The 72,089-nt window shown below is 36.9% G+C and overlaps 2 protein-coding genes, 1 non-coding gene and 1 pseudogene across 4 annotated transcripts; 1 reads left to right on the top strand and 3 right to left on the bottom strand.

Moving 5' to 3' along the window:
- The first annotated feature begins 6,257 nt into the window (after positions 1–6,257).
- LOC145639111 (carboxypeptidase SOL1-like) lies at positions 6,258–21,086 on the top strand. 2 transcript variants are annotated; one of them, XM_081690270.1, is made up of 15 exons: positions 6,260–6,505; positions 6,759–6,795; positions 6,986–7,081; positions 7,364–7,394; positions 7,475–7,531; positions 7,698–7,793; positions 9,745–9,867; positions 11,724–11,828; positions 14,177–14,223; positions 18,011–18,136; positions 18,252–18,354; positions 19,244–19,306; positions 19,397–19,480; positions 20,195–20,258; positions 20,505–21,085. In XM_081690270.1, exons 1-15 carry the CDS (start codon positions 6,406–6,408, stop codon positions 20,816–20,818), a joined length of 1,446 nt encoding a protein of 481 aa, XP_081546396.1. In that variant the 5' UTR covers positions 6,260–6,405; the 3' UTR covers positions 20,819–21,085. The 2 variants fall into 2 exon arrangements, with proteins under 2 accessions (XP_081546397.1, XP_081546396.1); XM_081690271.1 differs by lacking the exon at positions 11,724–11,828 and having other exon boundaries at positions 6,258–6,505; positions 20,505–21,086.
- LOC145639112 (tryptophan aminotransferase-related protein 3-like) lies at positions 21,027–24,863 on the bottom strand. Its single transcript, XM_081690272.1, has 5 exons — positions 24,571–24,863; positions 23,191–23,494; positions 21,996–22,291; positions 21,430–21,710; positions 21,027–21,282 (listed from the first exon to the last, which is right to left on the bottom strand). Exons 1-5 carry the CDS (start codon positions 24,861–24,863, stop codon positions 21,053–21,055), a joined length of 1,404 nt encoding a protein of 467 aa, XP_081546398.1. The 3' UTR covers positions 21,027–21,052.
- Positions 24,864–25,884: 1,021 nt separating this feature from the next.
- On the bottom strand, positions 25,885–42,441 carry LOC145640387 (tryptophan aminotransferase-related protein 3-like; annotated as a pseudogene).
- Positions 42,442–63,962: 21,521 nt separating this feature from the next.
- LOC145641235 (small nucleolar RNA R71) lies at positions 63,963–64,069 on the bottom strand. Its single transcript, XR_014115293.1, has one exon. It is a non-coding gene; the product is annotated as a small nucleolar RNA R71 (small nucleolar RNA).
- Positions 64,070–72,089: the final 8,020 nt, after the last annotated feature.

The following is a 72,089-nucleotide window of genomic DNA, read 5'->3' on the forward strand; positions in this document are numbered from 1 at the left end:
TCTGTTATTAGGACGCCCTTGGCTTCATGAGCTAAAGGTGATTCCGTCATCGCTCCACCAGAAAGTGAAAGCCATAGTTGGAGGGGTTCCGATTACTATTGATGCTTCTCCTATGCGCATTCAAGTTATTGATACTCCTATCGTCCATGTTGAACATGACGAAGAAGATGAAGATCTTTGGGGGTTTTCACTAGATGATGTTCTTGTGATCGAAGAAGAGGAAAAGTGCCATCTCGACTTCGATCCTTACTCAAATACCAGTATCAACGCCATTCTGAAGAAGCAAGGTCACTTCCCTGGAATGACCCTTGGGCTCAAGAAGAAAATGGCTAAATCTTGGGACCATCCTGGTGCGCTCAAGAAGGATACTTTCGGCTTAGGATTCGAGCCAACAAAGGAAGATCTGAAACAAACTGCATTGAAAATGAAGGCTCGCAACAACGCTCGAATCACGAAGACGGAAATGGCCATGGATCCATCTCCGTTCACCCTCAACGGCCAGTACATCAAAGAAGGGGAAGACTTCCCATGCTATGAATTCCCTGAACCATTTGTCCATAATGGGATCCGTGAACCGGGATTCGAGGTGTTCCTCGATTGTGACTTCATCGATGAAGAGCTCTCCACAGCCGAGAAGTCAGCTAGCCTGAACTCTGATGATCTGGGAATCAACCTTCTTTTTGGAATGGAGAAAAATGAATCCAAGCCGGTCTGCAACAATAACTCCGAGCTCGTTCAAGCTGTCATAGCGAACAAGGATTTTGACCCCTCCGAGTTAATCGTCCAAGCTGACAACATTTCAAGGGGATGGCGCAAGACATTGAGGATCACTACGCCGAGTGGAGAGAAGTTGGAAATAACCGCTGGCGAGGGTCCTATGTTTGATGAGTCTGAATCGTCTGGGTCCGAGTCCGAGTCTGAGTCTAAGTCTGTAGACGAGTCCTTAGAGTCTGAGGCCGACCCTCTTTCTGCTATAGAGTTCAACCCTGAGTCTCTTGTTGAGTCCTCTCTTTCTAGTCCTAATAATTCTGGTGAGGTCGCAGCCGACCTTGCCTCTCTTGATGTATTAGCCAATGAATTCAATGAAATGAATACCTTTGCTTACGATGCGTGCCATTCCCCTAGCCCTGATCAATATTGCTTTGCTAATGATAAAAATGACAAAGAAATAATAAAAGCAATGGAAGAACACGAAAATAAAACAGCGGTTATTGAAGATACAGAAACAGTTAACATTTCCAATGATACGACTGTTAAAGAAGTAAAAATTGGATTAACACTAAGTCAAGATGAACGCAAAGAGCTAATTAACTTGCTTAGTGAATTTGTTGATGTATTTGCTTGGTCATACCAAGATATGCCAGGAATAGACAGGGATATAGCTCAGCATACGATACCACTCATTCCAGGTATGAAGCCTGTCAAACAAAAGCTGCGCCGAATGAAACCAGATGTGGCTCTCAAAATCAAGGAAGAAATCAGGAAGCAACTGGCCGCAGGTTTCATCAGAGTATCCAAGTATCCGGAATGGATAGCAAATGTAGTTCCAGTTCCAAAGAAGGATGGAAGGGTCAGAATGTGTGTTGATTACACGGATCTCAATAAAGCAAGCCCAAAAGATGGGTTCCCTCTACCTCACATTGACATTCTGGTCGATAATACAGCAAACCATGCACTCCTGTCATTCATGGATGGTTACGCCGGATATAATCAGGTATTGATGGCCGAAGAAGACATGGAGAAAACCACATTCATCACACAATGGGGCACATATTGCTATACGGTAATGCCATTCGGGTTGAAAAACGCGGGTGCCACCTACCAAAGAGCAGTTACAGCATTGTTACATGACATGATGCACAAAGAGGTAGAGGTCTATGTCGATGATATGATTGTCAAGTCTAAGGATCGCCCAGGCCATATCGTCGCACTTCGCAAGTTTTTTGAAAGACTCCGTAAGTACAACATGAGATTAAATCCAGCAAAATGTGCATTCGGAGTCACGTCAGGCAAATTACTTGGATATGTGATCAGTTCCCGAGGGATTGAAATAGATCCTTCAAAAGTAAAAGCGATCATGGCCATGCCACCACCCAAAAATGAGAAGGAGATTCGAGGCTTCATTGGAAGGTTGCAGTATATAAGTAGGTTCATATCAAAGCTCACAGCAATATGTGAACCTATATTCAAGAAGCTTAAGAAGAATGTCCTAGTCACATGGGATGATGATTGCCAAAAGGCTTTCGACAAAATCAAAGAGTATTTGGCAAACCCACCCGTGTTAGCGCCAGCAATACCTGACTTTCCTCTTCGACTCTACCTTACGGTCACAAGAGAAACGATGGGGGCAATGCTAGCACAAGAGATCAAAAGCAAGGAGAATGCAATCTATTACTTGAGCAAGAAACTCCAAGGATATGAGACGCGATACACGCCACTCGAGAAGTTGTGTCTCGCACTTGTGTGGGCCGCACAGAAACTAAGACATTACATGCTCACTCATACAGTGCATGTCGTGTCTAAGATGGATCCTCTCAAGTACCTGTTCGAGAAAGCAACACTCAATGGCAGATTATCAAGGTGGATAGTCAATCTAGCTCAATTTGACTTGAGATTCGTGCCACAAAAAGCCATCAAAGGTTCTGCAGTTTCTGACTTCTTAGCAGACTTTCCGCTAGAAGAAGCTGAAAAAGAAGAAGATGAGTACGATTTCCCTGACGAAGATTTACTCATGACCGAAGACGATAGTTGGACGCTCTATTTCGATGGAGCTTCAAACCATGGAAAACCTTCATGCTGGTATATGTGGAACTCACATGAATGCAAAGATGTTAGTCCAAAAGATTCAACGCCAAGGTTACTATTGGACTACTATGGAGAGAGATTGTCACGAGTACGTTAAGAAGTGTATGAAGTGTCAAATCTACGCAAACTTACAACATGTTCCACCTTCGCTTCTCTACACGTATACTTCTCCATGGCCTTTCTCCACTTGGGGCATTGACATCATTGGAAAAATAACACCACCAGGACAAGGGGGGCATTAACTCATTCTCGTAGCAATCGACTACTTCACCAAATGGGTCGAGGCTGCCTCATATGCCAAGCTGACGGCAAAACACGTAGCTCAATTCATTGAGAAAAATATCATATGCCGCTATGGGGTACCACATGAGATGATCAGTGACAATGGAACACATTTCCAAGCCGAATGCGCGGAATTATTGCAAAAATATCATATCAAACATCACCGATCATCACCTTACAGACCACAAACAAACAGAGCAGTCGAATCGGCCAACAAAAATGTGAAGACCATCATCGAAAAGATGACGGAAAATTATAAAGATTGGCCAAGTAAGCTACATTTCGCCCTTTAGGGTTATCGAACCTCTGTTCGTACATCGACAGGGGCTACCCCTTTCTCTTTGGTCTATGGAGTTGAAGTTGTACAACCCATTGAGCTCGAAATACCTTCTCTTCAAATCGCATTGGAAAGCCAACTAGATGAAGTCGACTGGATTAGAGCAAGATACGACGAACTGGTCTTGCTTGATGAAAAACGCTTGGCAGCTTTGCATCATGTCCAAACCTACCAACAGCGTATGGCACGACATTTTAATAAAAAAGTCAAGACCAGGAATATCAAAGAGGGTGACCTAGTGCTTAAGGCACTTCGTAAAAATGTGTTAGATCCAAGAGGAAAATTCAGACCGAACTGGTCAGGCCCGTACATTGTTAAAGCCATCCTGTCTGGCGGAGCGGCACAATTGGTAGACATGGACGGTAACGGCTTCCATAATTTGACCAACTTGGATCAACTGAAGAAATTCTATGCCTAGTCGCATGGGTTCATGACCCAATAGAGCTACGTCTGGCCTGATTCCTTTTTAGGATATGTAGGCAAACCCTCAAGGGGGCCCGGCCACTTTAAAATAAAAAAAAATCCTCCCTCTGTTGATCAAATATGTGCGTCGGTTCAACATTGCGTCACGGCATAAAAAAAATAAAAAAAATAAAAAAAAAGGGGGGGGGGGGAAATGCCGCGACATGGGAATTCATCCCGTCTGACGGGAGAAGTTCCCGTGCCACGGCACCCTCTGAACAAAAAAAAAGGAAAGGGAACCTCCCGTGACACAGGAATTTATCCCGTCTGACGGGAGAAATGTCCCGTGCCACGTCATCTCTGTCAGCCAAAAAAAAAAAAAATTGCCGTGACGCGGGAATTTGTACCGTGTCACGGGACTGTTCCACCGTGACACGGTGGAATTTCAGTTTTCCCGTTTTATTTTTGGAATATTGGTGCATTCGTTGTGAATTCATTGTTCGAGTTTTTATTTTCGTTCTTCCATTGCGTCCGACTCCTTGACTCGGATAAATAAATAATGAATAAAAGTCATTGTAATTTTTATTTTTAAGGCTGAAATAAATGTGCTATTATTAAAGTAAATGCGGCTACAAGTATTGGCATCATATGCCTTATTTTAAATAAAAATTATAAATAAGCAAAGCACTATTGATCTAATCTCTTTTCTCTTTAGGAACATCCTTCTCTTGCTCAATTAGGTCGGCCTTCACCATTAGTGTGTCTTTTGTAGCCCGAACCGTCACAACCCTAGTCGAACTTTCACCCCTTTCACCTTTCTTGAACTTTTTCGGTTGTTTCTCCCTATACACCATCTTTTCTTTACCCTTTCCTTTCACATAGGTCTTCTTTCTTGGCATCTTAGGAGTCTTAAACTTAATTCCTTGTGTTCTCGGACCTAGACGATCTTTAAGGGGAGCTTTCTTATCTCCAAGACGACTCTTTACATCAGACTTGCGTGATCCAAATCGTTCCCTCCTACTTCTAGGATTCAACCATGCCTTGTATGCACTAGATAAAGGAGGAGGAGCTTGGTCACTTGCAGAAACGGTCCACAAAGGTCTTCCAATCCAATAAGCCTCGTACTTGTGAACGTTACTTTCATGCAACGATACTTCACGAGGACTATCGTTATAGCGTGGAATTACTTGTTCAAGTCCATACTGCCGCATCAGTCGAGAGGGACAGTAAAAGGTCAGTTTGGAGATACTAGGAACACGGCAATATGGAGTTTCATTCGTGCTAACCATCCTAGTAAGCTCTCTTTCAGCTATATCGACTTTTTTCTTCTTCATTGGTGATGCCCGCAACCATAGTCCATATTGATAGACCATTTTTGATTCATCAGTCTCAACTTGTTCTTTGTATTGGCATTCTTTTTCAGTGTGATCCAACCTTCCACAAAAGAAACAGAAATCGACCAATCTCTCGTATTTTATATCAATCCATTGAGGTTGCTTATTGCTAGTAGCCAAAAACAGTCCCCTTCTCAACGACTTATTGATGTTAACTTGAATCTTTATTCTCATACATTCAGCCCAACCCAGAGGGTCTGAGTCGTCTACTTCTAGAAATCCGCCAAGAAATTCTCCAACGTCGTATAATTCCTCCAAGGATCGCTTGTTAAAGGGGACATCCAACAAACGCACCCACATAGGGATGTATTTGAAAAGTATTTTCGAGGGCTGTTCATCTCAAACTTCTTGTAAGAGCAGCAGTTTTTCGTCAAAAACCCACAGCCTGCCTTCTAGGACCCTTTGTTTATCCTCTTCACAGAAGAATTGAAACACAAACAAATTCGATTCCACAACCCTAATTGCAAATTTCTCCTTCAATCTCCATACATTCATTATATGGCTTAACAGTCCATAGTTTACCCACCAAGGTGAGATTCAATTTATTTTTAGTATCATCGCTGACAATTTCTACATAATCACCTCCTAGCACAACTCCTTCGTCTTCCGTTAAACGTAATTTTTCCCAATCCTTCAAAAAATCGTTCTCCATTCTTGGTAAATAGAGTAAAAATTCGACAAAGATTCGATCAGATGGCTATGAAATTGTGAGCAAATTGGTTGAGAAACAGGGGTTTACACTAGACGCACTCACAAACCCTAGCACGGGACTAACTCACCCTATAGAGGGACTTTTTTTGTAAAATATTATTGTATTTAATTTCAAGGTAATTTTTTCATTTAATATTTAAACATAACTCGAAACATCACCCGGGTCCTAAACTAGTTTATGTAATAACTAAACCTTTGTATGCTCTCTACCCATACAAGTCTTCACACAAGTTGCGAGTTATATATTTGTAATGTACGGGTCCATCTTTACCCAAGCGGCCAAACCACATAATGATCGATTTTGATGGTGTCGAACTTAGCGAGTTTGACCCCCAATGCACGGGCGCATGGGCATGGGGGCATTAACTAGGCTACAAAATGGCGTTACTTATACTCAATGCGCTTTCTTTTTTCAAACACCGATCTGTTTAAACTTTAAACCCAACTGTCAATGAATCGTATGAACTAACAAACATGAATTCCCTTTCTTTGTACCTACTTTCATTCATCACTATCACTCTTACTTTCTTTTGTTTCATCGACCTCGCCTTTGCTCTCACCTCTGAAATCCCAGGTAAAATCTTTCCCCCTTTTTTTTTTTAATTTAATTTATAATTATGGGTTCGTTTCAATTGGAGTACTTTTTGTTTTTGCACTAGTATAGAAATATATGAAATGGGCTATTGTAAACTGTGAATTAAGATAAACATGATCCCAGAATTTGAATTTGTAAAAAGGGGTGAATTAAGTTTGATGGGCAATTTTTTCTATTATTTTTAATTATTTATGAACTGGATTTTGATTTTTCAAATTTCAAATTTGATTAGGTAGGAGATTGTTGGATGATGAGTCCTCTAAACCCAGGTAATTTGAAGTATCATAGTTATTTTTTCTTCTGATTTTGAATATTTACTGTGTGATTTGGTTGTAATTTTGATTGATGGGTTATTATTTTTTTTATTTTTTTTATTTTTTTTTTGCTGCACTATGTCACTGTTATCAATAATAAAGAGAGAATTTTTATTTTGTATTTATTTTATTTATATTTATGTAGGATTGATGTAACTAAAGGGTACATGAGTAATGAAGATTTAGAGAATGCTATTATGGCATTTGGTGAAAGGTGCAGTAACATTTCAAGGATATACAGGTTATTGATCGGCCTTTTTCCGCATTGATTTCTTTGTATTTTGTATTGTACATGATTGAAATTGAAACAATTTAACTATAATTATAATTTAAGTAATGATTCTCTCATGTACAGGGGAAAATAATTTTTTTTGAACTAAGTCTATTTTTCGCCAAATCATTTTGGGACTAAGGCTTTGTTGTTGTTGTAAATCTTTTTTCGGCTTTTTTTATTCAACCCAAAGTTGATTTCACTGACTTGAAATCATTCTCTCCTTGAGGGATTTTACATATTGCTGCTCAGTATTGGAAGGAGTGTCAATGGATTTCCACTGGTAGTTTTCTCTCTTGAATTGGTTTTGTTCTGTAGTGTGTTTAGCATTGACTAATGCCTGGTTGATTTGGTTGCATACAGTGGGTGATGGAAATTTCTGATAAACCAGGAAGCGAAGAGCCTGAACCTGCATTTAAGGTGAGTTGTCGATGTTTAGAAAGAGAGTTTTAAATGGAAGGTGGTCTTTCTGCTTGCAGTCAACAATAGTTGGTGCACCTATCAAATGTATTGAATAGCGTGCAAGATGAGGGAAGGTGTATCTTTTAACTTGCTAATTTGTTGACCTGTGATGTCGTTGATTCAGTTCATTGGAAATGTTCATGGAGATGAACCTGTTGGACGTGAGCTTCTAATACGTCTTGCAAATTGGCTCTGTGATAATCATGTGAAGGATCCACTGGTATTTCTCCTTACATTCTGGGGTAGGCAGTTATTCGACTTTTTATCTTTGCTTTCTATTTGACTGTGTATTTTTCCAAAAATATGCTGTTGCTGTGATAAATTTTGCAAGGTAAAGAGTTCATTTAGATTATACGGAGTCATTAAAATGAAGCCTTACATAACTGAAAGATCCTTGGAAAATTCTTAGAAGAGCAACACCAATTGGATGTAGGGTAGTAAGGAACACCTTTTCTAACCCACAAATCCTATCTTACTTCCAAATCCAGCTATTTGTTTTTAACAATAATACGCTTAGAACGCCCAGACAAGCTCCTGCCTGTAAATATATTCTCTTGAATTTCTCCCGTTGATCTCTCATAAGAGGTGTATTAATGTAATGAAAAAAATGGTGAGGTCAAACCTACTAATTCCATACAATCTTCCCCAATAATATGCAACCACTTCACAATGCAAGAAAAGAAAAGTCTTTACCTACAAATTTTGATGGCACGATATACATACAAACAGGTTTTTAAGTCTGCAGGTCATCAATAATGTTAATCCTCCCTTAGTAGTTTTGATCTGTTCTGAAAATATCTGAGATTTTGCCCCACAAATGCAAATGAAATGCATGTGAAATTTTCTCTGAGTGATTTTAGACAACATTTCCAAGTAAATGAGCCAGAAAAATACCCCTACCACATTTTACTTGATGCATGTCTCCTACTTTGAAATTCTAAAGAGGATGTACCTATATTCAAGAAGGAAATCTGGTGTTAAAGGGAAGGGAAAGAGACACATAGACCCTGCTTCCTACTTCAGTCTCCTTCTAAGAGCTGTCATCTAGTTGGGTAATATACTGTCTTAATTTGAGATTTTATTGGCAGTTGAGCTTACAAAAGAGTAATTGGTGAAGGAAATTAAACCAAATCTGGAGGCTTAAAGGAGAAATGATATGTCAATCAAAGCTGGTGATAGAAAACAGAGTCTTCCTTTAAGTTTCTGTGGGTTTATGATAATCAATTGTAGCCAATTTGAGGAATTAAAAAGTGCATGATGTTTCTGTGTAATACTAAGATGCGTATAGTGCAATATGGCAATCTATTTTTGACCTTATGTGATTTTCACATGTATAAACCATGCACAAAAAGAGATGGTAATTATCTATTCAGGAGAAAAATAAGTTAAAAATTTGGGTGAAAATATAGATTGAGACGTGAGGTTGATTATAGGTTTAGAAAATTTAGATTGAGGTATGTGAAATTGGTTAAGAGTGAGATGTGTAAAGCTGACTGTTGTTGAATTAAGAGATGGAGAGGTAAGAAAGAGAGATTGGGTCTCTCCTCTTGTACAGCTCCTACTTAAATAGTTCATCCCCACATGTAGAGAAACTCTGTGATAAATCTGGATGTACTATGCAAATAGTACATACCCTTGTTTTTTTGCTCATTTGGAGCTCTCTCAAATGAGACACTAGAAAGGCGTAGGTTTAGATGTACTGTACATCTGGATGCACAATGGAAATCGCCCTGCAGTAAGTTGCTGGAATGTGGACTACGAATGACAGTTTTTTTGCCCATGGATCAGGTGACTGGAAACTTTTTTTGTCACCTTTCTATTTTGAATATCATACTTTTACTTGTCCAGTTCCCATTTCTTATGTCTTCCATTAAGGGTGCCTTGTGAAATTCCCACATCTCACTTGCTATTTTTCATTGAAGAAAGGGAATGAGAGAAAAAGTTCTACATTTTCAGATCCTTTCTCTTTTAATATATATAAACATGAAATTTAAATGTGAGTGGATGAAAAGAGGTAAACAAGACATCCTCTTAAAGTGACAAAGTCTACGAACAAAAACTTTATGTGATACTTGTGTGTTATTTTTATATATGTACCTTGCCAGCCAATACACAATAGAGAAAATGAATAATGAACAGTTTCAAAATTCACGAGATTTTTGTGTTTTCAGGCAACATTTATTGTAAAAAATGTACACCTTCATATACTACCATCAATGAACCCAGATGGATATGCTCTTAGAAAAAGAGGGAATGCCAAGAATATTGATTTGAATCGAGATTTTCCTGATCAGGTATGTTTTTGTTTGCCTTTTTCATCCTCATTATTGGGTTTGGAGTATGGACAGTTAGAGTTTTTTTTTTTTTTTTTTAAAAGAACACCATGCTAATTATGTTTCTAAGAGTCACAAAAGTAATTTGTCTGAGAGTGAGGGGTAGCTCAAGTGGTTAGAGCTTCCCTCCCGGTTCCAAGAGATCTTGGGATCGATTCTCCCCCCCGACCTTGTGGCTCTCTAAACACCAAAAAAAAAAAAAAAAAAAACAAAAGTAATTTGTCTCACATTGGTTGTCATATTCCTGTCAAATTTGACAAAATCTTTTTGGGGTGTGCATTGCTGTTATTTCAGGTAGAATCAACAGAGCTTTTTTCTTTTTTTCCTGCCCTAAGTGATGCTTGCATGTCAATGTTCAGTCCCCTGCTCTTTGCCTAGCATCCTGTACTTATTTGTTAGCTATGAACCTATGTTTACTACAGATAATCACAAGATACATGTATCTTTTTCATGAAAATTTTCCAGAAATCGAATGTCTTGCTTTCTTGTCTTTTTGCACAAGGACATAGAAGCAGTGTTTTTTTTGGGGGCAATTTTTTGTTAACCAGAATTTTTGGTCTTCAAGGATATATGCTGTCCTTTTCTTTTTGCAACGGTTCTAGACGAATTAACTAGACCAATTCAAGATGAGGTTCCATGGTGTATGCTGTTCGCAGATGATATCGTTTTGGTGGATGAGACTAAGGATGGGGTTAATGTCAAGTTGGAGCAATGGAGGCAAAGGTTGGAATCTAGAGGGTTTAAGCTAAGTCGGAGTAAGACTGAATATTTGGTATGTCGTTTTGACACTCAGAGGGGGACAAGCAATGAAGTGGTGAGTTTGGATGGAAAGGATTTGACCATGAGTGAATGTTTTAAGTACCTAGGGTCGATCATCCAGAAGAATGGTGACATTGATCAAGACGTGACCCACAGGATTAAGTCAGGGTGGCTTAAATGGAGAGCGGCCACGGGAGTGCTATGCGACCGCAGCATTCCCTTAAAGTTGAAGGGAAAATTCTACAGGACTGCCATAAGACCAGTGTTGCTCTATGGTACAGAATGTTGGGCTTCTAAGAAAGAGCATATTAAAAAGATGGAGGTTACGGAAATGCGCATGTTAAGGTGGATGTGTGGAAACACTTTAAGAGATAGAATCAGAAATGAGGTTATTCGCAAGAAAGTAGGTGTGGCGGGCATTGTAGATAAATTAAGGGAAAATCGTCTGCGTTGGTTTGGACATGTAAGACGGAGACCCGAGGGTGCACCGGTGCGAAGAGTGGAAGAGTGGGACCATGGAGGGATTAAACGAGGAAGAGGGAGACCAAAGATGACTTGGTTGGAAGGAGTGAGGAAGGATATGAAGTGCATGGATTTACGTGAGGATGAAGTTTTGGATCGTAAGGGATGGAGGAGAAAGATTTATGTTGATGACTACACGGAATAATCAAATTTGGTTCATGTTAGCCGACCCCACTTTTGGGATTAAGGCTTTGATTGATTGATTGATTGATTGATTGAAGGATATATGCTGTCTTGCAACTTTATTTAGGAAGATAGTCAAATATATTGATTTTAGAGAACAAGAAGTTTCAGAATTTCATGATAGTTATATAGCCATTGCGGTTTGATTTGGATGTTAGAAGCACCTACCTTATTCATATTTTCCCTTTTAAATAATAAATAAAAGGTCTTTTCAGAATATAGATAGACTTTGTGATTTGAAAACAACTTGAAGGAAAGATGTGTTTTTCAAGATCCATCTTGAACCAGTTTATATTTGTCTTTTCTTATGGAGCTACTGATAATGGATTTTTATGGTTAACATGGCATATTAGTTTTTCGCTATCAATGACTTGGAGGATGCAAGGCAACCTGAAACAAAAGCAATTATGCGGTGGTTGAGAAGGATACAGTTTACAGCCTCTGCCAGTTTGCATGGGGTAGTTCCTTCTTGCCTCTTGTTTCCTTAAATTCTGTCCATAGTATCCTAGTCTGGCGTGATCATTTATCATTGAAAAAAAAAGAATTATATATTTAATCTCCCTGTTGAAAAGCTGAATGTTTATACCGCAGTTGTTCCAAATAAATTACCATTAATAATTGTATGTTCATCTCTCTGTCGACTTATGGATTTAGACTAGAATTCAAAAGTTGTACCTTTATTTCTCAGTTGGTCTATGGTTATAAAATTTTTGAAGAGTTTGAAAAAGGTGTACGTGTTCTATTCTCAATCGATCTAGGGATATTGATTATAATTGGAAGAATGGATTATATCATGAATTGATAGGTCTTTATAAGGTTTATGAAATTTGATTATTGCTTAACATTTGATAAGAGACGAGCAATAAAAGTTAAGAACCTTCTGGTTAAGAAAAGGAAGGTAAAGGGTCTTGTGTCGAAAACTAGTTTAAGTTGTCATTAGTTCTTTGTTTGTTTCAAATTTTATTTAAAGTCTCAAATCTGTCATTTCCAGTTCCCGATAGACCCTGTCAAATTGACATAGTGTGAAATAAGGAAATTTTGATATTTGCTACCACTAAAATAACCCTCTTTCACATTTGCTACCCGTTTAAAATTTTATTTTATTTTACTACCACATAAATCCCACATTGTAAAATATTGCTACTACTTAACAGAATCCGTTAGGGTTCCGTTAAGTGGGGCCATTATTTTATAAAATAATAATTTAAGTTATTAAAAAAAAAAAAAACTTTTAAAAAAACAAATTTTCCCAGCCACCTCCCCTCCTCCCTATACCTTCCCACCAAGCAGCCGTACCGCACCTCAAATCAACCACCCAAACCGACAACTCCAACAGCAGCATCCAACCAACACTACAATAACAGCAGCAGCAATTCACTTCGCACCGCCCACCAACCGTCGCAACAGCCACCAATTAGAAGCGCCGCCCAATCAATCACAACCGCCCAAACCGACCTCCACGTATCAGTCTCTCCACCATCGCACCGCCAAAACCAAATTCAACCTTCCCCTACCTCCTCCATTTTCCCTGCCCACGCTGCCCCGAAACCACCTAAACGGGTGAAAACGAAACCTTCAAACCTGTTTAGGGTGGTTTTAACAAACAGGTTTAGGGTAGGGGTGCCGATTTTTGGGTGGTCGGAAGTTGAATTTGGTTTTGTTTGTTTTAGATTTGGATTAGACCACCATAGCCAAGAGGGACGGGTGAAGAGGAGAGATAAGGGCAACGAAGAGGGGCTAGCAGTGGCAACCCCTCGCAGGTGGTGATGATGTCACTGGTTTAGGCGCCGGAACGGAGAGAGGGGCTAGTAGTGAGGGTGTTTGAGGAGGTAGGAGTGGCTGGCAGTGAGGGTGGTTGGATGGTGGTCGTGCTCCACTGACGGAAACAGTAACGGCTTAAGGCAAGAGGTAGTGATATTTAACAATGTGGGATTTGGGTGGTAGTAAAACAAAATAAAATTTTAAATAGGTAGCAAATGTGAAAGAGGGCCATTTTAGTGGTAGTAAATGTTAAAATTTCCGTGAAATAATTAGGTATGTATTTATGGCATGCTTCTGTGTTGTGTTGGCTTGGCTCTGATTAGCAAAATATTAAGATTTTAACCATTTTATTAGGTGTAAAGTACTGCATCACTTCTGACTTTCTGAGAGTTGATGAAGTGCAGATTGTTGGTTTTTTACTTCAATCCTAGAGTTGATACCGAGCTTCTTAGAACTAAATTATGTCCAACATCTCCTGGCATGTCGTTCTCTTTCACTATGTGTTGTGCCTGTCTCCCCTTGCAGGCCTTTTCATTGTTACCAACAATGCCACTTCATGTTTTATTTTAAATGTTATTATTTTTTATTAGTTTTGATGTTAATAGATTTGGGCCTCAAATTGTTGAAAACTATTAAGAAATGACCTAATTCTGGTTTGCTACTGAACTCAAAATTTTGTGACACATACTCACATGTGCTCACTAAAGGTTGGAATTCGTTAATGGGGGATGATGCTGCTGCTTATCAGAATATTATATGTGGCTTGCTGGATGGTTGATTACAGTAGGGTTTGTTTAGCATCACTGTGGTTTTCTGTTTTTTGGTTTTTGTTTTTTCAAATCATATGATATATGTCATATAATGAATTAAAATTAGTCAAACTTATTAAAATCATAATAATTTTGAAAACTGACAACAGAAAAGTGGAAACACCTTTTTCTTATTTTCTGTTTTTGGTTTTTTTGTTTTAAAAAAAACAGAAAACAAAAAACGTTGCCAAACAAGTCTGTAGTGGTTTGATGTATGATTTTCCTTGATTTTGCAGGGTGCTCTTGTTGCAAATTATCCTTGGGATGGCACTCAGGATAAAAGGTATAATATTTTCTAAAATCCTTTACTGATAAATAACCTGTATTTTAGCACTGCTTGTATGTTTAGAGAGAACCATAGCACCATATGACCTACTTGTGTGTTAAGTGAACCATAGATAACCTGCTTGTGCGGTTTTAATTTCTGCAGTGAGCCAGTTAGACATCTTTCAGAAACCCTAGAGTACCCGATTCATCCATTTTATTCTGCAATGAGTAGCTTGATCTCATTTATAGATTGCTGTTTTGTTATTTATAGATGTACCTTCATGTGGCAAGGTGGTACTTTCTAGATAGATTAAGGGTCAATCTGTAATTGAATAATGATTGGATGATTAAGGATAATGAGCTGGACTATAATATACTTGACCCTTAAGAAGGGTATTTTCTCCATTAATTGTGATTGGGCTTAGGAGATGGGCTGATATCATTAAGGGTCAAACACTAACCAAACGATCCAAATGTTCGGCCATCCATCTTTAAAGCGATGAAGAAGCCAAAGACAATGATGATGCATAGACTATTAGGGCTTTCAAAAACAAATAATTATCTGCAATGTCTAGCCCGACTTAATATCAAAATCAGATTGTTATAATTTAGTTAATTGCTTATATTAATGGTATTTTTTTTTGTAAATTATTATTTTTCTATAACCTCATGCTAAATGTTATCCTAAATGAATGAAAGCAATTCTTACACAAAATTAGGATTTAGCATACTAAATTTCAAGGTTTACAAATTAAGGGGGACATTTGTAATACTAAGAATTATTTAGTTGACTTTTAGAATGCAATTTGGGTTAAAATGGCAATAAAGTGGATCAAAAGCCACATTAAATTACGATTAAAGCCAAAGAAAGACAAACAACACAATTTGTAACAAGGCACATGCCAAACATACAAGAATTTAGGTGTCATTTGGTTGACTAAAAAAAAACAATAGGAATTGAAATTCCTAGGTTCCTAGGATATTCCATACAAAATGAATGAACTTAATTACGTAAGGAGACCTAGGTAAATGTATATTCTCATGGTTAATGATTAACCAAACAACTAGCATTTCCTAGGAAATCCAATTACATGGGAATATAATTTTCTAAGAAATTTGCGATTCCTACATTCAATCAACAAGACATCAATTAAGAGAGGATAGTGCCAAAATTTATTTGGACATGGTTAGAAGATCCTCAATTTCTAGAGTTAAGTATAATAATGGGGTTTTTGGGACCTAGAGTCACTTTTCTCAAATACTAATCAAAGGTGAGTTAAGAAGATAGTCCCTTAGTTAAAAAGATAGTCCCCTATTAATATTAAAATTATTATTGATCTTTATACATATTTTTTTCCATCAAACATATAATTTACATAAAAGTAAAAATAAAAACCACAATTGGATTTCCTTATTAGGGACCAATTACTTTTCTATCTGGATGGAAATATTAATTGCTGAAAGCCTAAAATATATGTATTTTATTATACTAACAACGATCATTCTTTAAGAAAAAAATATGATACTAACATAATCAAATACTAACATTATTAAAAATGATAAACATTGAGTATGACCTTATTAAAATACTAACATAATCAAATATTAAATATGTACTTATGTTAGTATTTGATTATTGTTTAAATTAATGTTGAAGTCGCACATAAAAAGTAAGTAATTAGTAGGTAAAATATACAAAATCTACAAGTAGAGAGTATCATGCAACGTAAAAAAACATAATCCCTTAGTTAAAAACTTAGTCCCTTAATTTATTTTTATCCATTTCAGATTTTTAAGGACTAACTGACTAAGAATCTATGTTTTTTGGAAATTTGGCAAGTAATTAATGGGAAGGAACCTATGTTTTTACTCTGGTGGGTTAAAGTGTAGTTATATATCAACCCTAGGTCCTAAAAGGTGAAAAAAAAACATTGAGGTTCCAAATGGTGAAAAATCTAAAAACTTAGTCCCCATCTTTATACTTAAGTCCAATTTCTATTAGTAGTGGCAAGCAAAATGAACATTAACCAAAAAGATACAACGATTGCTCTTTTGTAGTATTCTTTATTGTTTTTCTTAGCCTCCTCTTGGCTTAGTAAGCAGGCCTTAGTTTAGTAGGTTTTAGTTAATAACAATTGAAGAATCAACTTTCCAATTTCTTGTAACCGGGTAATTTTCCTCTCTCGTTGAATGCAATTGTGAGCCTGATTTCTTTGTTTTTCTCAATGACTATCACCGGTTTAATAATTTTGTTTGATTATGCTTACGAATATAGAACTCCATCCGTTTTTTAAGTGACATGGTAGCTTCCGCACAGAGTTTTAAGAGAAATGTATAGAGTGTAGGGTGATTTGTTGAAGAATTTATTATTAGGTTGTGATTTGAAAGTAATAGTAAAGATTGTAAAAGTGAGGATCATGAGAATTGAGAATAAATAAATAAATAATGTAAGATGAAGTAGCGGGAACCAAAAGAAAGAAATAACTAAAATTAGTATGACCTTTCTTTAAAAAGAAATTGTTTGGTCTAAAAAACCGAAGGTTTAAGGGTAGTGTCACTTAAAAAACAAATGGAGTAATTGCTTTTATTTTATGTAAAAGTTCATAAGGTCACTTAACTGGCAATAGACAACTTTAAGAGCAGTTCGAGCACCCTAGATCCACTTGATAGGGTACTACTGGTTTGTTTGTCATTGACTAACGTTTAAAAATGCGGATGCACTGTATCAACGCGAGCGAATTATAACGGTTTTCAAGTTTATTGTAACGAGATATCATAATTTGTTATGGTGCAAAATAATTAACCGCAATATTGGTCTATACATCTGATAAATAAATTTTACTCAGTTGAGATAAACAGCTACAATTTCTTGACTCACGATTTTTCCACCTGACTCTACTGGAAACCAAAAAAAAAAGAATAAATATGTGAGAGTAGAGAGAAAGAAACTGGTAATGATGTCTGAGTGTGGTAGGTGAAACCGTGAAGGGGAGGGGTAGGGAAAGTGGGTGTGAGACAACTGTCTCTTTTTTCTTTTATTTATATATTTACTTTTTAAAGAGGCAACTTAACCAACCGTTCGAATTCCCACATGTTTAAAATTTTAGTGTTATCCTTTCTTATTCGAATTTCCACATGTTTGGCACATTTTTTGTTACATTTTGGGTTGCCTATCTTTTTTCCGGCTTATATGGTCAGCAGGTAATGTCATGTGGCTTTTGATCCACTTTGTTGTCATTTTAGCCCAAATTGTGTTATAAAAAGTCAACTGAATAACTTTTAGTGTAATAATGTAATATTTTAAGATATAGTGAGAATGATATTAGCATTCGAAAGTCGTCTAATATTGTGAGTCTAGTATTAGGGAACTTACATAACGTGGTCTAATGTGATTAGGGAATGTCATTGTTAGGGGTATGATGGATGGCACTTTAGGAAGTCTAGTGTTGCTATGTTATGTGGTGTGTGTATGTATAAATATGTGATTGATTAATGATAATTACTTGTGACGAATATTGTAACCTTGTATTGGTTTCCAAAAGTCTTTTTGTGAATCTAACAACATTTGATCTGCATGGAAATATGTGGAATTGGTCTTCATTTGTTTAAATGTTTCTTAAATTTGAAGCATTTTATTCTTTCCTTTGCATGGACAGTGTAGTTTTCTTATCATATTTGTCAGCATCTTGTTATTCTTATTGTGTTCAAAAGTTAAGATTTATCTGCATAATCTTCGCTTTCGATCTTGAGCAAACTTTTGTTTAAGTTTTGGGCTTGTACTCATTAATTTAATTATTATTCAGAAAGGAATACTACGCAACCCCTGATGATGAAACATTTCAGCTTTTGGCTAGTCTGTATAGTCAATCTCACTATAACATGTCTACAAGCAAAGAGTTTCCTGGAGGTATAACCAATGGAGCAGCTTGGTGAGCCTTTGTTGAACTTCTTAAGCTAGTGGATCACATCTGCTGATTTTTTATCAGCATTTTTAGTCTTATATATACATGTGTAATTTAACCATTTAACGAAACCACAATGAAGGTATCCCATCTATGGAGGCATGCAAGATTGGAACTATATACATGCTGGTTGTTTTGAGTTGACATTGGAAATAAGTGACAATAAATGGCCTAATGCTAGTGAGGTTAGCTATTATTTTTTACCTTCTGACTATATAAATCAATAAAACTACACATTAATTAATACTCCGTAATATTATCTATGTGTGGTTTTTCTATGCACTTAAAGTATTGTTTTTATATATATATTTTTTAAAGATTTTTATCATAAAAAAATTTATTTTGTTTTTATGTAATTTTCTTTCCATATATTTTTTATATTCTTGTATAATCAACACTACTTTGTAAAATTGGATTCAAGATTTGTGGTGCCTTGATTCTACTTAATAACGATCCTTGATGGTACGTTTGGTTAGTATTAATATATGGTGGTAATAAGAATGAATTTTTATGGTATGCCTTGATTCTACTTCACTTTGATGGTAATGGTAGCTAGCTGATCCTAGCTCCAATTATCTCTTTTTCTTCACAAATTTACATTACCATTTGGGGGTTGTATTGGAAATTTATGAAGACACAAGTTTGGGGATAAGATTACATTATTATGAACATTAGAATGTTATTTAGCTTGCTTACACTTACGGTGTGTTTGGATTGAAGGAAATGGAGGGAAAGGAAGAGAAGAGAAATGGAGAGATGGGATATCTTTCATTTGGATAACAAATGAGGTAGGAAGGGAATTGGAGGGGAGAGAAATGGAGGGATTAAATTGTACGAAATTGATCCCTCTATCAATAGAGAGATTTGGAAGGAAAACTCACCATTCCTCCCTCCCCTTCTTTTCCTTCCCCTTTCTTTATCCAAACACACTGTTAAATCCATTTATATTGCCGCTGTATTTAACCAGTTACCAGACAGACCGTCAATGATTTTCTACGTATAATTAAGTGCTTTACATTAGATAATATTAGTTACAAGCTTCCTGATCATGTTGGTTTACTCTCTGATGTGCAGCTTCCTACAATTTGGGAGTATAATAAAATGAGCATGTTAAATCTGGTGGCTGCTACTGTGAAGGTATTCTTGATAATTGTTTCATAATGTCTAATCCTTGTCCCATTTCTCATATCCAGTAATTTAACTAACAAGAATTGTCTTATTTGACAGACGGGAGTCCATGGAAGGATTTTTTCATCAGATACTGGGAGGCCATTGCCAGCCTCAATCAATATCAAGGGATTTAATCAGACGGTGAGTTCTTTGCTGACTATTTCTGTAAAAATGTTTTAGACAAAAAAGCTCTAGATTAAAATCTGGAACCTCTCCTTCAACTGCACCTGAATGTTTCCTGAAAACTGTAAAGTTTACCAGTCCTATGTTTTCTTCTTTTTGAGAAAAAAAAGGGGGGTGGGGGTGTGGGTGGGGGGGGTTCCTTTCTTCCACATCTCGCACTGGTGAGGCTGGGTTGCTTATGTGTAACATTATCAGATTTCGCCAACTGTGGATCCATTAGCCTATTAGGTAATTGTTCGTGATGTTGTGAAGTTCAATTTCAAAATTTTATAAGATTTTCTTCCGAATTCGAGCTTCTGTCTGTTTTTTCAGATAAAACTGTAAATCACATCAAAACAAATTCCTGTCTCACCTATCCTTCTTGTGACAACTGGTCTAATTTGCATGCACTCTGAATGAATTATCAGAAGTCCCTTGCCCTATGATTTTGGAGCATTAGTGACATGTGCCGTTTTGTCTTTTGCGTCTGGCCTCTTTTTATATTTCTATTGGTAATATAGCTGCAATTATATATTTACGTAATGACTTTGCCTGGATGAAACTCATGTGGTTCTTGCTTTTATAATTCATCCAGTCTGCCCATGACATGTTAGGTCCACTTAAAGTCTCAGAATTTGAAATGGGTGATAATGTGATATGCTTTATAATACCTTTTCTTTTTCTTAATCACAGGTGAAAGCTGGACGTCTATTTGCTGATTACCATCGTTTACTTGTACCAGGGGTCAAATATCAAGGTGTTTTGTCTGGAATCTCTTATCTTCCTAGTAATTATGTTTTTCCTGTTATCTGCTATTCACATACTCTGCTTCTTTTTTTTTTTTTTTTTTATTTTTTTACTTATATATCTACGAGTATTAAGCAAATAGTGAACAGAGGAATGGCTTCTTTCTGTATCTTTTGTCTGTTTTTTTTTTTTTTTTTTTTTTTTTTTTTTTTTTTTTGGTGAAGCTACTTAAGTTATACCTTGTTGTTTGTTACAGTCACAGCCTCGAGTCCAGGTTATAAGTCTAAATCCACCACTATCTTTCTCGAGGAGGGAGCCACAACAGCTGACTTTATTCTTGAACCAGAAACCAGTAGTGTGGGGAAAATAGTAGAAACTGGTTGCCCTTGCTCTGGCAGCAACAAAAATAGGCTTGAAGTGGTTGATATACTTGCTCACCCTCAAATGGAGATTTCTCTCGTCATTGTTGTTGCATTTGCGTTCCTTTTGCTTTTGTACAGAAGAAAACTCTGTTTTAGTCTTCCAAAACATAGACAATCAGCTGGGTCTAAAAGACCGGTTGTTGTGTGAACCTCATCTTGCTCTTTTTAACACATTAGGAAACTGTAACCTATGTTAGCACGTTACCATACCATTGTTTGCCACAGCCATAGAGCATTACCACAGGCCAGGAAAACAGCTTCGAGCAAATTCTGTATAAGCGTAATTGTAGAAATACTTCGTACGTTGTAACTTTTGTATACTAATTTATCATATGTCGTGAGCCAAAGTAGTTCTTCCAATGACATGTAGCAAACCAATTGATTATAAGAATCTCATACGGTATTTGGAATGATTCTCAAATTCAGCAGAAACCAATATTTCTAAGTTGTACAAAAGAGAGTCGAAATCTTCTTGGCTTTTTAGCAGGCTAAGCCGTACATAGCGATCTTCAGCTTCGAATAATCGACCCCTACGACCGAGGATTCCAGCTTCTTTTAGTACTTGATAACAATCTTCATCTTCTTCTCTCTCGCATTTCAACCATGCATATGCTGCCGTGGTCCAAGATCATTCATAACATCAACAAAAAAAATTTGTGGTACTTCAGGAGACGTAAAAGTCAAACTGTTGTAATTTTAATAAAACAAAGTATATGTAGACGAAACAAATTTGAAAAGTGAGAAAATATTACTCCGTACCTGGGCAAGGTTCTCTAACTCGTTGATAGAAAGAGCAGAATTGAGGAGGTATGTGTTGGAGGGAGAAGCGCGATGAAGTAGACAAGATTGCGGTTAGTCCTTCCCATCTTTCCTTCATTATTTTGTGTCCAAATTCGAATATTTCTCTTCCACCTTCATCAACGATAGCTTTCAATAGCTTCAATACTCGCAATTTAGTATCATGAGACACACCTATCGTATTATGCATCACATAACTCTCCATTTTTTGATGTACAACCTCGTCCTTCACCAATGCCCACCTACATTTCAGAGGAAATTAAAGTACGGAGAAACTCTTCTTTATTTTCACGTTCTATTTGTTTGATTCATCTCAATGTATGTAGTTTATTTCGGCTTATACAAGAAGTACCTAGATACATATACACGAAGTATATAGCTATATGAGTGTCAAGGTTCCGTAGTCTTTAACGAGTTTTATCATCATATCACGTACATATGATTTCAAACAATATATCGATTCAAATAAATTAAGAAATTAAGCTAAAACGCGGCTAATATGGATTAGAAGGAGTAGATAACTGTACCCGAATCTGCTGCCAGCATGACCAGTTAACTTGGAGATAGAGAATAGCATGAGATCTTCAGCAGCTGGGGTTGTAATAGCAGTGTAATGAGGCCAATAATAGACACGATCATGAATAGTCTTAACTGAGGGTCCTTTAAGAACACTCTCTTTAAATTGACCATCTGGATTGTTTGGGGATGTCACAAATTCTATAAATGTAACATTTTCATTGCTTGTTTTGTTCTTCCATAAGGATGTGTCACCTTTAAACTCGTATGCACGAGATTGAAACAGCTCAGTTTGGGATTTGTATATCTAAAAGAAAAAAACATAAAAAATAATTATAATATACAGATGCAAGTGATTAAAAATTAATAATAGATGATGATCTAAAAATAATACGAGTATTTATGCTTTGTTTGGATAGCAAATAAGGAAGGAAAGGAAAGGGAGGGAAAAAGGAGGAAGGGAAGGGAAAAGAAAGGGAGGGGAAGGTGAGTTCCATTTTTCCTCCAAATCTCTCCAAATTTGAAGGGATTATTATGCTTATTAAAGAGAGAGGGAAAATGGATCCTTCCCTCTCCTTTCCTTTCCTTCCCCCAATCCTTTACCCAAATAAGAGAGATTGTCCCCCTCCCTTTCTCTTCCTTTCTTTTCCTTCCATTTCTATCTATCCAAACAAAGTGTTAGTGAGGGTTATTAGATTAAGATTGACGGATTTCTATTTGGATTACATGGTCATCAATTTTATGTCACAATCTTTAAAAAACATAATAAAATGTAAGTTTGGGTTAATTTGACCCTACAATCTTTAATGTGGCTCCGTCCATCATACCTCAACAAACATTATGCTTATGGTACGAATGATCTCATAATTAAAATAATGATATATATAAATAATGCATGGTACTTGTAAAGTCATTTTTTTCTAATCAAATTGAGGTAGTTTTTTTTTTCCTCATATAAATACTACGTAATAATAATCTATAACTTATATTGTTATTATCTGTAACCACTTTAATTAAAAGTCAAAAAGTTAAAGAGCAGAAAATAGTGGTACTAGCATGTTCCAAAGTTGTAATATAAGTCTATTGTGGTCTCGAGTGTCTAAACACAACACATAGGATAAATTACACGTGAGCTCTATTTACGAAAGATCAGCACGACACGACTTTTTCTTAATAAGTTTCAAGTAAAGTAATGTGAATACATACCGGGTAAAAAGGGATGGAAGCAACCACAAATGCAGGACTAGAGGAGTTAGAGGAAAGAGCATTCACAGCAGCATTAAGTAGTTGAGTAGAGCCAGTCCCAAATACAACATGCCTTCCTTCAGTTTCTGCATTTCCAACAAACTTATGCACTTTGCGAATGTACTTCTCTAGCTCCGTTGATAGCTTTCGACCGTCGTCGTCGACCGGTATGTATGTATATCCCATTCGATGCCATCCTGATACCAACACTCCACTGTTTTCCCTTTTACTCATCCAGTAAGGCTCCATATACATAGGATTCCCACTACAAAATATTACACATAGACATAATAAAGTTATTCGTAGAATGAATATCTAATGAGTTTTTTTTTTTTTTTTTTTTTTTTTTTTTGAGGAAGATATCTAATAAGTTCTTTCAAAGAAGGTGTGATAAGATAAAATAAGGGTTAATAAGCTCTAGTATTATAATATATGGATTTGATATACTTGAAATATATTTTGAATAATATACTTCCGCCATCAACTTTTAGTTGACACGTTTTTTTAGTTACGTTTGCCAATGGACAACTTTAACCTTTAATATCTTTAATTACCGATTATAAAAAATTATAAAAAGTTGATATTTAAAAAATATATATCGTGACGAATCTAACAAGACCCCACATGACTATATTTTTCATTACATATAAATCACAAAACACGGTCAATAAAGAATGTGTGAATAGTGTTAAAGTCAAAACGTGTCAACTAATAAAAAAACGGAGGTAGTAACAATTAACAAATAATCGTTAGGATAAACTTACTACTTGAACGGTGTAAATAATGTTTTATTTTACTTACCTGAGCTAAGGAAAAGTGTAACTTAAAATAGAGTATACACTAGATACCAAAAGTTATACAGTACAACTAAGGACAAAGAAAAGTGTATACTCTATTATAAGAGTATAATAAATTACATGAAAGTATTGATTTATGTTACAATTAAGAGCAAGTTCTAGATTAGCTAGAAAATTTTGATTAAATAATCTAATTGAGTATTGTGTAAGAAAATTCTACTCTTAATTGTCAAATAAGGTTGTTGGATTGATTTTGCTTGATTTGAGAAGAGTTGTATATATAAGATTTTTTTTTTTTTTTTTTTTTTTTTTTTTTTTTTTTTTTTTTTTTTTTTTTTTGTCTTCTAAAAAGGTCTCTAATAACTAATTTAAATATGAAGAGATCGAAGTGCATGTTACGTGGACACCAGAATTCTCGTGAGTTGACTTATAGAGTACTATTACGTATTTACGTGGTTTGTACATGGTAAATGTACATAAAAATTAATCGTGATTGTTATGTTAGATATTGAACAAGGAAATTAAAGACCAAGAAACTCCTTACTCATCAACATCTGCAACGCATGGCAAAGAAAGAAGAGAGCAATCAGGGGCAGTATAACAACCGTAGCACTCGCACACTAGTTTTCCATCAACAACCAGGCCATCTAAGAACGCCCTACCATGTCCGGAAAACGATATAGCCGCCACTTCCTCTGCCTCAATTGCCGCCTCTCGTGACCAGCTTAGCTGAGCACTTAGACTACTTACATCACCCCACTTTACATTCAAGTATAAACCACTAAACACAATATTTAGAATTATTGAGCAAAGCAATAAGCATACGTGCTTAGCCATGAATGAGCACTTTTAACTTGAAAATGCTAGCTTCTTTTAATTGGTATAAATATGGATAATTAGACCCTCATAATTGAAGATGAAATCAACACTCTACCAATTATTTTATATGCCAATCAAATAAAGCAAGGTGGAGTTTTACAAATATAGATACAAAAGATTGATTTTATTCACTTTTTTAATTAATACATAGACAAAATATATACAGTTGAAAATGACATTATAGTCTTTATTGATCAATTATCAATCATTAAGCACCCCATCTTATAATATTATACCTTTGGATTCCATAGAAAGTTTGACTAGGTTACTGAGTTCAATATTTGTTTTATGGAATAATACTACATCGTTTTATATCATTTGCAACGATTAGACATTTAAATAATATAAAACGGAGATAATATAAAAATTCAAGAATACCATTAAATAGTCGATCACGTTAGGTGTATGTTACTCTTATTTTAATTTATCTTTGCTGATGCATAAAAGAAATGTTACCCAAGAATTGAACCTGTAACCCCCAAATGCATTATTGTTGATTGCTTACCAACTAATCTCTACCATTTTGTCATTTAATCATATCATAATTTCTTGTTCTAACGTGATTCACATGCATGAAACAATCAAGATCTTGGTTAATATATATAATTCCAAAAAAGAAATATGCCCATACAATCTGGTCGTAGAGAAGAAGATGAAGATTGTTATCAAGTGCTAAAACAAGCCCGAATCCTCGGTCGCAGGGGTCGATTATTTGGAGCTGGAGACCGCTTTGTACGCCTCAGCTTGCTAAGAAGCCAAGATGAATTCGATTCTCTGTTGTACAACTTACAAATATTGGTTTCCACTGAATTTCGAAATCACTCCAAAACCATATGAGTTAATATATACAATTCCAAAAAAGAAATATGCCCATAAAAAGAAATATGACCAAACCAATTCAATTTATATACAATTCCAAAAAAGAAATATGCCCATAAAAAGAAATATGACCAAACCAATTCAATTTATTATTACAAACTCATATGGTTTTGGAATGATTTCGAAATTCAGTGGAAACCAATATTTGTAAGTTGTACAACAGAGAATCGAATTCATCTTGGCTTCTTAGCAAGCTGAGGCGTACAAAGCGGTCTCCAGCTCCAAATAATCGACCCCTGCGACCGAGGATTCGGGCTTGTTTTAGCACTTGATAACAATCTTCATCTTCTTCTCTTTCACACTTCAACCATGCATATGCTGCCATGGTCCAACACCATTCAGAATATAATCTACTTATAAAAATGTGTTCAAGTTTTAAATTTTGTGTACTTGTTAACTAGAACATTTAAAATACTTTCAGGCTTTCAGCTACTACCGAATTGCAACAAACCTTAAAGCCCCTATGTGTAAACATGTTAGACTAACACATTTTGTTCGATTTAGGGCTTGTTTACTTCAGCTTAATTTCAGTTCAACTCCTAATTTACTTCTCTCATAAAATATTCAGTTCAGCTCCAATAAGTTTAGTTCACTTCAGTTCACCTCAACTTAGTTTTTTTTTTTTTATCCAAATGAGGCAATGCCAAAGAAAAGAAAACGAACTACAAAAACAAACAAAGGAAAAGAAAAAACATAGAAAAGCAACTACGGAGGGACTAAGCGAGGGAAAGCTACCCCCCTAGCATCCTCCTCTAAAATCCTACCAAGTCCTAATGGAATAAAATTAAGTATGTCTAAGTTTGTGTCTTGAGAGACTCCGCGGTTGGCCAACCAATCCGTCGCGCGATTGCCTTCACGGAATATATGTGTCACCTTCGTTTCCCACCCATCATTAGCTAGCATTGAGATGCATCGTGTAAGCTCATGTATGCTTTCCCCTGTATTGGCATGACCTTGCTTTAAGACTTGCACACAAGCAAGATTATCAAGCTGAATTTCGAGTTTTTCAATTTGTAGATTTTTAGCTAACTCTAAGCCACGAGTTAATGCTAAAATCTCAGCTCGAAAGGTCGAACATCTACCAAAATTTGCAGAAAATCCAGAGATGAAATTGCCTTGCCTATCCCTTATAATAGCTCCTCCACCTGCTGGACCAGGACAGCCCTTGGCTGCACCATTGATGTGTCTATTTTATATAGTACTTTACCCCCGTCCCTTGGTCATAATTAGTAGTGTTTTTGGCCCTTTAGGGCCACTTTTATTACTAATATGTGTTTTCTAGTGTTTTCGTAGTTTTGGTTGAGTTTTGCAGGGAATTGCACATTTGGAGCATTTTCCCGGGATTTTTATGAAGCGACTACGAGCATTGGAAGAACACGACCACTTATGGAGCCCAAGGCCGGTTAGAGCCATCGAGCCGGTGATTAATGGCTCGGTTATTTGGATCGCGAGGCAATTGGACCATGTATTCGAGACCCGAGAGGAAATATGGACTGGGCCGAGAAATCTAGCCCAATCGAAGTCCAAAGCCTTGAAGATAAAGACCGGGCCCGATCGGGCAAGCAATCGCCCGATCGGGCGGATGCGTGGGAGTGCCATCAAGGGAAGGCGCGCCCGATCGGGTGAGCTGCTAGCTCGATCGGGCGCGGCAACTTAGAAGGAGCTCTGGCAAAAAGGCACGCCCGATCGGGCGACCTCTAGCTCGATCGGGCGCGTGTTTCTGGAGAAGTGATTTTTGACGAGCAATTAGTTTCTAATTAGGAGTTGTTTTTAGTTTAGTTTAAATACGTTTTTTGTACGGATTAATTAGATCCTTCTTCTACTACTTCTTCTTCTCTTAATCCTTTCTCTTAGTTTTTCTCTCTCTACTTAGACTTCTTTCTCTAAACTCTCTCTCTAAACCTTTGTTATTATTTCTTTGATTAATTTCAGATTTATTTTGGTAACGATTTCTTTTCCCTTAATCTCAGTTATTTATTTTATTCCTTTGATCATGATTTATTTTATTGCTTTGCTTAGTTTATATTTAATAATGTGTGAGTAGTTTAATTTCTAGGGTTCTTGGGGATCTAATAAATAATATGAAGGGGTAAATTATTGTTGATGATTATCAATGCTAGATTAATTTCCTATTGATTGATTTAATGCTCTGTGACTAGATTAGGCCTATCTTTTATCCATGAGTTTGACAATATTGATTCAAGAATCGAGAGATGAAAATTAATGTTTAGGTCTAGTTTCAATAGGCGAGTTAATTTATAAATGGTTAAGTCAAGAATCGAGAGATGAGATGTAATACCGATAAATTAATTGTGTGATTGTAATAAGTAGCGAGAGCCCTTTACAATTTGGTTAATTGATGCATTGATGATTGACTATTATTGATTGTTGGTATTGCATGATGATTTCTTATTGGATTTTTTTAATGTTTTACAATTGCGGCTTGTAAAAGTATAGCAATATTAAATTGATGAATCGAGGAGATGTTAATTTGATATTAAAGGCTATTTTCAATAAGAACTTAGATCTAGTAAATTGCGAGAGCCTGTTAGATCTATGTTGATTAATAAATTGCGAGAGCCTGTTAATCATGTTATCTATGCCATGTCCTATGCCCTAGATCCTTTATATATTATTTTCTCTCTATTCCTACTCTTTTTAGTTTAGTTTCTTATTCATTCATAAATATTGGTTACTTAAATAATTTAGATTATAATATTTAGTTAGGAGTAAAAAGACTTGTTTCCCTGTGGAGATCGACCCTACTTCCCTATCTACTTTAGTTAGTGATTTAGGTAATTATTTTTGATTAGGGGATACGACTTACCCTGTCAACCATCACTATTGAGAACATACCAGCCAAAAGCAGGTGGGTTCCAAGCAATCAAACGTTCCTGTTTTGGTGATTTTTGCTGTTCATTCATGTTATTCAGGCTACGAAATGCTTCATCAATTCTAATACGAAAGAAGGCTCCCATGTCTACAGGAATTTCATTATCTCGATTGAAGACATAGCAATTTCTCCAACGCCAGACCCACCACACAACGATGCCAAAAAGAGTCGGCCAACCCTGGTCATCTTCGTTTCCAGAATCTTTAAGGTTGTGAGTCAACCAGTCCTTCATAGAACCTTGAAAGAAATTCTGAAAAAGAGAAGGAGTTAACACTATGCGCCACACTTGCTTAGCAGCTGGACAGTCACACAATATATGGAGGTTGCTCTCTTCATTGCACCCACATAGAAAACATTTAGGATCATCAGTGAGTTGCCTCTTAAATCGATTCAAATTCCCAAGAAGTTGTTCATGACAAGCCAACCATAAAAAAGCTCGAATGCGTTGTTGAACCAGAGCTTTCCAAATTAAATCCCAACACTCTTCATCAAGGCAATCAGTTTCATTCCTCAATATACTAAGCGCAGACTTCAAAGAAAATTTGTCCTTAGTCCCTTCTTTCCAGTACAGTAAGTCACCAACACTGGGATCGGCTCGAACAGCATGGTGTTGAATCAATTTGAGAGTATCCGAATCTAAATATGGAGCAAAAACATTCCATTTCCATCCTTGATTCTCCTCCCACATTTCTTCAACAGTAGCGCCTGCTATCTCCAACGGAACAGGGGATGTAACAATTTCACTTAGAGGCTTATCAGTGGCCCACAAGTGATCCCAGAACAAAGTTTGAGATCCTTTACCTATGGCAGATCGTGCACCTTTACACAGAAACTTTGAGTTTTCTGTTATGCCGCTCCACACATTAGACATTCCTTGCTTAGATTCAAACATATCTATGTCACAACGCCCTTTGCAATATTTGGCCCTAAGTACACGAGACCAAAGAGCGTTGGGTTCAGTCAAAACTCTCCATCCAAGCTTTGTAAGAAATGCGGCATTCGCTTGTTTGGCAGAATTTATGCTTAAACCTCCAAGTTCCTTCGGCTTTTGTAACACTTCCCATGAAATCAAATGCACCTTCTTTTTGTCTTCATTTCCACCCCAAATGAACCTTCTAGTTTTTCTGTCAATATCTTCACAAATAGATCGTGGAATTTTAGCCGATTGCATGGAGTAGAAAGACATTGTGGACAAGGTAGATTTTGCTAGAGTAATTCGGCCTGCCAACGACAAATATTTGGATTTCCATCCACTAAGACGTCGGTCGATTTTCTCACACAGATGGCTCTATGTTGCCTTGGTAATAACTCTACTTGTCAAAGTAGGCATTCCAATATAACCCCAAATCCTCAGTACACTCCATGCGCAAAGCCTCACAAATTTCAGATTTGGCAGATTGTGAGACATTCTTCGAGAAGTAGACCCTTGATTTAGGCAAACTCACCTTTTGCCCCAATGCAGTGCAAAACCGAGCTAAACAAGAGTGAATCAGATTGGCTTGGTCAGTAGAAGCCTCAGCAAATAGGACTATGTCGTCAGCAAAGAACAAGTTTGAAAGTACGGGACCATCACGACTTGCTCTAATAGGTTTCCAAAGATTGTGAGCTATGGCTTCTTCAATTATTTGATAAAACCGCTCCATACACATAACAAAAAGATAAGGTGATAGGGGATCACCTTGTCTAATTCCCACTACTAAATTCTGTTAAATTGCGACCGTTTTTCTACGACCGTCTGAAAAACGGTCGCAAAATATGAAATTTGCGACCGTTTTTTGTGCGGACGCAATATTACGACTGCTTTGACAACGGTCGCAAATTTGCAACCGTTTTGCGACCGTTTTTAGCCTTTTAGACGGTCGCTAGGATGTTTGAACAATTAAAAATAATTCTAAATTAAATTAAATCGTTTGCGACCGTCAAAGTCGGTCGTAAATGTCGTAATCTGCGACCGTCAAAGAGAAGGTCGTAAATGTCATAATTTGCGACCGTCAAAGACGGTCGGAAATGTCATAATCTGCGACCGTCACAGAGACAGTCGTAAATTTCATAATCTGCGACCGTCAAAGGCGGTCGTAAATGTCATAATCTGCGACCGTCACAGAGACGGTCGTAAATTTCATAATCTGCGACCGTCAAAGGCGGTCGTAAATGTCATAATCTGCGACCGTCACAGAGACAGTCGTAAATTTCATAATCTGCGAACGTCAAAGGCGGTCGTAAATGTCATAATCTGCGACCGTCATTTTGACGGTCGTAAATGTCATAATTTGCGACCGCTTTAACGGTCGCAAAAGGGATTTTTTTATTTTAAAGAGTATATGGTATAAAAGGAGCCAAACCCTAAGAGTTTCTCAGCTCTTAGCCTCCGCCTCTTTCTTTTCTCTCTCCTCCTCTTCTTTTTGCTTTCTCATGTGTATTCACTTTCCTCCATGGTTCCATCTCCTTCTCTTCCTTCTTCTCTTTCCTTTCTCCTTCCTCTCCATTTTTGTTCTTCATTTTCACATCTCCATTTCCGTTCCAAGCTAAGTTTCGCTCCCCTCCATTTCCGTTCTCTTATTCTCCGGCAGCATTGGTGGTGTGTTGGTTTGATGCTTAGCTTTGTGGTGTTAACTAGTTCATGGTTTTCAAGGTCGAATTCTACCATAAAAAGTCTAGATCTAGACTTTTCATGGTCGAATTGGGCCTTATTAAACCAAATTCGAGGTAAAATTAAGAGTTTGAGGTATGTTTTCGTGTTTTTGGTTTATTTTTGTTTTGTTTTTGGTTTATTTTCGTTTCTTTTTGGGTTTGATTTTGTTTTTTTTGTTGATTTTTGGGTTTGATTTTCGGGTACATTTTCATTGGATAATTTTGTGGGTTAATTTTCGTTAATTTTAGGGTTTGATATTCAAAGTGAAATTGTTTGATTTTGTTATTTTTTTGATTTGATTTTCGCTAAATTTTGGGTTTTCGTGTTATTTTGTTTGATTTTTGGTGAATTTGGTTTATGGGTGGCTGTTGTGGTGGCTGATTTGGGTTTTCGTGGGAAAAGGGTGTGAATCCGGGGTGGGCTGGAGTTTTCGTGGTGGATGGGGTTGTTTTCAAGGTTATTCGGGGTGGCTGGAGGTGTTTTCGTGGTAATTCAGGGTGGCTGGAGGTGTTTTCGTGGTGGTTGAAGGTGTTGTCGGGGCGGTTGGAGGTGTTTTCGTGGTGGTTGAAGGTGTTTCCGTGGTGGATGGTAGTATTTAGGGTGGACGGTGGTGGTGGGTAAAGGTGAATAGGGTTGGCAGTGGTGGTGGGTTGGTGAGGCTGGATACGGGGTGGGGTGATTTTCTTGTTTTTTTTGTTTTTTTTTTTAATTTTAGCGACGGCTTTAGGCGGTCTCTAAATCCAATTTTGCGACCGCTGACTATACCGGTCGCAATTACATTTATTTGCGACCGTTTTCAAAACAGTCGTTGAAAATATTTAAAACGGTCGCAAAAAAAATTGCGACCGTCAAGCGGTCGTAATTTTGTTTTTTTTGCGACCAAGTTAATAACGACCACCACGTTACGACCGTTGACGGTCGCAATTATGTTTAGCGACCGTTTTTGCTATTTTCAACGACCGTCAGAGGCGGTCGCAATTTGGCCGAATTTTAGTAGTGTCCCCTACTTGGTTTGAAGCTTTCCGAAGGTTCACCATTCCATAGGACACGAAGAGAGGCAGTGGATATGCATTCCATAATTAAGTCTACCATTGTGATTGGTAAACACATATCAAGAAGGGTATCCCGGATGAATGACCAACGAAGACGATCGTAGGCTTTTTCGAAATCAATTTTAATCGCCATAAACCCTTTTGCACCTTGCTTTTTCCTCATAGTGTGTAACACCTCTTGCATGATGACAATATTATCAGTAATTTGCCTCCCAGGAACAAAGCTTTCTTGAGTATTCGAGATCAAGAAGGGCAAAACAGGTTTCTACCGATTGATAATTACCTTTGTTACAATTTTATAGGCTACATTACATAGCCCAATTGGTATAAATTGTGAAGCTAACTTAGGTTTATCAATTTTTGGCAGCAAGGCAATACATGTTTCATTAAAATCCGGTGGGATACCTTTACCTTCAAGGATGGGAAGGAGAGTTTTATAGACAGTAGGGGCAATCAAATCCCAATTTTTCTAATAGAATATAGCTTTAAAACCGTCCGGTCCCGGAGCTTTCAACGCCCCCATCTCCTTGACTACTTCATCCATTTCATGTCTCGAATAGGCTCTTGTGAGAAAATTCCAATCTCGAGGAAGAATTTCAGGGAAGACATCTTGCGGCACATCAAAGAGTTCTGGCTCTCCCTCTTCAGTGAATAGATTTTTGAAATAATTCACAATTTGATTTTGAATATCACATTTATCATGCAGCCAAATTCCCTCTTCGTTCTTGATGGCTAGAATCTTATTTTTCCAGCGTTTCACAATTGTACTTAACTGGAAGAATGTTGTATTTCTATCACCATTCTTAAGCCATTCAATGCAAGATTTTTGATACCATAAAGTCTCCTCTCTATCAAGAATTTCATCAAGTTCCTTTCTAAGACGAGACTTCAATTTCAATAATCCTCTGTCCACCTTGATAGCAAGTGATTTTTGAATTCCACCCAATCTAGCTATGAGAGCCCTTTTTTGCTTGAAAATGTTGCCGAAGACATTCCTATTCCAAATTTGCAAGTGCTTCGAAAGTTTATTGAGATCAGGAATGAGCGGGCTATCAGCATCCCAATGATCAGAGACAAAATTCTGGAAGTTTTCATGGGTAAGCCATGTTGCTTGAAATCTGAACGGGCAATGAAGAGAATGAAAAGAAGTGAAGCCGTTCGGAGAGATAAAAAGCGAGCAGTGATCAGAATGTATTGCCGTGAGGTGCTTCATTGAAGCTTTCTCAAATCTCAAAGCCCATTTTTCATTGCAAAGGGCTCTGTCTAATCTCCCTCTCTGTCGGGTTTCTGGAGAAAGTCCCCTAGCCCATGTGTGGGTCGAACCCGAGAATTCCACTTCAATAAGGTCCATGTCTTCCACCTAAGAGTTAAATAATGCTGATCTTCGAGTGGTTTCATTACAGGAGCTACTGCGTTCCGAAGGAAAACGAGTATCGTTGAAGTCACCTGTCATGAGCCATGGCTCATTGTGCGTGGCAGCAAAATTTTTCAATTCTTCCCATAAATCTTTCCTTTGAGGCGGGTCGGGGCTAGCGTATACAGCAGTAAAGTACCAAGGCACAGCACCCCTCTGTGAAATATTCATAGTGATGTGTTGCTTATGCTGAAGGATAGGCTCCACATTCACAATATCCGGTTTCCAGTAAACCCATATACCACCACTGAACCCAATAGCATCTACACGAGTATGCCCATTGTAGCCAATAATAGAGGAAATTCGAAGGGCTTGATCACCCCCCATGTGAGTTTCAACTAATGCGAGAACATCAGGTTGATTCACACGCACCTAATCTTTCAAAGAAGAGATAAAATTTTTGCTTTCCGCACCTTGTACATTCCAGACCATACAAGAGATCGGTAAAGAGTCCGGAGCTAAATTAGGTATGCACTCTTCCATAGAAACAGGGATAGAAGATAGTGATGACATGTATGCTTGACTAATGAATCTCAACAATCGTTGAAATTCATTGGGAATTTTCAATGTTGCCACCAATTCCGGGGGAGTCGAAGTTGCTGGTAGCATGGACTCTAGTTGCACTTCCATGACATGGATCAAGGGAGTCATCTTCACAAGATAAACTTGGTCTAACGGCTGCCCCACACATAGAGTCTTCTCCGGGGGAATCCTTAGAGATATCAGGGAAGGTGTTAGGGACATGGCTAACAGTTGTACTCGGTTCAAGTTCTTCCTGCGTCAGCTTTTAAACAGCTTGTGATTGCTCGTTAGTGGCTTGGTGAGTGGCTTCTTTGTTAGCTTGAAAGGCAAATTCCAGATTTTCTTTTCCTAGCGTGTAGGTCGGCTTATTTATGGAAAGAATATGCAAGGAATTATTATCAATTTCCATAAGAGGGAGTGTCGAAGGTTGAGAAGAAATTTTTTCCTTAGATTGATAAGATTTGGAATAATTTTTATTAGCTTTGGAATGATTTTTAGGAAAAGATATATTTTTTCCTTTCGAGAAAGATAATTGCTTATCTTTAGGAAGTAAATGTTGTGAGATATCACCTAAATTGGTGGTAGCAAAACAACTTCCATCATTATCCTTAAACAAAATTGAAGAATCTTCAATTTCCATATCCTGCTCCTTCAAATGCTCGGATTCTTCCCTATCTTGATCCTCCAGAATAGCAAATCTAGAGCCCCCTCCTTAATTATTGGGAACAGAATTATTTTTTAAATTGTTTCCAATTTCAGCCTCCTTACGTCCAGCCCCTGTTGCAACTCTGTTCACCACAGGTGCACCATTGTGAGTGTTTCTAGCTGGTTCTTGAATAGGTTTTTCAACCCTTGTATTTTTTTCCGAGCAGGCTTTTTAACAAGCATCTAGGAGCCGAAGTTCTCTGTCTCCTCAGGTTTAGGACCTTCATTGTGCAAGGGATTTTCATGACATCTGACGTTATCATGCCCTGAAGAATTGCTTATAGGGACATTAACAGGACCACAATCATCCGCAACATGACCAAGTTTACCACACTTGAAACAAACCATTTTTATTCCTTCATATTGAACCCTCCAAATTCGACCCTTCAACCAGAATTTTGATAATAAAGGTTTAGAAAGGTCAATTTCAACACTTAAACGTGTGAATTGACCACGTTCAGCTTGAGAAGTTTTCTTGTCCACTCATAACACTTTGCCAATTCTTGAACCAATTTTATTCAAGAAATTAATGTCAAAGTATTCCACAGGTAGGTTGGGAATACGCACCCATGCTGTTAAAACCTTAATAGGAGATTCATTAGGTACAAAATTGGGGATCCATTTCCTAATGGTGAGATAGTTATCATCAATGAGCCATGGTCCTTGAGTAAGCACATAATTGTAATCCGCCTGATTTATAAACCTCGCAATATAGTAATCACAGCCAATGTCAGTGAGAGCAAGTTCACCTTTGATATTCCATTTCTTCTTCAGCCTTCACATGAGTCCCATGTAACCTATCTTACCACTAAACATCTTGATTATCAGAGAAGTTAACCATGGTTTCCTCAAGCGTATTTTCTCCTCCTTCGAAAGGGTTATGACAGGACAACGTTCATCCTGAAGAATTTCCTCTGGAATTTCCTCTTCATCATCTGAGATCAAGTCAACCAAATCCTCATCCAGATTCATTATCGATTGCAGAGAAGACTTTGGACCTTGGTCACCTTGAACCTTCTCACTGAAGGATAAAATTCCTCCATTCAGAATCGGTGGAGGAAGATTTGCACCTTGCATATTCATGTTGTTAGCAGGAATGGTCATTTTCTGACCATTCAAGAGAATATTTTCGACCTCCATAGGTTGATCTAAATCTTCAGCAATATTCCCAAAGATTTCATGAGTAATTTTCCGTTTAGGTTTTTTTGTAGATCTGATCAATTGATCAGCTAGTTCAGGGGGGGGTTAGGATCGGGCTGGGAAGCGGCCATAGAGAGAATTCTATAACAAGTCCTCGTTCACCTCAACTTAGTAAATGTGAACAGACGCTTAGAATAGTATTTGATATTATCTTGAAATAAATTCAGCTTTGATAATTAGATTCCTACCTTAAACAACAACTAGAGATGGTGATATTATATATATACCATAGCGTTTAAGCAATTACAAATACAACACTTATTTATAATTGTAACAGTATAACTTTCATACTACGAGTATTTTATTCACTAACCTTGACCACATGTTTTGTTCATATATGAAAAAAAAATATTATTGGATTAAACTCCTTTTTTTCTCTTGAATATTAATTTTTTTTTATTATTACGCCTAATAAAACTAAAGATATTAATTAATATAGATGACAAAATTGTGCAATGACAAATATAAAAGTGAAATTGTTGTGATTTTAAGGAAAAGAAGTATATGGTGCAACGATAAAATAATATTACCTGGGGAAGGCCTTCTAACTCGTTGATAGAACGAGCAGAATTGTGGAGGTATATGTTGTAGGGAGAAGTGCGATGAAGTAGACAAGATTGTGGTTAGTCCTTCCCATCTTTCCTTCATTATATTGTATCCAAACTTAAAAATGTCACTTCCTCCATCATCAACAATTGCTTTCAATAGAATCAATACCCGTAATTGGGTATCTTGTGACACACCTAACGTATTATGATTCACATAATACTCCATTTGTTGTTTTACAGCCTTGTCCTTCACCAAAGCCCACCTACATTATTAAAAAAGAAAGTTAATTGCCTAATTTGTTTAATTATCATGTTCAATTATTCTAATTTGAATAAAATAAAGATTTAGTTATACTACATCCGTTTCACCCAGAACTGATCCCCGAATCCGGATTAGCCCAAAGGGTGAACCGGATGGAACACCAAAAAAAAAAAACATCCGTTTCAATTTATATTCGAACAATTTGGCCCTATAAGTAGATGTACAAGGAAACTAAACAAGGGAAATGGTTGTAGTACGTGTAACATGTAAGATGTACCTATATACATAAACACGAAAGTATATAACTATACGAGTGTCAGATGTGAAACGGAGGGAGTAGATTGTACCCAAATCGACTGCCAGCATGACCCGTAAGCTTAGACATAGAGAAAAGCATGAGATTTTCAGCAGCCAGGGTTAGAATGGCAGTGTAATGAGGCCAATAATAGACACGATCATGAATAGTCTTAATTGAGGGTCCTTTAAGAACACTCTCTTTGAATTGACCGTCTGGATTGTTTGGGGATGTCACAAATTCTATAAATGTAACATTTTCATTGCTTGTTTTGTTCTTTCATAACGATCGATGTGTCACCTTTATACTCGTATGCTCGAGACTGATATATCTCAGTTTGGGGCGCCCCCCATTGATCAGCCTGATTTACATAAATTTGTAAATCAGTCCTGAATGTGGGCCATCTTCTTATTTTTATATTGTTTGGGACGTTAGCTGACTTGGCACAGTAGACGGACGTTAGTAATGGGGTTTGTAACGTCCCCGTTATCCTTGACGTTATTAAAAAAAAAAAGGGTTTTTCTATACAGTGCCCCTGAGGAATTGACTTTTCCAAGATGTGCCCACCCATTTTCAAAATTCCACAATGTATCCCTAAGGCCCCTTTAGTGTCTACGATGTAACCCTACCCTAATACCTCCGTTAACTTTCCCTTAACTTCAAAATAAAGAAATTTAAAAAAAAAACAAAAAATAAAAAAAAAACCCAAACACCTCTCTCTCCTCCCTCACAACCACCCACCACTACACCTCCAACCGCACCACCACCCCACCTCTCTCTCCTCCCTCACAACCACCCACTACTACACCTCCAACCGCAGTCTCCATTTCCGGCCATCCCTCCCCCTTCGCCCTGACCGCCCTTTTCCGGCCACACCTTCCCTTCTCTTTCAACCATTCCGGTCAGCTCTCCCCCCAGCCACGCCTCATACTACAAAAATCCAAATTCCAAATCAAAGTCGAGAATTTTAAATCTAATAATCCATCGAGTACAAATCAAAACTCAGAATTCCTAATCTCATGGTATAATCGATTGAATTTGGGCGAGGGTTTTCGATGGTTTGGGTGAAATTCGTCCTTAAAATCGAGATGATTTCATGAAATTCGAGCTCAAGAAAACCGATTCCAGCGTCGTCAATGCACTTCGCCGCATTATGAACGCTGAAGTTCCCACCGTCGCCGTCGAAATCGAAGTTAACTCCTTCGTTCTCAATGACGAGTTCATTGCTCACCGACTCGGCCTCATAGGTGGTGGGTCAAGGAGAGAGGAGCGCGGCTCGGTGGTGCAGCTGGGGGTGCAACGGAGGTGGGGCGGTGGTGCTTGAATTGGTTTTTTTTGTTTTCTTTTTTAATTTCTTTATTTTAGTTAACGGAAAGTTAACTTAAGTTAACAGAAGGATTAGTGTAGGGTTACATCGGAGACACTAAAGGAACTTTAGGGGTACGGTGTAGAATTTTTAAAATGGGTGGGCACAGCTTGGAAAAGTCAATACCTCAGAGGCACTGTATAGAAAAACCCAAAAAAAAACAAAAAACACAAAATAAAATTTTTAATTACTCCCTGGATCTACATCATCTCTCTTCATTTGCATACCTATGGTAGTCAATTTGGCCATTGGAAGAGATGACATAGCTCGCAATTGAGAATATGTTGAAGATCGGTCACCATACAAGTTCACTATTAATGACACTACGATACATACAAATTCGCCATTGTTGTACAAGCTTGCTTTGTAAAACCTCCAAAAATTCTTCGAATTTGATTTGATTTCATTTGAAATTGATTTGATTTCATTTGAAATTGATTTGATTTCATTTGAAATTGATTTGGTTTTAATTGAATTGAATTTGATTGGACTGACTTAGGTTTAGAAAGAAATAAATTGAGTGAAAGGAATGGTGTCCTTCGAACAAGTGTATTATTCTGATAGCGGGTTCAGAATTATTAGAAAGCTAATATATTCAGTAAGTTCAAGTGATCGGAATGCCTGGGTGGAGGCCGCTTCCGATCAGTAATATTAATATAATTAATATTACAGCTTAATCTTGACTGAACCCTTCGGGTCACACCCAAGCAAAATATACGAACCGACTCGACGAATTAATTTGGAAGAAATTAATTCACCGCCCGAGTGTTAAATATTTAGACGTCGGTAATTCGAGCTTGGAGCGTCGAAACCGATCGTCGGAAGTCGAGTCAATGATAATAAAAAGACGAGACGCGCAAAATAATAATAAATCGACCATATTCCCAAAATACCCCTAGCATCGGAATGCCCCGAGCATCCGAATGCTAGGGGCAAAAATGTCCAAGCATAGGTGGCTAGCAAGCGCACCAAGCCGAGCCTAGCATGGCTGGCTAGGTGCGTGCTAGCGCACCGTGCTAGCAGCCACACACAGCAGCAGCTAGCAGCCGTGTGCACGTGGTGCGTGCAGCAGATAGCTGCCGCAAGCTAGGCATGCTAGCAGCGCACGCACTAGCAGCCACGCACAGCAGCAAGCCCGCACCAAGTGCGTGGCTTGCGCGCACAGCAGCAGCCCGCATCTTGGTGCGGGGCTGGGCTCGTGGATGGGCCATAGGGCCGGTCACTATGGGGAAGCTTGAGGAATATGGGAGCAAGTGGGTAAGGACATGTGGCACAAGGAGAGTAATGAGTGTGGAGCAAGTATGGTCCCCTACTCTCCATGTGGTCCTCACCAACCCATTTCACATGGTAATGCCACTTGTAGATTTATTATTAGTTTGCAATTTTAATTTAATTTAGCTTTAAATTAATTTGTGGAATTTCATGATCCCACATTGATGGGATAGAAATTCCCACTCATACTTTCCTCTATAAATACCAACCTTGGGATTTGGAGTAAAGTGCTTGAGTGGGCGTTAGAAAGAGCATTCCATATTTTGGGAAAAACTCTTAAACTCCATTAACACTTGGGTTTTAGTCGGACCTTGCTAACTCCAAGGTAGCGGACCTAAAAAGTCGTGTTCGTCCTTTGTGGGTGGATACCGTTGGAGGCACGACATTTGCGGTGCTCAAGGCTTTCAAGTAAGAGCCTATTTTGAGAGGGCGAAGCTCGCTTCAAGGGTATGATTCGTTCTTCATTTTTCTTGTGTTTATTTATTTATGCTTTATGGTTTTATTAATTACGAGTGGTTCCTTGGGTCGGGGTTGTTTCCGAGGTGAGTCGAACTCACCAAACCCCAACATTGAGTTGATTTGATAAAATTGATTAATCTGGAGAATTTGATAGTTTCTCTCTCCTCTTTGATGAGTGGGTGGATTAACTCCAGGAAACATGCGTTTTGATGATATGCAATAACAACAATGGCATCGAAGTTTTCTTAATGGATCATTTTCGTCTCGGTTATACTCCAATTTCTGCAGCAAGGTTCAATTTCATGCGTTTTCGAACATGGTTTCAGATTAGGGTTACAAATTTGGGAAAGTGACGATTGTGGCTAACTGCGAAAATTCAAGTAATGGAGGTTAACGACATTGACTTGGCAGCGTTAGTTTGACTAACTTCAACTTTTTCCATGGCAATGTGCCGTCTTCAATGATATTTACTGTGCTGACAACACTACCCTTAATTAAATGTACAAAAAAGACGATTTTACCCCTAGATTTACAAGGTTTGTAACTCAGCCTGATGAACATGAATTTCCTCCTCAGTTTGTTCTTTGTACGTCTAAAAGGAAAACAACATAAAAGTAAGCAATTAAAGATAAATGTTATGTAGAAATATACCAGGATTAGTAGATTGTCAAAAGCCGTAGTATTTGTATCAAAAGTAAATTAATTTACCTTTTTTAAAAAAAAAAAAAAAGGGTATAGAGTACCTATTTTGATGGTTAAAAAAGCAAGATATGAGGCCATAATGCTCATTAAGGTTCATCATGGTCTCATGTCTATTGATTAAAGTTTGTAGGGTAAGGGAACCAAAAAAGAGGGTTCGTAGAACCAGGCATGGGTTAAGCCAACACAAGAATTAATAAAGCACGACACCAAAAAAAAAAAAAAGGTTCCCTCACCCTCGAGCCATGTATGAATATCATTTTTCCAAATTTGGCGCGAGTCTTGCATGAGCATGACAAGGCGACTGTCTTATTATTCATCAATGAATTTCGTGCGCAAAACATGTTCTTTATAGGTTTAGGGGGGCATTTTGGCCCTATGAGTCCAATTTGAGGTCATAGTTGAGGTATTTTAATTTTAATCATGTAAAACGAGGCATTTTCGATCATTTTTTGTCAATTCTGACCTCAAAGTTGACTCAAAGGACTAAAATGCCCCCCGAAACCCCTAAAGACCATGTGTTTGACACGGAAATCAAAGAATTTAAAATTTTCGTTAGTTTTTTACGACAGGTTGTAAAAAACAATTTTTAATTTTATTTTTGGTGGTAAAATAAAAGTTTTAGAAGTTTTGGTCGTAAAATAAAAGTTTTAGAAGTTTTGGTGGTAAAAAACAATTTTTTTTTGTGATAAAAGTAAAAAAATCCTTTAAAAATATCCCAAAGATGAGATTATTTTTCGCATATGCCTCAAATATGGGATTATTCCCAGCAATTTTTCCTAAAAATAAAACAAAGACCAGCTAGCCTAACACAACCCAATGTATGACTTAATCTAGGCTCCATTCATTAAAGATTTGCAAGAGCCCATAATGACATAGCCTTTTTGTTGCCCATTCTAGACAAGGCTTGTTGGCATGGCATGTGGGATTACATGGCCCAACCCTTGTCTAATTTAGGAGTTTTTTATTTATTTTTTTTTGAAGAAATAATTTAGGTGTTCAATTAAGGGATTTTCAAATCAAAATAGCTCAAATAGAATTATTGTGAATACATACTGAGTAATAAGGTGTGGAAGTGACCACATATGCAGGATTAGAGGAATTTGAGGAAAGAGCATAAACAGCAGCATTAAGTAGTTGAGTAAAGCCAGTCCCATATACAATATGCCTTCCTTCAGTTTCTGCATTTCCAACCAATTCATGCAATTTAAGGATGTAATTCTCTAGCTCTGTTGAAAGTGTCTCAGCATATGGGTCTATATATGTATATCCCATTCTATGCCATCCTGATACCAATACTCCACCACTTTCCTTTTTATTCATCCAAAAAGGCTCCATATATATTGGATTCCCACTGTAAATACTTTCAAAACCGCGTCACATTTAACAAATTATCTTATGTTTGTGACGATAGACCTAGCGAAACGGGCATGACATGAGCTATAAGGCCTATAACTTTGCTAGAATACAACAATGCTAGGTGATGTTTGTGAGTTATACGGCCTCCGTCCCTGATTATTTTCTTCTTTTAGTTTTATTCTTTGGAGTCAAATTTCGCTACTGGAGATTTGTATATGTTTTTTTTTTTCTTTTTCTATTTCTTTTTAAATGCAACTAGGTTTTGGACTCGAATCATGTACCAAGTATTACGGGGAATAAAAATTATACTTTTGTGCACGAATAGTGTCATGATCAAATCATTCATTATTTCATTGATTTGATGTATTTATTATTCATTTAAATGGATTACATGTAACATGTCATAGCCAGCCTAGTGTATATAAGACTTTACATATTTAAATTTGAAATCCCAAGTGGACATTTGAATGTCATAGAATCCATATTTTCAAGTTAGTAAATATATTTTCAAGTGGATCCCAATCAATTGTCATTATAATTATTTTTATACCTTTGGATCCCAGTAAAAGATTGAGTACGTCACGTATGATACAACATCTTCCATTAGGATTCATTTCATAATAATTTATGTAATGTTCACGTTTTGTGTTACTTTTTTTTTATTTGAAAGGACGTTGTGTGTTTAAAGCTGGGCGTGGGCCGGGTCAGCACGCGGGCGGCCCGGGCACGGCACGAGGATGGCCCGGCACGGCACGGCCCGCCGGCAGGCCCGGCCCGGCACGATGTCACGCCCCTCGTGCCTCGTGCGGGCTGCGGTTAAAAAAAACCAAAAAGCAGCCCGGCACGGCACGAGCCCGGCCAATAGCCCGTGGCACGGCCCGCAGGCACGGCCCGCGGGCTAACGGCTATAAGGCTGTTTTTGTTTTCCCTCCAACGGCCATAAACGGCTATAAACGGCTATATTTTCACCTATAAATACCACCCTAAACTTCCAATTCTTTCCACAACTCAACTTCTCATCTCATTCTCTTACTCTCTTATTCTCATAATCTCATTATTCTCATATATTATAATTTATAAATTATAATCTCTTAATATTTCTTAATCTCTTATTCTCTTATAAATTTTACATTTTTAATATTATTAGTCTACTACCAAAAAAAAAAAAAAAATACTTTGTTATATTTACATTCGGGAAATTATAATTTCGGGAAATTATAAATTCGAGAAATTATAAATTTGGGAAAGCGTTGAAGCGTCGTTGTAAGATCTAACTCAACTTTATTTTAATTTGTTATTGTTATTGTTATTATTATTATTATTGTTACTATTATTATTATTATTATTATTATTATTATTATTATTATTATTATTATTATTATTATTATTATTATTATTATTATTATTGTATACTTGGAACTACTTAATTACATAAAAACTAATTTCTATTTTAATTGTGGGTTATTTGGATTGTTGAAATCTGTCTAAGGCGGGATTTGGGCTCTGGACAACGTCGATCCTAACCATAACCTACCTGGGATCTCATTGATTTAGATAATCTACTATTATTATAATTATTTTTGAAAATTTATTAACTTACTAATTAAGTAATAATTAAGAAAAAAAACTTACTTATACTTGTTAATTGTTATAATTTGTTATAATTTGTTACTTTGTTAGTGTTATAAACTTATAATTGTTAATTTGTTATAATTGTTAATATTGTTGTTAATTATTATTTATTAGTTAATAATCTTAATTAATCATGGCATCAAACCCGAACCAATCCTCCTCTAAAAAAGCCAAATCTAAACGACCATTGGAAGGCTCTTCTATGCCCCCCCTACAATGCAAATCCCTACTATGCAAATCCCTACAATGGCCACCACCCACCCCGGGTTTTCTACCGATTTTCCCACCGGATTAGATCAACAAGGGACATTCCAACCATGGCAAAGCACCCAATCTCCACCTTATTATGCCTCCGCACATGATATGCCTTTTGAATTTAACTATCAAACAACTCAAGCAAGCAACACACAACCTGCCGGCTCTAGTGACCCATCCGTCCAAAATACTATTCCCCCATCTGATAACCCATTCATTGAATGGTACACCGAAGAAGAAATGACCCTTTTGAAAAACCGAAAGAGTAAATGTTGGCAATATTTCTTGTTAAGTAGAGATGGTGAAAAAGCCAAGTGTAAAACTTGTGGTAATATTTATTCGGCTCCAGCCAAAGGCGGTACGGGGCACCTAAACCGACACAGTGAAAAATGTGGTGCCCCTAGTACTGACCCAACTCAACCAAAAATTTCTCAATTCCATCCTTATGGCTTCACTTACAATTATGAGAGGGATAGGGATGAACTTGGGAGAATGATAGTCCAAGCCGAACAACCTTTTCTTTTTGCTGAAAGTGATCCGTTTAACAATTACATTAAACGAGCACTACAACCCCAACACAAAAAAATCTCCCGAAAAACCGTTAAAACAGCTGCCATGAAAACTTACTTAGAATACAAAATGAAATTAATTGAAGAACTTAAAACTCTTACTTCAAGAGTTTCTATAACTTCTGATGCATGGGATGGTGGTTATGGTTTACATTATTTGTGTGTTACTTGTCATTGGGTTGATAGTGAATGGTTATTGCAAAAACGTATTATTTATTTCAAATTGCTTGAATACCCCCATACGGCCTTTAATATTTCTAATTGTATTATGAGTGCTCTTGATGAATATTGTCTTAGGGACAAAATCATGTCCATGACGTTTGATAATGCAACATCCATGACAGCTAGTGCTAATCTAATTAAACCAAACTTGCATAATGTCATAATGGATGGAGATGCATTACATATTAGATGCATTTGTCATGTTTTAAACTTGTGTGTTAAGGATGGACAAGAAGCAATTGGTCCATACTATTCCAAAATTCGAAATGCTGTTTTGTCTATTATGTCTTCTAGCAGTAGGTATCAGGAATGGAGGCGATATCTTAAGCAAAATAAGATAAAGCCTATTAGAATTAAAACGGATTGTCCAACTAGGTGGAACTCCACCTATGACATGTTGAGTCAGGCACTTTCGTATAGAGTTCCATTTTCATTGTTTTACAATAATAAGTATCCACAATTCATGATAGCAGACTCCGATTGGGATAATTGTGAAAAATATATGCAATTTTTACAATTATTATATAGTATGACTCACTGTTTTTCTTCTGTTTATGTTCCTTGCATTCATTCTTTCCTTCAAAATGCATGTTTATTTGCTCAACTTCTTTATGAACATCGATCACAACAAGATTACAATGATTATGTTCCACAAATGGAGGCTAAATGGCGTAAATATTACACTAAGCTTCCTATGGTTTATATGTTTGCTTCTATTTTAGATCCTAGATCAAAGTATGATGGCACATTTATGCTAATTGATATTTACTATGAATGCATGCAACTCGGTGATGGTGTCGAACAATATAAAAATCATGTGAAAGATAAATTTTTTGAGTTATATAGAGTTTATGAATCTAAATATGGAACCGTCACTCATTTTGCCCCTTCTCAAACATCCAAAAGCGTAAGTAAAACGGGCAAAAGTTTGGCGGCCCAAGCTGCTAACATGTTATCTAAGTTTTCAGGTAGTGGATCATCATCAAGGCGAACACAAAGCGATGTTTCGGAGTTGCAAATGTACTTAAACTACGACTTCATGAAAGGCTTGGACGAAGATTCGAGGTTGGGGATGGACATCCTAGATTGGTGGAAATCCCAAAGCACAAAGCATCCAATTTTGGCGGCAATGGCACGTGATATTTTCAGCATCCAAGCCTCCTCCGTTGCCTCGGAACGAGCTTTTAGTGCTTCGGGAAGGGTTCTAGACGATAGAAGAACAAGTTTGAAGCCCGAAACACTAGAAATGTGTGTTTGCTTGAAGGATTGGATGGATGCCCAAGAACGCATCCAAGATCGTACTTTTACGGCCAACGACAACATCGATGGTTCCGATCGTTCTGGTTCAACTAGCTCCTCCGCATTAGCTAGTGAACATGAAGCCGAAGATGAAGACGAAGAAGATAATGAAGACCTTGATTGAAGATTACCAACAACTCGAGAATTAATATTAATTAGCGAAAATTCTAGTATTTCCTATGTACTCTATTAATTAGTGAAAATGTTAGTATTTCCTATGTTGGCTATGTACTCTATTAACATTAGCCGTATAATAAAATAACAAAATAAGTTATTCATCAATTATTGTTAGTTGTACACTTGTACTTCATATTATCTTTTACTTAATAAATTTTTATGAATGAATTTTTTCAACTTTTAATTTTATGGAATATGTTATATTGTTATTTAATTTTTGTCTAATACTTATATAGTTATATGAATAATATGATATATAGTAAATTATGAATGAACAATAAATATTAATATAATTTAAACAATATTTAATATAACTTAACTCCATAAAAAATTTAATAATTATTAAATTCAAATATTAAATTGTATAATTATTCAATTCAATTTTTTCTTTCATAAAAAAAATTCAAGTTTTTTTAAAGTTTTTTTTAATTTTTTTTTTTAAAAAAAAAAAAGAAAAAAGGGTAAGCCGTGGCCCGTGGGCCGGCACGGCCCGCCTCCACCGTGGGCCGGCACGGTGGCCGGCACGACGGGCGGCCCGGCACGGCACGACCGGCACGGTGGGCCGTGCCGTGCCGTGGACAGGGAAACCTTGAAGGCCGGCACGGCACGGCACGGCCCGCCTCCACCGTGGGCCGGCACGGCCCGACACGACACTGTTCATGGCCCGCCTAGGCACGGCCCACGGCAGGCCCGGCACGGCCCATGCCCACCACTATGTGTGTTACTCTTAGTTCAATATAAAATTACATCTTCGCATTCATGATTCCAGTGATGTCTTCTTGACCTTTTGTATATGATATCTATTCTTTAACCAAAAAAGGTAGGTTTCCATCCTTTCAATCTCAAAAAGAGACTGATCAGATTCTTGCTTAAGAAAAATCTATCATGTTGGCTAACCTAAAGTCAGGATCATTTTCAAAATTAGAGGCGGTACAAGGAAGAAGCCACATTGTACTCATGAAGACCGAGTCAATGATCCCGTTGGAAGTTCTTGATATAAAACAAGAGCGTTAGGAAAAAAAAAAAAAAAAGAGAGAAAACAAATGAAAGGATAAAGTCCCACATTGGTTGGAGAAGAGTGTTTTCCCTTATTTTTATATTGTAGTGCTTTAGAACTACTTAGTTGAGTAAGTGGGAGGTGGGTGTTATACCATGCGTACAAGCGCGTAGAGCCGGGTCGAGCTTGGGACTTGGGGTCTTGGGGAATGCGATGCGCGAGCGTCGTGGGTCCCTCTTACTTTTTTTGTTTATTGCTTATTAGTATAACAATCTAAAAGACGATTATGGCTTTCAAATTTCTGATTCCCGATATGTCTAAGTTAGAACCTCTTAATGGAAAGAATTATAAACGTTGGACTATTATGTTGCATTTTTATTTGGAGCCAATTGATGTTGCGTATGTTCTTGATAATATTGTTGAACATTTTGATAAGGATGATTTGTATGAAACTGATGTTAAGTTTGCTAAGGATGATAGAACCTGTAAGGGCATGTTGTTGCATTATATGTCGAATAATCTGTTGGATATTTATATGGGTTTTTATCATGCCAAAGATATTTGGGATGCTTTAGAGAAAAAATATGGGACTGATGATGCTGGTACTAAGTGTTATTGTGTTAGTAAGTGGTTGAGTTTTCAAATTGTTGGTGATAGGCCTATTATTGATCAGATTCATGGTTATGAGAATATGTGTATTAATATGGTTGCCGAAGGTCTGTCTATTTGAGATATTACTCTTGCTATTGTTTTGATTGAGGAACTCCCTCCCTCTTGGAAGGATTTCATAATCAATTGATGCACAAAAACAAAGACCTACCTTAAAGGAGCTTGTAGGACACCTCAAAATTGAGGAGGAAAACCGTATCAAAGACAAAGGCCCTTCTGTTTTTCCTTCCTCTTCTTCTGCCAAAGCCAATCTTATTGAACCCAAACAAAACAACCCGTCCAAAGCCAATAACAGTTCTCGTAAGCCTAAAGAGAAGGTTCAAAAGTAGTAGTTTAAGGGTACCTATTTTGAGTGTGTTTTGACTGGTCACAAGGCTAAGGATTGCAGGATTAAGAAGAAGAATCACTACAAAAAAAATATCCATATAGAAACAGAATTCTAGCGACGGAGTTTTATCCGTTTCTAAATTAGAGACAGAATAAAAAAATCCGTCTCTAAATTAATTTAGAGACAGCATTTAAAAATCCGTTTCTAAATTAGAGACGGAATAAAAAAATTCCTTCGCTAATTTAATTCTGTCTCTAATTTAGAAACGGAATTGAAAATCCGTCTCTAAATTAGAAACAGATTTTTTTTTCCGTTGCTAAATTAGCAACAGATTTTTTTTCCGTTGCTGAATCTAGCAATGGATTTATTTTCCGTTGCTAAATTTAGAGACAGATTTTTTTTCCGTTGCTAAGTTAGCAACAAATTTTTTTTCGTTGCTAAGTTAGAGACGGATTTTTTTTTTTTTCCGTTGCTAATATGAGCGACGAATTTTTAATTCAGTCTCTAGATAATTTTTGAAACTAATTATTTAAAATATTACATTAGAGACGAATAATGTAAGTTACATTATATTCATCTCTAAACTAGAAACGGATTTTCAATCCGTCTCTAAACTAGAAACCGATTTTTAAATCCATCTCTAAATTAGAGACGAATTTGAAAATCCGTTTCTAAATTAGAGACGGATTTTAAATTCCATTTCTAAACTAGAGACGGATTTTAAATTCCGTCTCTAATATTTCTTTCATTTATTATCAATTATGTGCGTAAAAGTAAACAAATAATATTTGGTATAGTTGGTAAGAGTTTCACTATTTGACATTGAAGTCAAGGGTTCGAAGCCTACTAACAGCAATATTGCGATTGAAGATTCAAGGAGCGTTACATGGAAAGCCAAGTCGGGTTGACCCGAGTGAGGTCGACCCAAATAGCAGCTATTTTTTAGATTCAAAATATTTTTTTTTCCGTTGTTGAATCTAGCAACGGATTTTTTTAATCCGTTGCTAAATCTAGCGACAGATTTATTTTTCCGTAGCTAAATCCAGCGACGGATTTATTTTTTCCGTTGCTAAATCCAACGACGGTTTTTTTTTTCCGTTGCTAAATCTAGCGACGGATTTTTTTTTTTCCGTCTCTAAATTCATTTAGCGACAAGGTTTTTACCAACGAAGTGATTCCGTCGATATATCCGTAGCTAGCTATGTCCTGCGACGGATTTTTAGCAATTAGCAACGGATGTCACCTGTTGCTAAAAGGCCAAATTTTTGTAGTGAATGGGCAAATTCAAGCAAATCTTATTGAGGATTCTGACCTTATTGTTGTTGTCGTTTTAGAAGCTAGCTTTACAGGTAATGCTGCTGAGTGGATTGTTGACACTGGAGCTACCAGACACATCTGCACAAACAAGGACATGTACATTACCTATGACAAGGTCGAAGGTGAAAATGTCTTCATGGGCAACTCAGCTTTTGCTTTTATCCGAGGCAAAGGAAAGATCGTTCTCACTCTCACTTCTGGAAAATTGCTTACTCTCACTAATGTTTTGCATGTTGATAGGCTAAAGTCGTATCACCTAATCAAAAGTAATTCCTAAAACCACTAACTAAAATAGATATGGAAGTAGGGTCGAATCCACAGGGAAACGAGTCTTTTTATTCCTAATTAATTAATATAATCTAGATTATAGAGTAACAAATTATTATTATCGAAGGGAAACTAAACTACTAAGAGTAAAAGTGGGAATGAATAAAAGTAGGAGGAGTAACAATGAATAAAAGACCTAGGGCATAGGTTCACCAATAAATAATATTCCAGGGTAAAACATAATAATCAATCATCAATGCATCAATTAATCAGATCATAAAGGGCTTTCGCTACGTATTACAATCACATAATTAATCTACCGGTATTAAATATCATCTCTCGAATCTCGACTTAACCATTTATAAATTAACTCTCAAATATCGAATTAATATTGTCAAACTCATGCATAAAAAATCAGGCCTAATCTAGTCACAGAACATTAAACCAATCAATAGGAAATTAAATTTAGCATTGACAACAAACAACAATAAATTACCCCTTCATATTATTTATGGATCCCCAAAAACCCTAGAAAGAAAACTACTCACACATAATTAAATCTAAACTAATCAAAGTAATTAAAGAAAGCATGATAAAGAGAAAGAATTAAGAGAAAGAGAATAATAGTATTAAAGTAACAAGAAAACAAGATAATAAATCTTGATGTGAAAAATAGAGAAGAAAAGAAAACTAAACTAAAAGAAACTAAAATAACTAAACTAAAAGAAACTAAAATAACTAAACTAAGCTAATAACTACCTACCCAAAGCTACGTAACAACTCCTCCTTTTAAAGGAAAAGGAGTTTGATTCCAAGTCAAACTCTAATTCCCCTAGGCTAATCATCAAAGCTGCGTAAATTAGGAGCCCATTAAAGTCGCAAACCGACTTAAAGAATAGCTGAAGTAAAGCCCAAGAAAAAGGCGCCTCCAACTGCTAATTTATTTAAGTGATCGGGCCCAATTGCTTGGAGTAAGCTCGTGAACTCATGAACGTGAATGGGCTTTTAACTTTGGATTCTTCTTCCTTGGTTGGTCCATAATAATAACTTGTAAAATCTTCGACCTTCTCATATATCGAGCCCTTAATCACCGAACTAAATTTCTTTAACTTGGTCTTGGGCTTTAAATATATGGTCATAAAATACGATCCGACTCCAATGTCTTTGTAGTGACTCAATAAGCTCGGGAATTGTCATAATTCCGCAAATTCCTACAAAATAATACCAACTCTACAAAAACACTAGAAAACATATATTTGTAATAAAAATAGCTCTGTAGAGCTCAAATAAGCACAAATATGACCGTTGGACGGGGAATAAAATATATATAAAATAGACTCATCACATGTTCCAGAAATGCGAATGAATTTAATTTCTGACAGTTTTCTCATGAAAGCTGGACTGAAGCTCTCTTTTGATTCTGAAAGATTAGTTCTTACTCGCAATGGGGAATTTGTAGGGAAGGGCTTTTGTAATGAGGGGCTTTTTACTCTTGATGTTAAAGTTGACATTATGAATGAGAATGCTAGTACTTTTTCTACGAATATAATCTGTTGATTTATGGCATGCTAGATTAGGACAACTGAATGCTGATTCGATTAAAAGGCTTAAACACTTAAATTTAATTCCTAGTTTTTCTAACACTGATTTTTTGGAATGTCAAATTTGTGTTGAAGCCAAATTTACAAAGAAGTCATTTAAATCAGTAGATAGACAGACTGAAGTACTAGAACTCATTCATAGTGACTTGGGTGATTTTAATAATCACTGCACGAAAGTAAAGGGGGTAAAAGCATTACATTACTTTTGTTGATGATTGTTCACGTTTTTGCATGGTTTATCTTCTCAAGTCTAAGGACGAAGCTGAAGAAATGTTCCTCAAATATAAAGTTGAGGTAGAAAACCAATTGGACAAAAAGATTAAGAGGGTTAGGAGTGATAGGGTGGTGAGTATAGCCCTGACACTCTTAAGGCATTTTGTGAGCAACTTGGCATTGTACATGAAACGACAGCTCCCTATTTACCCGAACAAAACGGTATAGCTAAAAGGAAAAATAGAACTTCAAAGAATATGATTAATTCTATGCTTATTAGTTCTGGCTTCCTAATAACATGTGGGGGGGGGGGGGGAGGCTATTCTTTCTGCTTGTCATGTTTTGAAAAGGATTTCTCACAAGAAGCTTGACAAGACTCCATACAAAATATGGAAGGGTCGAGCGCCAAACCTGAAATACTTGAAAGTGTTGGGTGCCTAGAAAAAGTAGGCATACCTAGTTTCAAGAGGGATAAAATTAGTCCTAAAACCGTTTATGATATTTTTATTGGCTATGCTTATCAAAGTACAGCTTATCGTTTCTTTGTTAAAGGTGCTAACAACTTTTATATTGGTGGCCACAACATTGAAGCTAGAGATGCTGAGTTCTTTGAGAACATTTTTCCTTGGAAAATTTTCCTTCTAATGATAGTGAATTACTTTCTAGTAGCTCTATTAGTTTGCCTATTGCTAATGCTCCTTTTACTAACAATGATTGTGTTTTGGAGCCAAGAGAAGCAAAAGGGTACGAAAGTAAAACAGTTTTGGTCCTAATTTTATTACTTCTTATTTATCTAAATCTTCGTTAATTGATGATGATTTGTGCATATTTTTGTTTTGGAAGATGATCTAAGATCCTATGATAAGGCAGTGAGATCAATTGATACTGTTTTGTGGAAAGAAGCAATTGATAATGAGTTGCAATCAATTCTTAATAATTACACTTGGGAATTGGTTGAACTTCCTAGAGGTTGTAAGCCCATTACTTGTAAATGGATCTTTCGGAAAAAATTGAAAGCCGATGGATCCATAGACATGTATAAGTCAAGGATAATGGTAAGGGGTTTTACTCAAAATTTTGGCATTGATTATTTTGATAGTTACTTCTCTGTCACTAAAATTGCAACTATTAGGACTTTAATTGCTCTTGCTTGCATTTTTATCTTGTTGTTCACCAAATGGATGTTAAAACTACATTATTTTTAAATGGTGAATTGGATGAGGGTATTTACATGGTCCAACATGAAGGGTTCGTTGTTCCGAACCAAGAGAAGAAGGTTTGTAAGTTGGTCAAGTCATTATATGGGCTTAAGCAAGCTCCAAAACAATGGCATGCATAACAAATTCGATAAGACTATGACTGGTAATGGTTTTCATGTTAATGAAGGTGACTCTTGCGTTTATTCTAAACATGATAGTCTTGGTTGTGTGATTATTTGTCTGTGGATGATATGTTAATTTTTAGGACTGACTTGGATCGAGTTAATGAGACAAAACCGTTTTTGAGTTCGAATTTTGAAATGAAAGACATTATGGGTGAGGCAGATGTGATTTTGGGAGTAAAATCAAAAGGATTGCAAATGGCATATGTCTTAATCAGTCACACTATGTTGAAAAACTTCTTAAAAAGTTTGACTCATTTAATATCGATCCAGTTAAGACTCCATATGATCCAAGTTTCCACCCAAAAAGAAAAATAATTGTGATCTAGTTAATCAGTCTGAGTATGCTAAAATTATTGGTAGTGTTATGTTTCTTATGAACTACACTAGACCTGAAATTACTTATTCTGGTAGTAGGTTGAGTAGGTACACTCATAACCCAAGCAGTGATCATTGAATTGCTCTAAGGAGATTTCTTAGGTACCTTAAGGTAGGGTCCTATGGATTGGGGTTTTCACTACTCTAAATTTCCTAGAGTTTTGGAGGGTATTTGTGATGCCAACTAGGTATCCCATAATGATGAAGTTACTCTACTAGTGGCTATGTCTTCACCCTTGGGGGTGGAGCCGTATCCTGGAAATCTTGTAAGTAATCTTGTACTGCTATGTCTATTATGGAATATGAGTTTATTGCTCTTGAATTGGTAGGTCATGAGGCAGAATGGTTGAGGAACATGCTGTAGGAGTTTATAGTTACGAATTTCGGAAACATGAATCACATTCATATAGCACCTAATCCCAAGATCATGCATAACACATAACGAATTAGAATTAATACCTTTGAAGCGTGATTCACGTATGATCGAGAAAGAACAATAAGGAGAATAAGAACCCCACGTGTGATTCCTCTACTAAGTCCACGAGCACGGATCAAACCTCCACTAATGCTAGTTAGTTGTGATCGAACACTTCAATCAACCTTTGAAGGAGATTTTAGTCACAAGCACACCACGAACCCCCATGACACCACCACACGCGCCACCCAAGGAGGAGGGTCGTACGGACAGGGAGGAGAGAGAGACGGCCAAGTGGAGAGAGAGAGTTAGGGTTTTGGGAGTTAGTTGCTTGATTCACAATTAAATGTTAATTGTTATATCATAAAACCCTAGGCATGGATTAAATATATAGATCACATCTCTAAATAAATCCATGTCAAGCCCAAAACACATTAATTAAGCTCTTCTAACTATTCAAGCCCAACAATCAATGTAGAATGTCATAAACTCATGAGGCCCAATAATGGGCCTCTAACTTGTTTGACCCAATACTCTTGTGTGTGACCTCATAGGATCCATTCTATAAGGCTTTGGACTACTCAACTAGCCCAAAGATCAATTGTCATATCTAGCACCAAACATTGACGACCATATAGGTAGAACTAATTATCTCCATAATTGTGATCCTTGATATATCTAGTAATTGCACTTATCAAAGACAGAACTCCTTCAATCTCCCACTTGTCCACTTGTCTGTGACAAGTGCACAATATTCAAATTCCTTATGTCAATGTGTGTCGATTTGATAATATGATTGCATCTCATGTCGTGATCATATTAATATACAAATATTTTCTTAAGAAACTGAGTTAGAATTACAAAACAAATGATTGCCATGTAATCCATTTGAGCACGACCATGTATTTTCTAAATTCTCCCTCCTAAAGAGGCCAAGCCATATTCCTAATTAAATAGGTAGACTCAATCCAATCTTGTGGCAACCAAAGCTCCCACTCAACTAATGAAGTAATTGGGAAACACACTTTATAATCTCTAGTTACGGGAAGACGTTTAAGTGTGCCACAGTTAAATCAATCATTGAATGGGATCAGTGTTCCACTCATGTCAAAGAAATCCACTAATATATCCGGAATTTCTATACTTGAGCTTCAAAGTAGGTCTATAGTTTGATCATGCATCATTCATGCATATCCATGTGATTGACCGAGCTTCACTACGCTCCTATAGCCCATGAAACAGCGATATCCAATCAATCTAACATGCTAGTCCATTTAAAGAAATCATTTATGTCCATTTTAATGATTCCGAACTAGGAACTCAAATAATGTATGGATTTTGTTCACCTGGCCTGTGGGGTTTCATTCACCAGGTCATCTACTTGATGAGCCCATCAATGCATAATTATTTTGGACATTTTATTTAATATCATAAAACCATAATTAAATAAGAGAAATGGTGAATTTCTGATTAAACATAATTCTGCCGATTAATGTATTACATATGTAATAAGTTTTTCTCCAAAAACAAATACAACTTAAATTACATCATTAGCCTCAATCCAGTTGCATTAGCATGTTTCTCATGCTTAGGCAATGGAAGGGGTTTAGTAAGTGGATCAGCGATAATCTCATCCGTATGTACTTTGCACATCTTAACATCCCCTCTGTCGACGATTTCTCGAATGATATGATACTTCCTCTCAACATGTTTGGATTTGAAGTGTGACCTAGGCTCCTTTGATTGAGCAATGGTGCCATTGTTGTCACAATACAATTCAATTCCCTTTTGAGCACTTGGTACAATGTCAATCTCAATAAGGAATTTCTTAATCCAAACAGCTTCTTTAGCTACTTCAACAGCAGCTAAATACTCTGATTCTGTAGTAGAGTCTGCGATAGTGCTTTGCTTCGAACTCTTCCAGCTCACTGCTCTTCCATTCAGACAAAATATGTACCCAGACTGGGATTTAAAATCATCTTTGTCTGTTTGGAAACTCGCATCCGTATAACCTTTGACAACCAACTCATCTTCGCCGCCGTATACTAGAAACATTCCTTTAGTCCTTCTCAAGTACTTAAAGATGTTCTTTGCAGCTGTCTAGTGTGCTTCTCCTGGATTTGCCTGAAATGTGGTACACATGTTCAGAGCATATGAAACATCCGGCCTTGTACATATCATGGCATATATGATTGACCCTATCGCCGAAGCATAAGTTTTATCAACAATACGTCTCATCTCTTTTGGCGTTTTAAAGCACTAAGATTTACTAAGCGTAATGCCATGAGACGTAGGGAGAAATCCTCTCTTAGAGTCTTTCATCGAAAATCTGTCAAGAACCTTATCAACATAAGTCTCTTGACTTAATCCAATCATCCTTCGAGACTTTTCTCGATGGATCTTGATTCCCAATATGTACTCGGCGTCACCCAAGTCTTTCATGGAGAAACAACTCTTCAACCACTCCTTGACTGACTCAAGCATTGGTATGTCGTTCCTCATGAGAAGTATGTCATCTACATACAAGACTAAGAAAACTATGCTGCTCCCGTTGGACTTCTTGTATACACAAGGTTCCTCTTCGCTTTTGAGAAAATCAAACTGTTTGATCGCTTCATCAAAACGAACGCTCCAACTCCTTGATGCTTGCTTCAATCCATAAATGGATTTCTGAAGCTTGCATACCTTTCTAGGATTTTCTAGATCTTCAAAACCCACAGGTTGAGTCATATACACTTCCTCCATCAAGAACCCATTTAAGAAGGCGGTTTTGACATCCATCTGCCAGATTTCGTAATTGAAAATACAGCAATCGCTAGAAGAATCTGAATGGAGTTAAGCATTGCTACTAGGGAAAAGGTTTCATCATATTCAATACCATGAATCTGTCTGTATCCTTTTGCAACCAGTCTTGCTTTATAGATGTAGGAATTTCCATCCTTGTCTGTTTTAATCTTGTAAACCCACTTGCAACCAATAGGTTTTACCCCACCAGACAGTCCACCAGGGTTCACACAGCATTTTTAGACATTGATTCCATTTCGGATTTCATGGCCTCAAGCCATTCATTTGAGTTGGGGCTCGTCAAATCTTGCTTGTAGGTTGTAGGTTCCTCATTCTCTAATAAGAAGATTTCAGAATCTTCAGTTAACATAACTTCAACAAACTATTTGTTTCTGATTCTGGCAGACCTACGTGGGGTAGGAGCAACAATAGAAATGTTCTCTTCAACTCTTTGAAGATTTTTGCAAGAATTAGATTTAAGTGGGACGATAGGAGTCTTGCTAGTTGAATTAGCTTACTCCAACACATGATTATGCGCCCTCTCCTCTGATGTGGTGTTATCCACATCCATTTGTTGCTCGTCTCGAATTTCTTCGAGAACTACTTTACTCCCACTAGACTTTCTAGAGAGAAATTCCTTTTCTAGAAAGACACCATCGCGAGCAACAAACACTTTGTTATCTTCGCGATTGTAGAAGTAATACCCTCTTGTTTCTTTGGGGTAACACACAAAGAAACACTTGTCTGATTTAGGGTGTAGTTTGTCGCCTTGTAAACGTTTTACATAGGCCTCACATCCCCAAATCTTGAGAAAAGACAAATTTGGAACTCTTCCATTCCATATCTCATATGGTGTCTTTTCAACTACTTTGGACGGGCTTCTGTTCAGTACCCTGGAAGCTGCTTCTAATGCATATCCCCAGAATGATATGTGAAGATCAGTAAAGCTCATTATGGACCGAACCATATCCAGTAAGGTCCTATTCCTCCTTTCTGACACCCCATTTAACTATGGCGTCCCTGGAGGGGTTAACTGTGAAATTATTCCACAATTAATCAGATGTTCATCAAATTCTTGTGTTTAATATTCACCACCACGATCAAATCGTAATTCTTTAATTTTTCTCCTAAGTTGGTCTTGTACTTCATTCTGGAATTCTTTGAACTTTTCAAAGGCTTCCGACTTCTTCTTCATTAAGTAAACATAACCAAATCTACTTAAATCATCAGTAAAAGTAATGAAGTAACTAAATCCACCCCTAGCCTTTGAACTCATTGGTCCACACACATCCGTATGTATGAGTCCCAAAAGGTCACTTGCTTTTTCACCTACACCCGTAAAGGGTGTCTTAGTCATTTTACCAAGCAAGCACGACTCACAATTTTTCAAATGATTTATAATCAAATGTTGAATAGGAGTTCATTCTTATATAATTTCTGGATGCGCTTTTGGTTAATATGTCCAAGCCTACAATGCCATAGGTAAGTTGGGTTTGATCGATCCATCTGTTCTTTGCTTTTCACTACTAGAATCCGGGGATATAGCGACAGTTTTTCTGCGACAGCTAGTAAAACCGTCGTAATATTTTAATTCTACGACGGTTTTTATAGCTGTCATAATATTACGACGGTTTTTTAAACCATCGTTGAGTTATGACAATTTTTAGCCAATAAACTGTCGATAAAGACACTAAAAATAATTATAAAAAATAAATATTTACGACAACTATAAATTGTTGCAAATTACGACCATGTTCGAAACTGTCGCAATTTGCGACATCTTATGGCTGTCGTAGAGTTGATTTTTTTTTTAAAAAAAAATTAATGGTATTTAAATACCAATTCAAAACCCCACACCAAACCCTAAATTGCCTTCCCCCGTTTCTCCTCTCTATTTCCCCTCCCAGTTTCTTTCTCCTCTCCTCCCCACTTTTTTTCTCTATTTTGCTCTCCTCTTCCCAACCTTCAATTCTCTCAGTTTCTTTCTCCGCTCCTCTCCATTTTCCTCTTTCCTCTCTATTTCTAATGTGAAAAGAAATGAAATTCATGGTCAAATTTCTTTGGGTTTATGAAATTTCATATTTTGAGGTCCAATTTCGTGATGTTGGAGTTCATTTAGTCAATTTCGACCATAAAAATTCTAGATTCGGAGTTTTTATGGTCGAATTTGACCATGAAAATCCAAAGAACAAATTTTTGAAGGTATGCTCATTTTTTTTTTTTGTATTTTTTCATTTTTATTATTTTGGTTTTTGTTTGTTCTCTGATTTTTTTTTTGTCTAAATTCATAATTTTATGCTTGAATTTCTGTTTTTGTTTCGTTAATTTTCGTTTTATTTTGGTTATTTGTGTCTATTTTCAATAATTTGAAGTTAACTTTGATTTTTGGGGGTAAATTTCCTATATTTAAAGGTTATTATTGTTTGTGTTTAATTTCATTTACTTTATTCAATTTGGTGGATGTTTTGTTGTTTTTGTCGTTTGATTTTTTTGTTGCTTTTTTGTTCGAATTTTGTATTGTTTTCGATAATTCCTGTAGTTTCATTCATTTTTTGTTCGTATTTTTGTGCTTTTTTTTTTTATATTATATGATATATATTTTTATTTGTATTTTTTTTATGTGTCGTTATTTATAGGTATTTTTTAGATCTTGTTAGGTTTCATTTTAATTTTGATTCTTGTTAGGTTTGGTTTAATTTTGATTTTTCTTGGCTTTAATGTCGTAGCTTTTGTTTTTTTGGGGCTTAATTCCATATCTAAAGTTTACTTGTGGGTATTTATACGTTTTTTTGTTTTCTTTGGTGGTTTTGGGTGGCGTTAGGAGGATTGTGGGGGCGGTGGGTGGTGGTTCGTAAGGGAGAGGATGGTGGTTAATGTTTACAGTGGGTGAAGGGGGCTGGGTTGGTGGGGGTTTTCCTTTTTTTTTTAATTTTTTTTATTTATTTTGCGACGGCTTTTGACCGTCGCTACAAGGTATTTTGCGACAGTTTTGTAAACCGTAGTAAATTTGCGACAGTTATATGCTGCCGTAAGCTTATTTCTGCGACAAAATTTAAAATTGTCCTTGGAATTAAAAAAGCCGTCGTAATTTTTTTTACGACAGTTAAACTGTCGTAAAAATGAAATTTTGCGGCAACTCATATTGCGACAAACCCATTACGACAGTTGGCTTTCGTAACTATTTTTAGCGATGATTTTTATCATTTTTGCGACAGAATTTGGCTGTCGCAAAATTACTAATTTCTTGTAGTGTTTTATGATCTATGTTGTAGACATGAGTTGTATAATCTAAGACATACAAGCCATTAAATAACTTTGCTTTAGCAAATAACATATTTTCTTTGGAAATAAAACAACACTTGTCTTTTATTTCAAAAGAAAAACCTTTAGTGTCTAAAATTGGAACTGAAATAATGTTCTTGGTAATAGTTGGAACATAATAACATTTATCCAGAACCAAAACTAAACCAGATGGAATTCTCAAATGATAATCTCTAATAGCAAGTGCAGCAACTGTTGCGTCATTTCCTACTCGGAGTGTGACTTCCCTTCTTGCTAACTTCCTACTCCCTCTTAAGCCCTGCATGTTATTAACAATGTGAGCACCATAACCAGTATCGAATACCCAAGTTGAAGAAGAAGTAAGATTAATATCTACAACAAAAACATTAGGTAACTCTTTACCTTCTGCTTTCACTGGTGTGTAATGGGGACACCCAAGTACGTGGCAAGACCACCTACCGCAATAGAAACACTGGCTTCCCTCCTTCTCCAGGTATTCCTCTGAATGGTTGACCAAAAGGTTGACTAATGTCACTGTCGAGCCCTCATTATCATGAATAAGCTTGACTAGATCAAATCCATCATGGAGCGAGAACAAGATAGTGTCATGTGCATATTCATCATCAAACATCCTCCCTAGGATATCCATCTGATTGAGTAATCCAATCAGTTCATTGACATAGTTCCTAACTGACTGACCAGGCTTCAGTTTCTTAGCCATTATCTTACAGTGTATACTGTAAGTCTCAAACCTTACATTGTCAGTCCAGGAGTAGTAAATCTGAGGGATCGAGTTAACGACCTCTCTTACATTGTGATTGTTGATGCTTCCACCTCCACTTCCTAATGCCCCAATGCCACCTCGACAGATGGTACGAAGACATTCATGCAGATTGGTCAACTCATAGTGCCTAAACCTTCTTTTCCAACAAGTTGGAACAGATTCTAAAATGAGATCCCTGCTTTTCTCTGCATCCGAAACATCTTTCGCATGCCTTTCAGGAGTGAAACCAATAGTGTATCTGCTCTCAATGGGTATGTATAAACTAGCCTTAACCCTTTGACTTTTGAGAACATTTCTCAGCTCGTTTTCCCATTCCCTGAAGTTTCTGAGATTCAGCTTTAATTTCAATTTTTTTGACAAAATAGTGTTGTCGTAAAGGTTATTCCTCTACAAAAAAAAAAAAAAAAAAAAAAAAAAAAAAAAAAAAAAAAAAACTGATGCAAAGTTCATTAATTATGTTTAATAATTTTAAAGTACCATAAACGATTTAAATTGGTAACTTTAAAGCATTTATTCAATATTAAATTGATCCCTATTGAATTAAATGATTCCAAGACCCTTTATTTGTGTAATAGTTGACCGGACTGAGGCCCTACCATCAAGCATTACCTTTTTAAGGTGAGTGAACTCTTTACTGATTACAACTCTTTGTAACTCTTGGTTGAATAATTAATCATCACATGTTTGATTATTACACTTAGCTTCAAGTAACTAAACTCTTTAGGTAACCTTGTTGAGTACAACCAATTAAATGCGTAGAACGTGATCTACCCCACAATTACCTATGATAACAAGTGACACTCTGCTGAGGCCGACTCATTGATGTGTCCAATTTATATAGTGTTTTACCCCCGTCCCTTGGTCATAATTAGTAGTGTTTTTGGCTCTTTAGAGCCACTTTTATTACTAATTGGTTTTCTAGTGTTTTTGTAGTTTTGCTTGAGTTTTATAGGAAATTGCACATTTAGAGCGTTTTCCGGGTTTTTCATGGAGCAACTACGGATATTAGGAGGACACGACCATCTTTGAAGCCCAGGACTGGTTAAAGCCGGTGATTAAGGGCTCGGTGTATGATACCGAGGCATTTGGACCGAGTATTCAAGACCTGAAGAGGAAATCCGGATTGGGCCGAAGATTCAAGCCCAATCGAAGTCCAAGCCTCGAAGAAGAGACCAGGCCCGATCGGGCGGGCGCGCAGTAGAAGACATCAGGAAAGGCGCGCCCTGATCGGGTGAGCGTTAGCTCGATCAGGCGCGGCTGCCCAGGAGAAGTTTGAAGAAAAAGGCGGGCCCGATAGGGCGGCCCTTCGCCCGATCGAGCGCGTGTTTTTGGAGGCACCTGATTGCCGAAATCTTAGTTTTTAATTAGGATTGTTTTTAGATTTGTTTAAGTACGATTTTAGTACGAAAATTTTGTTTACCTTCTCTTTTATACTTTCTCTCTCTACTTAGAATATTTTCTCCTCTAGAATTCTCTCAACTTTGTTCTTAATTCAACTCCTTGATTCAGATTACTTTTGGAAACGATTTCTTCTCTATTAATTTCAGTTATTTTCTTTAATTCTTTCATCATGTCTTATTTTATTGCTTTGATTAGTTTAGATTTAATTATGCATGAGTAGTTTTATTTCTAGGGTTTATGGGGATCCAATAAATAATATGAAGGGGTAATTTGTGATTGTTGATTGTCAATGCTTAATTATTTTCCTATTGATTGATTTAATGCTATGCAATTAGGTTTGGCCAGATTTAATTGTATGAGTTTAGCAATATTGATTCGAGATTCGAGAGACGAGAATTGATGTTTAGGCTTAGTTTCAATAGGTGGACTAATTTATAAATGGTTAAGTCGAGATTCGAGAGATGGGATTTAATACCGGTAAATTAACTTTGTGATTGTAATACGTAGCAAAAGCCCTTTACAATCTGATTAATTGATGCATTGATGATTGATTGTTATGTTTTAACGTGGAATATTGTTTATTGGTGAACCTATGCCCTAGGCTTTTCTTTTATTGATTTACCTCTTATTTTATTTCCTTCCTACTCTTACCTTTGGTAGTTTAATTACCCGGCCTTTTAATAATAATTTGGTTACTTGATAATTTAGATTGCTTTTAATTAATTAGGAATAAATTGACTTATTTCCCTGTGGTTCGACCCTTCTTCCCTATCTACATAGTTAGTGGATTTAGGTTTTATTTTTGATAAGGTGAATACGACTTGAGCCTGTCAAATTTTGGCGCCATTGCCGGGGAAACGGTTTTATTTTTATTTTCTGATTATTTTTTGTAGTCTATATTATCCCCTCTTATCTCAGAGAACGTTAGTTCTTTGAGGCAATTCTCATATTTGTCTTTTAGTTCTTTGTTTATGCCCAGGTGTTCCAGATTAGGTTACATTCCATTCGATCCTGAGATCAAGCACTCGTTTCATAGGCAAAAGAATCTTTATAGACAAATCCTGGCGGGTTTTGTGGAAAACAATAATCGAAGAGACCCTCCAACTGATTCTAGTGACTCAGAAATTCCTTCAGATTCAGAATCAGAGATGGCGGTACCAAAGAAGCTCAGTGACTACTCGCAGCCAAAGCTCACAGATTTTCCACACCTTACTCCCACTCTGGCCCTTGATGGAGTGAAATTTGAAATCAAGCCCCAATTTATCACCATGATAGAGAGGAAGCAATTTAGTGGAGCTAAGGGTGAAGATCCTAATCTTCACATTGCAGATTTCTGCCAATATTGCAACACCATTAGACAAGTCGGGGTCACGCAGGACCAAATCAGGGAGATTCTTTTTCCTTTTTCATTATGTGGAAAAGCTAAATTATGGTTTAATGGTTTGAAAAGAACTGCACTTGGTATTACTAATTGGGAAACTCTTGCCTTGAATTTTTATAATAAATATTACCCTACAGAGAGAACAGCTGTACTAAGGAGTGCTATTCAGAACTTCTCCCAAGAGGCCGATGAAACTTTACATGAGGCTTGGGAGAGGTTCAAGGATCTACAGAGAGAATGCCCCCACCACAATCTGGCACAATGGCAATTGATCCAAGCTTTCTACAATGGACTTGGAATTTCATCTAGATAAGTTCTATATTCTGCAGCTAGTGGGAGATTCATGAATCTAAATGTGGACGATGCAGGACAGGTTATCGAAGATATGGCAATACACAATTCCTAATACGGGAATCCGAGAGGGTTTGCAAATAAAGGAAAACATAATGTTGATTCCGTATCCTTTTTGCAAGCTCAGTTAACATCTATTTGTCATAAACTAGATAATCTTACTGATACTCCTACTCTGTAGCTAATGTTTCTGCTGTTGCTAAAAATGAAGCATTTTGTGAAAATTGTGGAATTGTAGGGCATTGGGAGCAAGATTGTAGGAGTTCCATGGAACAAGTTAATGTCTTCCAAACCTATAAGAAAAATAACCCATACTCCAACTCTTATAATCCTAGTCTCCGGAACCATCCATATCTTTCTTACCGGAGTACCAATGTACAAAACCCTGCACCTTCACAACAACCACAACAGCAACCTCCACCGCAGCAGAAATATTACCATCCTAATTCTGGCCAGAAAAACCAAGCACAACCCTCATCATCTTCTAACCCTACTATGACATAAATTAGAGCAATGCTTACCAACATGCAAAAGCATATGGAGAGTAGGGATGCGCAAATTGATTCAAATTTAGCTCATAATAAAATCATGGATAATCAAATTGCACAACTTTCATTTACCCTACTGTAGACACCCATTTGTGTCTCCCCAAAACCAAACCCAGTGATGAATACCTTTCACGTCGAACCATAATCGAATGAGGTGAAAGTGTGAAAAGTCTAGTGTTGCAGTTAGTTTTTGTTAAAACGTCCATTCCAGTTTAGTTTGGTCCATGATAAGGGTCCAATAATGGTGTAGTTGGATGGGGCTTGAAAGACCTTTCCAACGATATATTATAAGCCCAATTCCGATGGATAATGAGGAAGTTATGGCCAAAATACTAAACTGGGCCCAAACCGGATTTTACCTACGACCCAATGATCATGAGGAGGGTCCAAAGGTTTAATCCTATTCCTAAACTAATTAGGATTGATTAGAATCTTCTATAAGTTTCTAAAATATCTTAATTATCCTTTTTTGAAAAGATAAGATTAAGGAATTTGATTTAAATATAAACTTTCCTTTTTTATAAAACTTTCCTTTTTTTATAAAACTTTCCTTTTTTATAAAACTTTCCTTTTTTAAAGTCCTAATTCTATTCGGATTTAAACATGTTCAAAGACAGTCAGATATTATTTTTGTGCCTCATATTTTTTTTATCCAAATTTTATATGGTTGGATAGATCTTGAAATTATCTTTCCAATGATATATTATAATAATAATTCCGAGCTATAACGGAAAAGATATGAATAAGATATCAAACTTTATCCAAAACTGACACCGTCTCACTATTTCGTTCATATCTTTTATTCTACAATATATTTTAATCTGATTTTAATTGGGTTAGAAAGTAGACTTCAAGATCTTTCCAACGACATCTTATTCATCTTATTCCGATTCTTGGATCAAAAGATATGATAAAAACAAAATCCGCAAAAACTGCTGTCTACGAGTTTTATTTCGATTCGAATTTGGATTCTTTTCTTAATTCTTCGACCCTCTTTTTTCCTATAAATAGAGGTCATATCTCCCCTTTTTCACTAATTCTCACCAACTCTCATCAAGATTTTCTTGATTATTTTCTCTCTCTCTCTCTCTCTCTTTTTCTAAACTTGTTTTTTCATACAAAATTCCGCATTCACAAGATCTAGAAACACCTAGCCATATTCGAAGTTGCCTTCGCCCTAGACGTGAAAGGTTTTAATTTCTGAGGGTTTGGTCCCAAATCTCTCTTTCAATTATTTAATTTAATTGTTTTGATTATTATTTTCCTTGAAGTTACTAACGTGTGTATTTTGTTATTAGAAAGAGGTACGAGGCATCAAAGTAAGTGCTTTAATGGTTTTAATTGATATTATGATGTAGAAATCATGTTTAGATTGTTATTATGATTCCTAGTATCATGTCTAGGGTAATTTTAATATTAAATATGATTGTTACGATGCCTTTTATTCTCTTCCTAATATTTATTCATGTTAGTATCATGTTAGGGTTAAAGATTTGATTTTTATTGCTTAGTGACATGCTAGGGTTTGTTATTAATCTGGTTAGTATCATGCCTAGGATCTTACTTTTATTATGCTTTAACATGAATATTGTTATAATTATGATTATTATGATTATTATTAATTGCGATTGCTATGATTATGATATTCGTTATTGTTCATGATTATTTTAGTTATAATTATTATTGATTATTATTATGTTGCTTGATACATATTATATTTATTCTTTATTGCTTGATCACACCTTTTATGCATGTTAAAGGGAATTTGTACTTGTAATCACGCTTAATAAGATAATTAATAATCTTGTTTAGGTTAACTTTGATTATAATTCAAGTGATCGCCAATAATAGTTTGTTTGTGCATTAATATTCAACCAACATAGATTAAACAGGTTTAGGGTTAATCTATTGATTGTATGTTAATCAGAAAGCGCACATGAATACGAGCAGAATAAAGTAGAGGCCTATTATTAGGGCAGGTTCAATCTCTTTTAGGTTGGATTTGTACCTTCATCCCCGAACCCTTATTTGGTTCATGACCTTATGGAGTTGACGATCTCTTGGATCGTTAAGGGGTGTAACCTTCATCCTATGAACGGTTTACAAGTTCCTTAAAAACTTGTTGGCGACTCTTTTGCTCTATCTTCTTCCCTTTTGGACGCCACTGTACTTTAGTGTATGATCACAGTGGGGTTCAAGCTAGTGGGATTTAAGGCTTGAAATTATTCCCTACACCTACAAACCCTTCAGCAAGGAGCTCTACCATCACAACAAATCCATCCCACAGATCATGCTAATGCAATCACTCTAAGGAGTGGTTCACATTATGATAGACCTCCTATGCCAAAGGAAGATGGACCTGAACCTGATCCAGATTTCTCTATACCAAACGCTAATCCTGCTAACCCTGCAGGGCTACAAAAAGATACTAACCCTTCTAATGTTTCTTTGCAGGGTAAATCTCAGTATAAGGGAGGAGATGTACATAGCCCAGTTATCAAACTACCGTTCCCTAATAGACAATTGAAGAGTAAGTTTGATAAACAATTCGGTAAGTTCTTGGAGGTTGTGAAAAACTTGCAGGTAACAATTCCTTTCACTGATTTAATCACTCAGGTTCCTGCATATGCTAAATTTATGAAAGACATTCTAACTAGGAAAATGGACTTTAATAAGGTAGAAACTGTAGCTTTTACAGAGGAATGTAGTGCCTTATTGAAAAATAAATCCCCTCCTAAATTAAAGGATCATGGTAGTTTTTCTATCCCTTGTCATATAGGAAATGTTTTCATTGATAAAGCTTTGTGTGATTTGGGTGCCATTGTCAGTGTTATGCCATCGCCTGTTTGTGCTAAACTTTATATGGGTGATTTAAAAGTTACTAATATAACTTTGCAAATGGCAGATCATTATGTTAAATACCCTTTAGGTATTTTAGAGGATGTCCCTGTCAGAGCCGATAAATTTTTTATCCCTGTTGATTTTGTTGTTTTAGACATGGCTGAGGATACACAAATTCCCATTATATTAGGTAGGCCTTTCCTCCATACTGCAGGAGCCATTATTGATGTCAAAAAGGGTAAACTAACCCTTTATGTTGGTGATGATAATATTACTTTTAATTTAGGGAAAGTTTTGAAAGGACCTATGCTAGAGGAAAATTGTTGTCTTATTGATATAATTGATATAATGGATGATATTTGTGATGATAGCTTGCCACAGGTTCTTGCAAGGGATCCCTTAGATGAAATTCTTTGTGGGAATTTATCTGCAGATAATGCAAGCGTCTAGGTTAATGAAGTACATGCTATTGAAAAAGCTCTTTCCCTAAAAGAGTTAAACCCCAAGGAGACAATTAGGTAGTAAATTTAGTTCAGGAATCGAAACCTGCAGAGGTTAAGAAACCTGAACTAAAACCTCTTCCTTCTCATTTAAAATATATTTTTCTTGATGAGCAAGAACTATACCTGTGATCATTAGTACTGCACTTGATGACCTACAAACTTCCCAACTTCTAGGGGTTCTTCAAACCCATAAGAGAGAAATTAGGTACAGTATTGATGATCTCAAGGGTATTAGCCCTGACTTTTGTATGCACATGATACATTTAGAGGATAACTATAAGCCCTGCATTCAACCCCAGAGAAGGTTGAATCCTAATATGCAAGAAGTAGTCAAGAAAGAGGTTATGAAATTACTTGATGCAGGTATTATCTATCCTATTTCTAACTCCAAGTGGGTAAGTCTTGTGCAGGTGGTGCCTAAAAAAGGTGGGATGACTGTGATTACAAATGAGAAAAATGAATTGATTCCCACTAGAACTGTTACAGGGTGGCGTATGTGCATTGATTATCGTAGATTAAATACCGCCACTAAAAAGGACCACTTCCCCCTCCCCTTTATAGATCAAATGCTTGAGAGGTTAGCTAATTACCATAAGTTCTTTTTCTATTTGGATGGTTATTCGGGATTTTTCCAAATTCCAATTCACCCTGAAGATCAAGAAAAGACTACATTTACATGCCCTTATGGTACTTTTGCGTATCGTAGGATGCCCTTTGGTTTATGTAATGCCCCCGCTACCTTTCAACGTTGCATGATGAGCATTTTCTCTGATTTCATAGAGTATATATATCATGGAATTCTTTATGGATGATTTTAGCATGTATGGTTCTTCATTTGATGCATGTTTAATAAATCTCGCTAAAATTTTGAAACGATGTGAAGAATGCAATTTGGTGCTAAACTGGGAGAAATGTCACTTTATGGTGACAGAGGGAGTAGTTCTAGGTCACATTGTATCTGATAAGGGCATACAAGTAGATACAGCTAAGATTTCAATGATTGAGCAATTACCTCCCCCATTTAATGTTAAGGGAGTTAGAAGTTTCTTAGGTCATGCGGGGTTTTATCGTTTCTTTATCAAAGATTTTTCTAAAATTGCTAAACTACTAACTCAGCTTTTACTCAAGGATGCCCCTTTTAATTTTACTGACGAGTGTCTTAAGGCTTTTAACAGGAATAAGAAGGTTTTGATATCGGCACCCATCATATGTGCTCCCGATTGGAATCTACCTTTCGAGATTATGTGTGATGCAAGTGACTTTGCACTAGAAGCCGTGCTCGGACAAAGAAAGAACAAAGTTTTGCACGCTATTTATTACGCAAGTAAAACTTTGGATGAACCCCAAGTCAACTATGCCACTACGGAGAAGGAGTTTCTTGCTGTGATTTATGCTTTAGAAAAATTTAGATCATATCTTGTTGGTTCTAAAGTCATTGTTTTTACTGACCATGCAGCTCTGAAGTACTTGATAGCCAAGGCGGAATCAAAGCCTAGGCTACTCCGTTGGGTTCTTTTGCTCAAGGATTTCAATATTGAGATAAAAGATAAAAAGGGAGCAGAGAGACGTAGAAGCATACCACTTGTCACGTATTAGGTATGATGAGGGTAAGGATTCTCTCCCTATAGATGATTCTTTCCCTGATGGCAACCTGTATGCAGTTGTAGAGAAACACCCTTTGTATGCTGACCTTGCTAATTATTTAGTGGGTGGTACTCTACCTCCTGACTTGTCCTACCAACAGAAAAAGAAATTCCTTTCTGATGTTAAACATTATTTTTGGGATGATCCTTTTTTGTTTCGTGAGTGTGCAGATGGATTATTTCGCAGGTGTGTTCCCGAACGGGAACGAAGTTCACGGTGTTCTTACTAGTTTCCACACCTCACCATATGGAGGACATCATGGCCCCACCAAAACGGTGGCCAAGATTAATGAGTCAGGTTTCTATTAGCATACTATGTTTAAGGATGCTAACACTTTTGTGCAGGCTTGTGACTCTTTCCCGAGGACTGGCAACATTTCGCGGCGGCATGAGATGCCTCAAACTGGAATCTTAGAAGTTGAAATTTTTTATGTTTGGGGTGTTGATTACATGGGACCGTTCCCTTCTTCAAACGGGAACCGCTATATACTTATCGCCGTTGATTATGTATCCAAGTGGGCCGAGGCCATTGCCACTCCTACTAATGATGCCAAGGTGGTCCACAGACTTTTCAAGAAGACTATCTTTCCAAGATTTGGAGTGCCTAGAGCTATAATCAGTGACGGAGGATCTCACTTTCATGAGCGGAAGTTAGATACCCACCTTAAAAAGTATGGTGTTTACCATAGGACATGTTTAGCCTACCATCCCCAAACTAGTGGCCAAGTTGAAGTTTCCAACCGTGAGATCAAGGCCATTCTAGAGAAGGTGGTGGAAAAATCAAGGAAAGATTGGAGCGATAAGTTGGATGACACCCTTTGGGCATACAGAACTGCGTTTAAGACCTCAATAGGTACTACTTCATATAGACTCGTGTACGGAAAAGCATGTCATCTTCCGGTGGAATTAGAATACAAGGCATATTGGGCTATTAAGGAGCTCAATTTGGATGCCAAATTAGCAGGAGAAAATAGGTTACTTTAACTTAACCAACTTGATGAGTTTAGGTTGACGGCCTATGATAGTGCTCGTGTCTACAAGGAGAAGACAAAGAGATGGCACAACAAGATAATCCTTCCGAGAGAGTTCAAAGAAGGTGATAAAGTGTTGTTGTTCAACTCTAGACTTAAACTATTCCCAGGAAAGTTGAAGTCAAAGTGGTCGGGTCCTTTTACTGTCAAAAGGCCAACAAATTTGGTTCTGTAGAGTTATTTGATGAGCATGGTAACAAGTTCAAGGTTAATGGCCAAAGACTCAAGCTATATCATGAGGGGGCTACGATTGGTGCAGTTGAACTACTTCACCTAAGCGGTTCCGGTTCATCTTGAGCTTCAATGTGGTAAGAGGGTCGTGCGGGACCTAGATAAACCAGCGCTTTGCAGGAGGCAACCCGTATTTCTTGCTTTCTAGACTAGTTTTTCCTTTATTTTATTTTTATTTTTTAGAGAGTGAGGAGAGTGCAATTTTACCTTTCATAAGTGTTTTTGTACAGGTATTAGATCATTAAGTAAGGAGATTTAAAGAGAAAAAGTTAGAAGAAAAAGAGCATTCTGATTTGGGTACAGGCTCAATCGGGCGAGTCTCGCTCGATCGGGCGCGCACCTAAGGGTCAAAATCGAGCGAAAATGTGCTCGATCGGGCAAGGAGTCCCGATCGGGCGCTCAAATTGAGTTTTATCAGAGTTTTATTTCGCCCGATCGGGCGAGGCTCGCCCGATCGGGCGCGCAAGGAAGGAAAAAAAATCAAGGGAAATTCGCCCGATTGGGCGAAGCCGCCCGATCGGGCGGATTTTTGGAGAAATCGAGTGAAGTAAAAAGATATGTCGGGCAAAGAAAAAGGGCGAAAAATCTTTCGAGTTCGCGCCCGATCGGGCGGAGGTCGCCTGATCGGGAGCGCACTTCATAAATCAGGAAACACATATCTCGCCCGATCGGGCGCGCCTATTTTTTTTTTGGCCGACCTTTATTTTCTTTTCTCCTCATTTCTTTTCTTTTTCCTTCTTACTTCTTCTTCTTCATTCACACTTTCTCTCTTTAAAACCTCCATTTTTAAACCTTCAAACTCACTTTCCTTTCAAGATCTCCTCAAATTCATCCATCAAAACTCTAAAATTTTTACATATTCTTCATCCTTACACCTTCCTCTACAATCCCAACTAAATTTCTACCTTTTTCTCTCAAGATTTCTCAAAACCCTTAGAGAGAGAAAGCTTCAAATCCTACCATTCATACAGAAAATGGTTTCAAAAAGATCAAGACAACAAAGGAGTAAAGGTTCAAGGCAACAACAGCAACCGATGGTTGACCCGGAGCTTCAAATTCCGGGATGGGACGAAGTAGTCATCACCTCAACTGAACAACGAGCTAGGATGCTTAACCTCATCCAGAGG

Source organism: Chenopodium album, chromosome 7 (genome assembly GCF_948465745.1).
Source record: "Chenopodium album chromosome 7, dcCheAlbu1.1, whole genome shotgun sequence".
Lineage (NCBI taxonomy): Eukaryota > Viridiplantae > Streptophyta > Magnoliopsida > Caryophyllales > Amaranthaceae > Chenopodium > Chenopodium album.

Coding starts and splice junctions, on each gene's coding strand:
- LOC145639111 (XM_081690270.1), top strand. CDS start 6,406: ATGAATTCCCTTTCTTTGTACCTACTTTCATTCATCACTATCACTCTT. Junction 7,395..7,474: donor GTGTCAATGGATTTCCACTG/GTAGTTTTCTCT, acceptor GGTTGCATACAG/TGGGTGATGGAAATTTCTGA. Junction 18,137..18,251: donor ATAACCAATGGAGCAGCTTG/GTGAGCCTTTGT, acceptor ACCACAATGAAG/GTATCCCATCTATGGAGGCA.
- LOC145639112 (XM_081690272.1), bottom strand. CDS start 24,863: ATGGCTAAGCACGTATGCTTATTGCTTTGCTCAATAATTCTAAATATT. Junction 22,292..23,190: donor CTTCCATCCCTTTTTACCCG/GTATGTATTCAC, acceptor TTTTTCTTTTAG/ATATACAAATCCCAAACTGA. Junction 21,283..21,429: donor AGTTAGAGAACCTTGCCCAG/GTACGGAGTAAT, acceptor GGACCACGGCAG/CATATGCATGGTTGAAATGC.